The sequence below is a fragment of the Arachis hypogaea genome, chromosome 16, assembly GCF_003086295.3.
Source record: "Arachis hypogaea cultivar Tifrunner chromosome 16, arahy.Tifrunner.gnm2.J5K5, whole genome shotgun sequence".
In the NCBI taxonomy this organism is placed as follows: Eukaryota; Viridiplantae; Streptophyta; class Magnoliopsida; order Fabales; family Fabaceae; genus Arachis; species Arachis hypogaea.
In genome coordinates this window covers 128,463,133-128,535,221 of record NC_092051.1, presented here as the reverse complement: position 1 = coordinate 128,535,221, position 72,089 = coordinate 128,463,133, and the positions used below count along the sequence as shown (strand labels likewise).

General features: G+C 36.1%; 2 protein-coding genes across 2 annotated transcripts; both read left to right on the top strand.

Moving 5' to 3' along the window:
* Positions 1-30,146: 30,146 nt before the first annotated feature.
* On the top strand, positions 30,147-34,903 carry LOC112754956 (potassium transporter 4). The gene is made up of 8 exons (XM_025802795.3): positions 30,147-30,320; positions 30,870-31,110; positions 31,218-31,463; positions 31,632-31,943; positions 32,166-32,218; positions 32,584-32,698; positions 32,787-33,041; positions 33,508-34,903. Exons 1-8 carry the CDS (start codon positions 30,276-30,278, stop codon positions 34,593-34,595), a joined length of 2,355 nt encoding a protein of 784 aa, XP_025658580.1. The 5' UTR covers positions 30,147-30,275; the 3' UTR covers positions 34,596-34,903.
* A 2,100-nt stretch (positions 34,904-37,003) lies between these two features.
* On the top strand, positions 37,004-44,479 carry LOC112754955 (ATP-dependent DNA helicase At3g02060, chloroplastic). The gene is made up of 14 exons (XM_025802793.3): positions 37,004-37,564; positions 37,693-37,980; positions 38,303-38,528; positions 38,770-39,015; positions 39,803-39,937; positions 40,024-40,148; positions 40,336-40,475; positions 40,747-40,817; positions 41,632-41,793; positions 42,011-42,097; positions 42,228-42,401; positions 42,533-42,577; positions 43,031-43,387; positions 43,750-44,479. The coding sequence occupies exons 1-14, from the start codon at positions 37,230-37,232 to the stop codon at positions 43,849-43,851; spliced, it is 2,493 nt and encodes an 830-aa protein (XP_025658578.1). The 5' UTR covers positions 37,004-37,229; the 3' UTR covers positions 43,852-44,479.
* Positions 44,480-72,089: the final 27,610 nt, after the last annotated feature.

Genomic DNA, 72,089 nt, shown 5'->3' with positions numbered 1-72,089 from the left:
TTTACCCCCTTTTGCATCAAAACTGTGGTCCTTTATGGTTCAAATGCTTTCTCTTTCTTAATGATGATCAAGAGGACAAAATCGCCAACAGAAATTGTGCTAACTTACTTGCTGTTCAGATAATCCCTACTGGATTACCTTAACACAAAAAGGAACAATTCAAAACAACTCTCTATGCTTCTCATTATACTGCCAGGCAATTCGATTTCTCCCAAACCATTCCAGTTCCTCTTCCTTAAAACAGTTGACCTCTTTGTCATGTTGAGTTGAATTCGAAGGAACAACTTGAACTCTGTCTTTTCTCCAATCAACAACAAAGAGCAAACTATACTCACCTTATTTATGAGCGTAGTTCTTACATAACCAAATCATAGTTTGACTGGTGGACTACATATTTTTCCAGATATAGTCGCACCCTCGATGAGATAAAAAATTTTGCCATCAAGACCACTCCAACTACTGAAAGTTCACCAAAAAGAACTTCGAAAAGAAGAATTGAAGCTGCAGCACCACCTAGGCAGCCACAAAAGGGAACTCAAAAAGCTCATACCAGAACTTCTTAAAGGGTAATCTTTCAATCGCACTTCTCTAAACCTCTCTCGATCATATTCATTTGGACACATCTTGATTTCGAATCTTCCTTCATTACTAGGTTCAATCATCAAGCGAGAGCTCTTCAGAAGACAGTGAGCAGCCAACACAAAATATCTTTGCTGCCTCTTCCAATTCAGATGATGATTCAGAAACCGAATCAGTCCCCCAATTGATTCGAAAAAGACCCACTCCGGTAATTTTATATCAATTTCGAATATGTCAAATTAATTGGAAAGATTTAATCTGCTAAATGTCTTATTTCATATTACAACAACTGCTCAAACCACATTTTCTTCATTTGCTCCTGGACAAATTACTTCAACAAGACCAACCAAGATCGGAGCAACAATAATCCCACTCATAAGCTCAGACTGGCATATCTATTGAACTTATACATGTTGTTTTGCTAACATCGACTGAAACTCAAGTGGTCGACTTGACGCAAGAGCAACTCTCACCATCACAAAACCAAAACATCGACAATCCTCCATCTCCAACTCAAACTGAAACTCTTAATAAACCTCTTGTTACTCATATTTTCGATTTACCCATTCAGGCTCCAGGGACTGTCCCTTCTCCCCAAAAATCCCAAGCCCAAACAAAAACATTGAACCTCTTACTTCGCACAGTCCAGAACCATCATTTGAGGTCCCTCACATACCTTCTCAACCTTCCGATGCTGATCTTGGAGTCCAACTTTACTCTGATTTAGCAAAACTCTTAGCACCTTATATTCTACCTACTTAGAGCACTTTTATGTATAATGACTCTCTTCGTACTCTTACTTATTTATTTATATTATTGATCTTGATTCGAGATACACCGATATTGCTTCAAATATTTTTCATTTATCGAATTAATCATGTTCCCAAAATGGATATCTTTAATTCGATATGCATTTCCAGAATACAATTCGATTACTTGAAAAGGTCCTTCCTAAGTATGAGACAATTTACCAAGGAATCTTGACTTCTTCTCTATTGGCAATACAACTTTTAAGACCAATTCTCCTATACTGAAACATTTCTCTTTTATTCGATGATTATAATTTCGAGCAAGACTTTTTTTGTCGAATCATATTTTTGAGGGCCAAAATGTGTTCTGAGTCTAACTCATTCAACTCATCATACATTGCATTCCAATAATCATCAACTGACAAGTCATCTTGCCTCAAAATTCTCAACGTATTGAGATTAATCTCTAATGGTAGAACTGCGTCATGACCATACACCAATTTATTAAGGAGAAGCACCTGTTGACCCTCTTGGTGAATTTCGATAGGCCCACAATACTTGACTCAAAGTCTCATGCCATGTTCGAGGTCTTCTACCAATTTGTTTCTTGATCAGATTAATTAATATTTTATTTGCTACCTCGACTTGCCCATTGGCTTGCGCATAATATGGGGTGGAAGTAACCATATTAATGTCTCTCGAAATTGCAAAATTCTTAATTCGCTGACCAGTAAACATAGTCCCTTGATCAGTACTCAAGGTTTGGGGAATTTCAAATCGATGGTTTATATGTTCCTCGATAAAGTCTATCACTTTATTTTGCCCAGCTTCTATTAAGGGAACAGCTTCAACCCACTTCGTGAAATAATCAATTGCTACCAAAATAAATTTATGGCTTTTCGACGAAGGAGGGTGTATCAGTCCAATTAGATCTAAAGCCGATCCTCGAAAAGGCCATGGTTTAATAATTGAATGTAATTCAGATGCTGGTATCTGTTGTACCACTCCATGACGTTGGCATTCTTGGCATGTTTCACACAATCGATGCAATCCTTAACCATAGAAAGCCAATAGACATGATTTTGACGTAACACCCATTTCATTTTCATTCCAATTTGATGGGCCCCACATATACCTCTGTGAACTTCCCCTAAAGCTATATCCTAATCATCATGACTTAAACATCTCGAAAGGCTTTCATCAATTCCTTTCTTATACAACTCGTCAGCCATCAATACAAAATTCATTGCTTTCAACTTTACTTTCCTATCAACTCAAACATTGGGATCTTTTAAATAAGTGAAAATGGTTTCCTCCAATCATCATCTTCCCATTCATCCAAACACAAAGCTTCTCTCTCATCAATAGGCACTAAAATCTGACGAATTTTTGTCAATTTTCTTAGCGTTTCTAGGAATATCTTATATCTCAAAGAAATTTGGGCAAACTCATTAGTAATTTCATTTTGAATTCTCGAAATATGAACTAATGAACCTTTTCGAAAAGAAGTTAACAATTCCCATGCCGTTACTTAATACTTTTGCAACTTCTTATTGTTATATTTAAACTCCTTTGATAACTGTTTCAAAACTAATTGAGAATCCCAAAGATTTGAATTTCTAAAGCTTATTTTCCAATCAAGATTTTGAGGCCCAATATTAAAGCCTCATATTCGGCCACATTATTCGAACAAGGGTACTTCAACTCAAACAGAAATTCCGATGGAATCCCATCTGGTGAAATAATTAAAATCCCTACACCAGCATCGTCCTTATATTTTGAACCATCAAAATACAATTTCTAATAATTGACATGAACATCAATTAGGTTAGTCCCCTAGTCATTCAGATTATTCAAATGGTCTACCAGAAAATCTGCAATGACCTGACCTTTCACAGCCTTTGTTGGAACATACTGTAAATCAAATTCTGTTAAAGCCAACATCCATTTTCCTACTCAACCTCTCAACATTGGATAAGTCAACATATATTTAATTAGGTCAGTTTGTGCAATGATTTTCACAAGTTTGGCAATCATATAGCACTTTAACTTTGTGCAAGCATAATACAAAGACAAACACAATTTTTTGATGGGTGAATACCTGGTCTCGATATCAGTTAATACCTGATTAAGGTAATAAACTGCTCGTTCATGACCATTTTCATCATCTTGAGCCAACATACACCCAATTGTGTTCAAGGATGCCACAATATATAATTTTAAAGGCTCATGAGGGCGAACGTTTGTCATTACTGGAGCTTTGGACAAATAAGCTTTAAGTGATTCAAAAGCCTTTTAATGTTCTTCTGTCCATTTGAACTGAGATTCATTTTTAAGTTTTACCAAAGTTGCAAATACTCGAGTTCGACCTGAAAGGTTCGATATAAATCTTCTAAGATAGTTAATTTTTCCAAGAAAAGATTGTACTTCCTTCTTTGACTTAGGAGGGGATAACGCCAAGATTGCATCAGCCTTATTCTTATCGATGGCGATCCCCTTTTTATGGACAACAAATTCTAAGAAGTTTTCGGCTGATACACCAAATGCACATTTTAAAGGATTCATTTTTAATCCCTTTTTCCGTATAATAATGAATGCTTTTCTCAAATGATCGATGTGTTGAGTCACAGAGTTCGACTTAACCATAACATCATCGATATATACTTCCATAAATTTTCCAATATACTCATAAAAAATAGTATTCATGGCACGTTGATACGTTGCACCAGCATTTTTCAAACCGAATGGCATAACAATGCATTCATATGTGCCTAATGCCCCAGGACATCGAAAAGTAGTTTTGGACACATCATCTTCTGCAATGAAGATTTGGTTATATCTTGAATAACCGTCCATAAAACTTAAAATCTCATTTCCTGCAGCAGAATCAATTAACATATCTGCTATGGGCATAAAATATTCATCCTTCGGAGTGACATTATTCAAATCTCGAAAATCAATACACACTCTCAATTTCCCATTCTTCTTCATTACAGGGACAATGTTCGAAACCCATTCAACATAACGTGCGGTTCGAATAAATTTTGCCTTAAGTAAGCGTTCAATCTCTTCTTTAATCTTTTGATTAATTTCAGGAGCAAATCGTAGAAGCATTTGCTTTATGGGTCGAGCATTCAGTTTTAACGCTAGTCGATGTTTGATGAGCGGATAATTTATACGCTTTTTGGCATTATTTTTACATAGTTTTTAGTATGATTTAGTTAGTTTTTAGTATATTTTTATTAGTTTTTAATAAAAAATTATATTTCTGGACTTTACTATGTGTTTGTGTGTTTTTCTGTGATTTTAGGTATTTTCTGGCTGAAATTGAAGGACTTGAGCAAAAATCAGATTCAGAGGTTGAAGAAGGACTGCAGATGCTGTTGGATTCTGACCTCCCTGCACTCAAAGTGGATTTTCTAGAGCTACAGAACTCCAAAGAGCGCGCTCTCAATTGCGTTGGAAAGTAGACATCCAGGGCTTTCCAACAATATATAATAGTTCATACTTTTCTTGAGTTTAGATGACGCAAACTGGCATTTAATGCCAGTTCCATGCTGCATTCTGGAGTTAAACGCCAGAAACAGGTTGCAAAGTGGAGTTAAACGCCAGAAACAGGTTACAAACTGGCGTTCAACTCCAAGAGAAGCCTCTACACATGTAAAGCTCAATGCTCAGCCCAAGCACACGTACACCAAGTAGGCCCCAGAAGTGGATTTCTGTATCATTTACTCATTTCTGTAAACCCTAATAACTAGTTTAGCATAAATAGGACTTTTTACTATTATATTTACATCTTCGGATCATTTTAGGTCTTGGTGACTCCGGTTCCCCTCTGGGGCCGAGACCAATGAACTCCATTATCACTTATGTATTTTCAACGGTAGAGTTTCTACACACCATAGATTAAGGTGTGGAGCTCTGCTGTTCCTCATGAATTAATACAAAGTACTATCGTTTTTCTATTCAATTCAAGCTTATTCTGATTCTAAGATATTCATTCGCACTTCAATATGAATGTGATGATCGTGACATTCATCACCATTCTCAACCTATGAACGCGTGCCTGACAACCACCTCCGTTCTACCTTCGATTGAATGAGTATCTCTTGGATTCCTTAATCAAAATCTTCGTGGTATAAGTTAGAATCCATGGACGGCCATTCTTGAGATCCGGAAAGTCTAAACCTTGTCTGTGGTATTTCGAGTAGGATTTGGGAGGGGATGGCTGCGACAAGCTTCAAACTCGCGAGTGCTGGCGTAGTGACAGACGCAAAAGGATCAATAGATCCTGTTCCAGTATGATCGAGAACCGACAGATGATTAGCCATGCAGTGACAGCGCATTGGACCATTTTCACTAAGAGGACAGGATGTAGCCATTGACAACGGTGATGCCTAACATACAGCTTGCCATAGAAAGGAGTATGAATGATTGGATGAAGACAATAGGAAAGCAGAGGTTCAGGAGGAACGAACGCATCTCTATATGCTTATATGAAATTCTCACCAATGAATTACATAAGTAGCACTATCTTTATTTTATATTTTATTTATCTTTTAATTACTAAATCTCCATAATCAATTGAATCCGCCTGACTGAGATTTATAAGGTGACCATAGCTTGCTTCAAGCCGACAATCTCCGTGGGATCGACCCTTACTCACGTAAGGTTTATTACTTGGACGACCCAGTGCACTTGCTGGTTAGTTGTGCAAAGTTGTGACAAAGAACTAAGATCATGAACGTGCGTACCAAGTTTTTGGCGCCATTGCCGAGGATTGTTCGAGTTTGGACAACTGACGGTTCATCTTGTTGCTCAGATTAGGTAATTTTATTTTAATTTTAAGCTTTTTGCTTTTGTTAATTTTATTTTCGAAAAATAAAACAAAAAAATTTCTTTTTCATTTTTCCAAAATAATTTTTGAAAAATAAAAAAAAAGTATAAAATCATAAAATCAAAAATAATTTTTGTGTTTCTTGCTTGAATCTTGTGTCAGTTTTTAAGTCTGGTGTCAATTGCATCTTTTTAATTTTCTAAAAACTATTTTTGAAAATTTCATGCATTGCATTCTTCATGATCTTCAAGTTGTTCTTGGCCAGTCTTCTTGTTTGATCTTCATACTTTCTTGTTTTCTGTCTTTTCTAGTTTTTCATATGCATTTTTTATTTGTTAGTGTCTAAAGTTTGAAAATTTCTAAGTTTGGTGTCTTACATGTTCTTCTTTTCTTGAAAATTTTCAAAAATACATACTTGATGTTCATCATGATCTTCAAAGTGTTCTTGGTGTTCATCTTTGCATTCAAAGTGTTCTTGCATGTTTCCTTTGTTTTGATCCAAAATTTTTATGTCTTGAGTCTTTTTGATGTTTTTCTCTTTCCTTATTAAAATTAAAAAAAAATCAAAAAAATATCTTTCCCTTATTCTCTCATAAATTTTCGAAAATTTGAGTTGACTTTTTCAAAACTTTTTAAAATTTAGTTGTTTCTTATGAGTCAAATCAAATTTTCAATTTAAAAATTCTATCTTTTTCAAATCTTTTTCAAAAATCAAATCTTTTTCATTTTTCTTTTATAAATTTCGAAACTTTCAAAATTATTTTCAAAATCTTTTTCTTATTTTTATTTCATATTTTCGAAATTAATGCTAACAATTAATGTGATTAATTCAAAATTTTTAAGTTTGTTACTTGCCTAATAAGAAAGGTTCAATCTTTAAACTCTAGAATCATATCTTTTTAGTTTCTTGTTAGTCAAGTAATCAACTTTGATTTCAAAAATCAAATCTTTTCAAATTTCTTTTTTTAAATCTTTTTCAAATTAAGTTTCAATCATATCTTCTTCAAAATCAATTTCAAAATCTTTTCTAACTTCTTATCTTTTCAAAATTAATTTTCAAATCTTTTTCAATTAATCTTATCCTTTTGTTTCAATCATATCTTTTTCAAAACTACCTAACTAATTCTCTCTAATTTTCGAAAATCACCTTCCCCTTTTTCTAAAACTTCCTTTTTAATTAACTATTTGTTTTAAATTTAATTTAATTTGATTTAATTTTCCTTGCTTAATTTTCAAATTTTTTATTTTAATTTTTAATTTAAAAACAAAAATACTTTTATCTTATTTTATCTAATTTTCGAAAATTCTTCTCCCTCTCCTCCTTCTATTTATTTAATCTACTAACATCCCTTTTTCACCCAAGAATTTGAACTTACTCCTCACCCTTGTGTTTGAATTCTCATTCTTCTATTCATATCTTCTTCTACTCACATAAAGGAATCTCTATACTGTGACATAGAGGATTCCATATTTTCTTTTCTGTTTTCTTCTTTTTCATATGAGCAGGAACAAGGATAAGAACATTCTTGTTGAGGCTGATCCTGAACCTGAAAGGACTCTGAAGAGGAAGCTAAGGGAAGCTAAAGCACATCTCTCTGGAGAAAATCTGACAGAAATTTTCGAAAAAGAAGGAGGCATGGCCGAAAATAATAACAATGCAAGGAAGATGCTTAGTGACTTTACTGTACCAAATTCCAATTTACATGGAAGAAGCATCTCAATCCCTGCCATTGGAGCAAACAATTTTGAGCTGAAACCTCAATTAGTTTCTCTGATGTAACAGAACTGCAAGTTTTATGGACTTCCATCAGAAGATCTTTTTCAGTTCTTAACTGAATTCTTGCAGATCTGTGATACTGTTAAGACCAATGGGGTTGATCCCGAGGTCTACAGGCTTATGATTTTCCCATTTGCTGTAAGAGACAGAGCTAGAATATGGTTGGACTCTCAACCTAAAGACAGCCTGAACTCTTGGGATAAGCTGGTCACGACTTTCTTAGCCAAGTTCTTTCCTCCTCAAAAGCTTAGCAAGCTTAGAGTGGATGTTCAAACCTTCAGATAAAAGGAAGGTGAATCCCTCTATGAAGCTTGGGAGAGATACAAGGAACTGACCAAAAAAGTATCCTTCTGACATGCTTTCAGAATGGACCATCTTGGATATATTCTATGATGGTCTGTCTGAATTATCAAAGATGTCATTGGACCATTCTGCAGGTGGATCCATTCACCTAAAGAAAACGCCTGCAGAAGCTCAAGAACTCATTGACATGGTTACAAATAACCAGTTCATGTACACTTCTGAAAGGAATCCTGTGAGTAATGGGACGCCTCAGAGGAAGGGAGTTCTTGAAATTGATTCTCTGAATGCCATATTGGCTCAGAATAAAATATTGACTCAGTAAGTCAATATGATCTCTCAGAGTCTGAATGGATTGAAGGAATCATCCAACAGTACTAAAGAGGTATCTTCTGAAGAAGAAGCTTATGATCCTAAAAACCATGCAATAGCAGAGGTGAATTACATGGGTGAACCCTATGGAAACACCTGTAATCCCTCATGGAGAAATCATCCAAATTTCTCATGGAAGGATCAATAAAAGCCTCAACAAGGCTTTAATAATGGTGGAAGAAACAGGTTTAGCAATAGCAAGCCTTTTCCATCATCCACTCAGCAACAGACAGAGAATTCTGAGCAGAATCCATCTAGCTTAGCAAATATAGTCTCTGATCTATCTAAGGCCACTGTGAGTTTTATGAATGAAACAAGGTCCTCCATTAGAAATTTGGAGGCACAAGTAGGCCAGCTGAGTAAAAGAGTCACTGAAACTCCTCCTAGTACTCTCCCAAGCAATACAGAAGAGAATCCAAAGAGAGAGTGCAAGGCCATTGATTTGATCATCATGGCCGAACCTACAAGGGAAGAGGAGGACGTGAATCCTAGTGAGGAAGACCTCCTAGGACGTCCAGTGACCAATAAGAAGTATCTCTTTGAGGAACCAAAGGAATTAGAGGCTCATCTAGAGACCATAGAGATTCCATTGAACCTCCTTCTGCCCTGCATGAGCTCTGATGAGTATTCTTCCTCTGAAGAGGATAAAGACATTACTGAAGAGAAAGTTGCTAAATACCTTGGTGCAATCATGAAGCTGAATGCCAAATTATTTGGTAATGAGACTTGGGAAAATGAACCTCCTTTGCTCACCAATGAACTAAATGCATTGGATAGGCAGAAATTACCTCAAAAGAAACAAGATCCAGGCAAATTCTTAATACCCTGTACCATAGGCACCATGACCTTTGAAAAGGCTCTGTGTGACCTGGGGTCAGGAATAAACTTAATGCCACTCTCTGTAATAGAGAAACTTGGGATCTTTGAGGTGCAAGCTGCCAGAATCTCATTAGAGATGGCAGACAACTCAAGAAAACAGGCTTATGGACAAGTAGAGGACGTGTTAGTAAAGGTTGAAGACCTTTACATCCCTACTGATTTCATAATCCTAGACACTGAGAAGGATGAGGATGAATCTATCATCCTTGGAAGACCCTTCCTAGCCACAGCAAGAGCTGTGATTGATGTGGATAGAGGAGAATTGGTCCTTCAACTGAATAAGGACAACCTTGTGTTTAAGACTCAAGGATCTCCTTCTGTAACCATGGAGAGGAAGCATGAAAAGCTTCTCTCACTGCAGAGTCAACCAAAGCCCCCACAGTCAAACTCTAAGTTTGGTGTTGGGAGGCCACAACCAAACACTAAGTTTGGTGTTGAACCCCCACATTCAAACTCTAAGTTTGGTATTGGGAGGTTCTAACCTTGCTCTGATTATCTGTGAGGCTCCATGAGAGCTCACTGTCAAGTTATTGACATTAAAGAAGCGCTTGTTGGGAGGCAACCCAATGTTATTTAATCATATCTATTTTATTTTCTTTTTGTTATTTCGTGTTTTATTAGGTTGATGATCATGTGAAGTCACAGAAACTACTGAAAAATAAAAAACAAAATGAAAAACAGCATTGAAAACAGCACACCCTGGAGGAGACCAAGTTGGCGTTTAACGCCAGAAACAAGCATTTGTCTGGCGTTTAACGCCAGAAACAGGCACCAAGCTGGCATTTAACACCAGAAACAAGCATCTGCCTGGTGTTAAACGCCAGAAACAAGCTACATTTGGGCGTTTAACGCCAGAAACAGGCAGCAATCTGGCGTTAAACGCCAGGATTGCACAGCAAGGGCGTTTTACACGCCTAATTGGAGCAGGGATGTTAAGTTCTTGACCCCACTTGATCTGTGAACCCCACAGGATCCCCACTTTTTCTTCTCTCCTCTTCACACATTTTCATAACTCTCTTCCCCAAATACCCTTCACCAATCACCACAATCACTCTTTCCCATTACCTCTTCACCACTCACATCCATCCTCTCTTCCCTATAAACCCCACCTACCTTCAAAATTTAAACTAATTTCCCTCCCAAACCCAACCCTAATGGCCAAAACCTACACCCCCCCCACTCCTTCTTCATTTTCACACAACACAACCCTCTCTTCTTCTCCTTGGCCGAATACATCTTCTTCCCCCATCTCCTCTATTTTCTTCTTCTTCTACTACTTTCTTTCTTCTTTTGCTCAGGGACGAGCAAACATATTAAGTTTGGTGTGGTAAAAGCATAGCTTTTTGTTTTTCCATAACCATATATGGCACCTAAGGCCAGAGAAACCTCTAGAAAGAGGAAAGGAAAGGCAATTGCTTCCACCTCTGAGTCATGAGAGATGGAGAGATTCATCTTAAAGGTCCATCAAGACCACTTCTATGAAGTTGTGGCCAAGAAGAAAGTGATCCCTGAGGTTCCTTTCAAGCTAAAAAAGAATGAGTATCCGGAGATCCGACATGAGATTCGAAGAAGAGGTTGGGAAGTTCTCACCAACTCCATTCAACAAGTCGGGATCCTAATGGTTCAAGAGTTTTATGCAAACGCATGGATCACTAGGAACCATGATCAAAGTGTGAACCCGAATCCAAAGCATTGGCTTACCATGGTTCGGGGGAAATACTTAGATTTCAGTCCGAAAAATGTAAGGCTGGCATTCAACTTGCTAATGATGGAAGAGAACGCACGCCCCTACACAAGAAGGGTCAACTTTGATCAAAGATTGGACCAAGTCCTCATAGACATATGTGAGGAAGGAGCTCAATGGAAAATTGACTCAAGAGGCAAGCCGGTTCAATTAAGAAGGCATGACCTCAAACCAGTGGCTAGGGGATGACTAGAGTTTATTCAACGCTCAATCATTCCTACTAGTAACCGGTCTGAAGTTACTATAGACCGGGCCATCATGATCCATAGTATGTGATTGGAGAGGAGGTAGAAGTTCATGAGATTATACCTCAAGAACTTTACAAGGTGGCTGACAAGTCCTCTACTTAGGCAAGGTTAGCCTTTCCTCACCTCATATGCCACCTCTGCAATTTGGCTGGAATTGACATAGAGGGAGACATCCTCATTAAAGAGGACAAGCCCATCACTAAGAAAAGGATGGAGCAAACAAGAGATCATGGACCTCAACAAGAGTATGAGGAAACTCTCCACCATGAAATCCCTGAGATGCCTCAGGGGATGCATTTTCCTCCACAAAACTATTGGGAGCAAATCAACACTTCCCTAGAAGAATTAAGCTCCAACATGAGACAACTAAGGATGGAGCACCAAGAGCATTCCATCATCCTCCATGAAATTAGAGAAGATTAAAGAGCTATGAGGGAGGAGCAACAAAGACAAGGAAGAGACATAGAGGAGCTCAAAAGCACCATTGGTTCTTCAAGAAGAGGAAGACGCCACCCTCACTAAGGTGGACTCATTCCTTAATCTCCTTGTTTATTTATTTTCTGTTTTCGGTTTCCATGCTTCATGTTTAATTATGTTTGTGTCTTTACTATATGATCATTTATGTTTAAGTGTCTATGTCTTAAAGCTATGAATGTCCTATGAATCCATCACCTCTCTTAAATAAAAACTGTTTTAAAAACAAAAGAACAAGAAGTACAGGGTTTCGAATTCATCCTTGAAACTAGTTTAATTATTTTGATGTGGTGACAATACTTTTTGTTTTCTGAATGAATGCTTGAACAATGCATATGTCTTTTGATATTTTGGTTTATGAATGTTAAATATGTTGGCTCTTGAAGAATAAGGAAAAAGGAGACATGTTATTTGATAATCTGAAAAATCATAAAAATGATTCTTGAAGCAAGAAAAATCAGTGAATATAAAAGCTTGCAAAAAAAAAAAAAGAGAAAAGAAAAATGGCGAAAAAAAAAGAAAGAAAAAGAGAAAGCAAGTAGAAAAAGCCAAAAGCTCTTTAAACAAAAAGGCAAGAGCAAAAAGCCAATAGCCCTTAAAACCAAAAGGCAAGGTAATAAAAAAGATCCAAGGCTTTGAGCATCAGTGGATAGGAGGGCCTAAAGGAATAAAATCATTGCCTAAGCGGCTAAACCAAGCTGTCCCTAACCATGTGCTTGTGGCGTGAAGGTGTCAAGTGAAAACTTGAGACTGAGCGGTTAAAGTCAAGGTCCAAAGCAAAAAAAAGAGTGTGCTTAAGAACCCTGGACACCTCTAATTGGGGACTTTAGCAAAGCTGAGTCACAATCTGAAAAAGGTTCACCCAGTTATGTGTCTGTGGCATTTATGTATCCGGTGGTAATACTGGAAAACAAAGTGCTTAGGGCCACGGCCAAGACTCATAAAGTAGTTGTGTTCAAGAATCAACATACTGAACTAGGAGAATCAATAACACTATCTAAACTCTGAGTTCCTATAGATGCCAATCATTCTGAACTTCAATGGATAAAGTGAGATGCCAAAAATATTCAAGAGGCAAAAAGCTACAAGTCCCGCTCATCTAATTGGAACTAAGTTTCATTGATATTTTAGAATTTATAGTATATTCTCTTCTTTTTATCCTATTTGATTTTCAGTTGCTTGGGGACAAGCAACAATTTAAGTTTGGTGTTGTGATGAGCGGATAATTTATACGCTTTTTGGCATTGTTTTTACATAGTTTTTAGTATGATTTAGTTAGTTTTTAGTATATTTTTATTAGTTTTTAATAAAAAATCACATTTCTAGACTTTACTATGAGTTTGTGTGTTTTTCTAGGATTTCAGGTATTTTCTGGCTGAAATTGAGGGACTTGAGCAAAAATCAGATTCAGAGGTTGAAGAAGGACTGCAGATGCTGTTGGATTCTGACCTCCCTACACTCAAAGTGGATTTTCTGGAGCTACAGAACTCCAAATGGCACGTTTTTAATTGCGTTGGAAAGTAGACATCCAGGGCTTTCCATAAATATATAATAGTCCATACTTTGCTCGAGTTTAGACGATGTAAACTGGCGTTCAACGCCAGTTTCATGCTGCATTCTGGAGTTAAACGCCAGAAACAGGTTGCAAAGTGGAGTTAAACGCCAGAAACAGGTTACAAACTGGCGTTCAACTCCAAGAGAAGCCTCTACACATGTAAAGCTCAATGCTCAGCCCAAGCACACACCAAGTGGACCCCAGAAGTAGATTTCTGCATCATTTACTCATTTCTGTAAACCCTAGTAACTAGTTTAGCATAAATAGGACTTTTTACTATTATATTTACATCTTCGGATCATTTTAGGTCTTGGTGACTCCGGTTCCCCTCTGGGGCCGAGACCAATGAACTCCATTATCACTTATGTATTTTCAACGGTAGAGTTTCTACACACCATAGATTAAGGTGTGGAGCTCTGCTGTTCCTCATGAATTAATACAAAGTACTATCATTTTTCTATTCAATTCAAGCTTATTCTGATTCTAAGATATTCATTCACACTTCAATATGAATGTGATGATCGTGACAGTCATCACCATTCTCAACCTATGAACGCATGCCTGACAACCACTTCTGTTCTACCTTCGATTGAATGAGTATCTCTTGGATTCCTTAATCAGAATCTTCGTGGTATAAGTTAGAATCCATGGACGGCCATTCTTGAGATCCGGAAAGTCTAAACCTTATCTGTGATATTCCGAGTAGGATCTGGGAAGGGATGGCTGCGACGAGATTCAAACTCACGAGTGCTGGGCGTAGTGACAGACGCAAAAGGATCAATGGATCCTATTCCAGTATGATCGAGAACCGACAGATGATTAGCCATGCAGTGACAGCGCATTGGACCATTTTCACTGAGAGGATAGGATGTAGCCATTGACAACGGTGATGCCTAACATACAGCTTACCATAGAAAGGAGTATGAATGATTGGATGAAGACAATAGGAAAGCAGAGGTTCAGGAGGAACGAATGCATCTCTATATGCTTATCTGAAATTCTCACCAATGAATTACATAAGTATCACTATCTTTATTTTATATTTTATTTATCTTTTAATTACTAAATCTCCTTAATCAATTGAATCCGCTTGACTGAGATTTACAAGGTGACCATAGCTTGCTTCAAGCCAACAATCTCCGTGGGATTGACCCTTACTCACGTAAGGTTTATTACTTGGACGACCCAGTGCACTTGCTGGTTAGTTGTGCGAATTTGTGACAAAGAACTAAGATCATGAACGTGCGTACCAAGTTTTTGGCGCCGTTTCCGGGGAATGGAACCGTCACGATTTCTTCGCACCAATGTTCCACAAGAAAACGATCAAGATCAAGCATCTCATGATAATTATAAGCAAATAGTCTTTAAACTCATACAAAAGATAACATAATTCAGTTCCAAATAGAACTGTAAGGTCCTTACATATGTAAGTAATTCAAACATCATCAACAAATCCCAAATTAATTTCTTCTAAAGGATCTTGCGAATCAAAACCTCTCACATTTTCATCATATTTTACCGAATATTTTTCAAAACCCAACGGTTTTAAATCATAGATACGATCAAAAGATAATCAACAGATTCATTAGGATTGAAACAAACTCAATCATTCACTAGGTTAACAACATCTTTGTTTTCAATACAATGTACTTCTACTATATCGACAGCAGTTTGATTGACAACATTACGAGAATTACAGGAACAGAAAGAATTTAAACCATGACTAAATTCGACCGAAGGGATCGAACCTACACTATAGGAAGAAGATAAAACTACTTTCCTAAATGACTCAATTTCATCAGAAGAATCACTTTTATTCTCTACTGAAAGGAAATTACTTAAATATTTATCTAAAGTTACCAGATAATCCGAAACATCTTGTTTACTTGCCATCAAAGAACGTCCTCGAATCACCACTTATGTTGAACAATCCCACCCAGTCAGAGGAATACTGAATTGTGGATAACGAAGCTTCACACTTAAACCCTCTGAAGTTAGATATCACTCTTCACAATTGAAAGAATTAAGTACCCTGTCAACATTCAAAGGTTTCACTTTAGGACTATACACCCTGAAGTCGACGTGTAACTGCTCGACATACAGATTCGAATCAGCCTTAACTACTTCAGCTTTTCTATCATCTGTCTAAAGGAGAATACTTTGATGCACAGTGGACGGCACATCCCCAACTCCATGGATCCAATCACATCCTAGTAAGGCGTTATAACTAGCCTTTGAAGACACCACAACGAAGATGGTGTTTCGATAAGAGGATCCAACTTTCACTCCCAAAGTAACCAAACCTTTAACAGGGGTCGAAACACCACTGAAGTCTGTTACTGAAATATTAGTAGGGATTAAATCATCAGGATGTTTTTCGACCTTCATCAACATCTTTTCCGGTAGGAGGCTAATAGCTGCTCCTCCATCAATCAGAACTTTGTTTATTTTGATCCCACTCATGGTTGCGGTAATGTGTAGTAGGCGCAAATGAGATTTTTGCTTCTCGGAGGGCCTTTAAAATAACCAGGTTCATCCTCATATCGAATGAATGAAAATGCTTCCTCATCATCAACATCATAATCCTCCCGTGGATTACCCTCATATTCTCCCAAATACTCAGTTGGGATAATCAAAATGGTACTGACCATTTCATCTTCTCCTTCTTTGAAGTACTCTTCATCTAAACCAGCAACCTTTTCCTTATCACCATCAGAAACAGTAACCACTGTTTTTCCTTCATCCAACTTCACAGGGGAGGAAACTCCATTTGGATATGACTCTCCATCAGTCAGGAAGACTATTCGAGAGTGCACAGAAGGTGTTGCCCCCTTAACTTTGTCAACTGGAGATACCTTGGGTGGCTGTCGTCCTCTTCATCCTCTGCCCCTTGGATACCCTCTGGCTCGGCCATGGAAGTAAGGACATCGACCTCAAGTAGGACCCCTATGTCCCCACTATGGGTTATGCTTATAATGAGCGTCCCTGTTCTAAAACTCTTGGCAGTTTTAAATCCACTATACACCTATGGTTTGATAACAGTTTATAGGTTCAATAGTGCTTTTCTGAGGACCTCCAAAACTTTTCCCTTCCATTCGTCGAATAGGCTGTTTCTGACGGGCCTGTTCTTTTCTGTGAGCCAATTCCTTCTTCATCCTTTCCTTCTCAAAAATTGCCGTAGCCTCAGCATCGAAAACTACATTGCATCGAGGACATAGAGATACGTCCCGATCTTTTAATTTCTGTTCCACCAAGAAATCTAATAACCCATCTCTTACCCCAGGGTATACAGATCGAACATCTGATTCAAAGTTTTCCAGGGCCATATCAAAGTCATAAGACATTCCAACCATATTCACCCCCAAAATATGGTTCAGCAAAACTGACTTCACTATCGAAAGGATTAGAATCAACTTTCATTTCTTTCTTACTATCATCAAATTTCAACCATCCTTCCATGATGGCTTCTTGTATCAAATCCCTAAAACGAGCACAATTGTTAGTCGAATGAATAGTTGCTTGGTGAAACTTACAATAAGGTTTCCCTTTTAAATCTTTTACCGAAAGCAAAGTTCTGCCTTCAAGTAAAACTAATTATTTATCTTTAAGGAACACATCGAAAATCTGATCAGATTTTGAAATATCAAAACTATATCTTTTCCCACTTTTCAATTTTGAATCATTCGACTTCTCATTGCTAGGGATTTTCTTAAGTAAAGAACAGACATAAGGAGGGCCTTTCCTAAGTTTAGCCAAATCAACTTCTGCATCTAAATTGGACTCCTCATCAGAGTATTCCATGGTCATATAAGAAACTTTCTCCTTACGAGAGAAAGGTTTACTCTTCAACATCCTTTCATTCTTATATTTCTCTTTTTCTTTCTTCAGAATTTCTACTTGACGAACTCTCTCAACCAAATGGGATAAGTAAGGAATATGCACATTGAGTAATATTCGACGCATATAAAATTCTAACCCCATAATTGCTATCTTTACTACTTCACTTTCAAGAAGGGACACATAACAACGACTTCTAGCATTTTTGAAATGAATCATGTAATCATCGATGGTTTCACCATCTTCACGTTTCAAAGCCACTAAGTCAGTAATTGCCACATTCAGTTCTCCCCGATAAGATTAGGCATGAAAAGCAGTTTCTAACTGAGCCCATGTTGTTATCGAATTTAGTCTAAGATTAGAGAACCAAGTAAACGTATTCTTCGTTAACGAAGAAGGAAAAAACTTCATTTTTAAATTTTCATCATTAGCCAAATTTTCAATCTCAACCAAATATTGAGCAACATGTTTAGTAGTCGATTCTCCAACTTCTCCTGCAAACTTTGTGATTATCTTAGGATTTTTCACTCCTTTTGACACTTCAGCCATTTGAACATTATGAGGAAAAGCTGACTCAAAGTGGAGTCAATTCATGAATCCTATATTGAATCCAACCCTATTTAGAACATCTTCCACAATTCTTGTAACCTAATAACATTCACCGACTTTATTAGCACGTAATCGAGTCAGGACATCATCTGCATTTTGACCGCAAGGAATTAATTGAGGATTTTCTCTATTTCTAAAAATATCAATTTCGGTTTGAAATAAATTTTCAAAATCCTCATTATTTCATCTAGCATATTGCCTTTCTCATTCATCATAATCAACAATTCGGGCAATTCGCTCGACTTGCCTCGCAAGACGATCAAATTTCAATTCGTGATTAGCCATTATAGGATTTAGAATTGTGGTCATTTGTTGAATCAATAAATTGACCAAATCATGATGGCTTTCTTCTACATATTGTCGAAATGCTACTATTGAATTAGAAGCATTCGATGTAAAACCCACATTATAATCACGAGAATACTCGGATTACTGTTGTGGATTTTGAACATTGTTTATTTCACTTGTACCCCCAAATCGGATTGGAGGAACAAAACCACTTATTGGTGGAGTATAACTAGGAGGGGGGCATAAGGAGGGCAACCAGCAGTTACTTGGGGCTGAATCGGTGGTGGATTACCACGTGGACGAGTATTACGCCCATTATTTCCAGCCTTCACATTAGTAACTGCTACACTTTCATTTACAACCACCCCTTCCGAACGTGAAATAACGTCCGAAGGTTGTATATTTACTGGTGCACTATCATTTGTGGCCGAACCATCATTCACATTTGAAACTTCGCCAGCCATGTGAATAGTTCTTCCACTCCTTAATTGCATGCACTAAGTGACACCAAAATCATTTGACACACTTCAATTTAAAACTGTCCCACTGGGCGTGCCAATTTGTTTTGTCGATTTTTAGCAAATCGAAGGTGGTTCGATTCTAATGGTTTGGGAGCGAAACCAACTCCTCTTTTGCGAGTACCAGTTTTCTAACAATGTATCAAAGATCCTCGAATTAGATGAGATTTAAAGAAAAGACCGAAAAAAAATAAATAAAGGTTTTGAAAATAAAATTGACTGGAATTAAAACGGTTCATTTAAACAAAGCAGTAAAATACCTTCGATTAAATTAAAGGACTTTTGACATGAAAATTAAAGGTTTTGAAACATAAAACTGAGTAAGTAAAGTAAATGTTGCTTGAAAGATAAATGAAAAATAAAGACATGTGGAAGGAACCCTACAGAAAATTAACTTGAAGAAAATTAACTTGAAACAGACTCAGAAAATCCCTGGGATGTGAGTGTGCGTGAGTAATTTCTGAAGCAAAGTTCCAACCCTTGTATCTTTGAACCCTTTTTTATTTATAGTCATTTTCTAACCAATGAATTTGAAGTGTAACTTCCACGTCTGTGGAAAACGTGAGTAACTGTTCCCACTCTTTTGCTTGATCTTGTAACAGCTGGAAAACAACCTTCGAATATCAAGATCTTTGATTCACTTCTTCGAATAGCTTCTTGACTTGTTAAGCTAATCAAACTCTTACTCGATAACCTTAAACACAAGATCTCTTTGATATCGATTCCCTTACGAAAACCCACTCACTACTCTTTGAGTAACTTCCTTCTTCAAAATTAATTATTTTTCACCAACACTTTGTTAACTTTATTGTATCTTGAATGAAGAATAAAAAATTTAATTAAATTATTTATGATAGAAGATAACAATATATCTATAAACTAATAATGTTTTATATAAAATTTTGAAATTATCTTTTATATTTAATTTTAAAGTTTTTATGTAAGTAAATTATTTAAAAACCAATATTATGTGATTGTTCTAAATAGTCTTTTTGTCACATATTTGTCTTCTTCTTTTTACGTAAATTATGGCAAAATAAAGTCATTTATCATTTATAATAGTGTTATCTACTACAATTAAATAGGATGTGAGTCTAAAATACTCAATTTTTACACCAAACACGTTTTAGTGATTTAGTAAGATGTAAATTTTGAATAAGTACTTTCTTTTTACACCCTTCAACGATTAGCAGGGTGAAATGCAACCAAACATTAAATTGTCATACCCTACAATGATTTAGTATAAGCTGAGTTTGATCTTAATTTACATCGATCTAGCTAGATTTATTTATAGCCCTACTTATATTATATACCAAAAATAAATATATAATAATAATATAAAAAAATTTACATGCTTAATATATTATAATTAAAATTTTATTATCTTCTGACCATATTATTTTAGTTAATTATTACATGTTACTTGAGGAACTTAATTAATATTTAAATTTAATTATAAAATCACTAAACTGTTATTGTTTATTTTCTATTAATAAGAGAACAAACATAAAAAACTATAAAGTAATCACTTTGGAGTGAAAAACACCAATATATAGATATTTAATAATTAATTATTTACTAAATATATCATGTAATTTTGTAAAAAGTAAAAATATAAAATACTTAATGTATATTATATTAAAAAGTGAAAATAATAATTTTAGTGATTAAAAACTTTTTTCTATAAGCCAACAAATACTATATATGGATCAAAATGAAATTTATATTTGTTTAGTGGTGCAAATTTGAATACTAACTAAATAAAATTTTAAAATATTTTAATTAGTAAGCACCATATTTTAACAAAATATATATATATATATAGCAATATTAGAATGGAAGTACCACACTACCCATGACAACTAACTACGTGCATTTCCAGTTTCATAATAGGACAAACCTAACTCTCCAAGACTTTACAAAGCTTAACTAATTCCGTTAAAAGAATTAAGAGTAAAATTTTTTTTCATATTTTAATTTAGACAATCTATATTTTAATGATTGAAAAATATAATCCGTTCTTTATTTTTTTTTTCATTAAACACATAAGTTTTGTAAGAATTTTCGACAAAAAAATGACAAAAAATATTTACATATAATGTAATTTGTATGACCTACCCTTCATTAGTCTTACGTGAATAATAATAATTCAATTGGGACTGTTTAGCTTTTATTAGGAATGGCAATTGGTCTCCATGGGATGGAGATATATTTTCGCCCCTAATATCTGTCTCCATTTCTCGCCTCCCGTATCTGTCGGGAATCTGGGTCTTCGCGGATATCCACGGATTTTTGTAAAAAATAATAAAAAATTGAAAAAATAAAAAAAACAATGATAATCCTCAATTGTCATTACAAACATAATTTTCATAGTTTTTAAAAACTTAAATAGCAATAACCAACAAACATAAACATCCAAACATATCTATAAATAACCAAATATTCCATAAACAACCAAATATATCCATAAACAACTAAACAAAGTTTATCGCATTGTAAAAATATAATTTTAAATCCTCCTTTCATCCCGTAAGGGTAGTGATGGTAGATTCCGATTTACTTGAATCCTACATCGAAAAGAAAACAATTTAAAGTTAAAATCGTATAATAACTTAACAACAAGTCAATAATACAAAAAAATCGTATAATAACTCAACAATAAGTCAATAAAATTGTATAAATCATGAATCAGAATCACATTAACTTAAATTGAATCACAAATATAAATTATAATTAAATTGAAAATCAGAATCAGAATCTCATTAACCTAACTCTAGATTAACCCAAAATTGACTCAGAAATATAAATCATAAATCAGAATCACATTAATCCTAGATTGAATCACAAATATAAATTATAATTAAATTAGAAATCAAAATCAGAATCACATTAACCTAACTCCAGAGTCCAGATTAACCCAAGATTGAATCAAAAATATAAATCATGAATCAGAATCACATTAACCCTAACTTAGAAATTCAGAAATCAGAATCACATCAACCTAACTCACACAGCTGACTAACCCGACGACGAAGATGTGATGACCGGCGACGAGGAGAAGATGACGACCGACGATGAGGAGAAGACGCTGCTCTGCCGCGACAAAGAGAAGAAGACGACTGGCGACGACGCGACGAGAAGAAGAAGACGAAGTGAGTGTCACGGTGAGCTCGAAAGGTGCAGTAAGCGATTGAGCATATGAGCCACTGAGGGGGTGGGAGGTGGCGCTGAGGAACCAAGGGAGTGGGAGGTGGCAGTCGGCGGTGTTCGAAAGAGGAGAGGCTGAAGGTTTGGCAAGGAGAGAAGAGGAGAGGATAGGAGAAGAGAGGCACTAAAGCAGTGAAGCACTAAAGCTTTTGAATTTTTTACGGATAAGGTTTTCCTTCAATGTCTTATATATATATATTTCGGGGGTATTAAATCAGCCCCATATACTCGTCGAAAATTTTTTCCATGCCTAACTCTTACATAATTATTAAAATATTGTCCTAATCAAATGGTTATCACCTCTCTGCATTATTGTTTTGATGATTGTATAAACACAATAAATAGTCACGATGACAGGTGAAAGCCAGATCATACAAATTAACATCATACGCAGGGATAGATCCAGAAATTTTAATATGGAGGGGCCGAATTTTAGATATTTTTTTTCATTCTATAAAAATAATTAACAAATAGTTATTAGAGTTAATTTTGTAAAAGATTCATCAAAATATATATATATATATATATATATATATATATATATATATATTTTGGGGTATTAAATCAGCCCCATATACTCGTCGAAAATATTTTTCATGCCTAACTCTTACATAATTATTAAAACAATGTCCTAATCAAATGGTTATTACCTCTTTGTATTATTATTTTGATGATTGTATAAACACAATAAACAGTCACGATGACAGGTGAAAGCCAGATCATACAAATTAACATCATACGCAGGGACAGATCCAAAAATTTTAATATGGAGGGGCCGAATTTTAGATATTTTTTTTCATTCTACAAAAATAATTAACATATAATTATTAGAGTTAATTTTGTAAAGGATTCATCAAAATATATATATATATATATATATATATATATATATATAAATTTTTTTCATCACTTTATTTTTAATATTACATAAAAGAAATATAACAATATCAACAGCACATTATAAAATTATAAAAATACCAATAAGTTATAGCGTGTTTAGTTAAAATTATCATATATCTTATTAATTAAAATTAATTCTTTTAAAAATTTTAAAAATAAATTATAAATGATTAATTGTTTGAAAGGCATAGTATCCTTATAAAATATAAGATATAAGATATCTTTATAAAAATTTTTTAACAACATAAATTTAGAAGAAAAATAAGTATTTTTTACAAAAAAAATATTTAAAATACATGATTACTAAAATATAACTACGTAAGTTATTATTAACATAAAAAAATAAATGATTTTTTTAAATAAATATAGAAATTATTATATAAAAACTAATTTAAAAGTATAAAGCCTTAAGGGTATGATATTAAATTAGTTAAGTAAAAAATATTAGTAAATTAAACAATTAAGACATAAATCCATCACATAGTAAAAAAATAATACATATAAAATTATTAAATTACATAATATTTTTTTTATTTTTTAAACACATATCTCATATATAAGTATAATTTTTTAAAATTTTGAGGGGCCGAAGCCACTACTCGCTCCCCTCTAAGTCCGTCCCTGATCATACGTAAGTATTTTTTATTACTTTTTACTGAAAATTCTCATAAAAAAATTCATGCGTCTAGTAAAAAGAAAAAATAAAAAACGAATCATCATTTTTCAATTATTGTTAAGATGCGAGTTGTCTAAAAAAAAAAAAAAAAAGACAGAAATCGAATAAGAATTTTACCCTATAACTGAGGTTTTCAACAAACTGGGCATACAGGGCAACGAAGAACTCACCTATTAAATAATAGCTGGTAAATCCTCTGCAGAAGCTGAGTGCACAACCCTGTTTTCGGTGTTCAGTGAGGTCACTTATTGGCTAACTACAATTCTTATAGAATTTTTTGGGTTAATGTTGGCCCTGCTATGTGTGGTGATATATGTGATGTGATAACCAAACTCCCATACACATTGCTACCAATCTCACATTCCATAAGAGGTCCAAAAATAAAAAGTAAATTTTTTTTAGATTAATAATTAAATTCGTTTTTAAAGATAATTTATTTTTTAAATTAATTTTAAAAAAATTTTATTAGTCATATTAATTCATAAAAAATATAACTATAAATTAGATAATGAAACATTATATTAAGTATTATGTGATATAATAACATAATAATAACGTAATAAATTAATATTACGTGCCACAAAATAATTGATTAATCAATTATAATCATAAACATATCAATCAATCATTTTATAAACATAATATTAGTATGTTATATTATTATGCATGCGACATGGGTCATGACGCTTAATATAATATATATGTCATTATCTAACGGATAGAAAAACTAATTTAATTTTGTGAATGTATCTTTTCGAGACAAATAATAAAATTTTTTAAAAATTTATTTAAAAAATAAATTATCTTTTAAAAATAAATTTGAGTATTAACTCAAATTTTTCATTTTGGATTAAGCATTTTTTGTAACTGCAAATCTTTCTCAATTATAAATTGATTGATTGAGTGCAAGTGGTTTAATTCATTATTTACATTTTTTCCATATTAAAAAAGGGTTTACATATTAGATAATGTGTCTTATCATTAGTTTTAATCACCCTAATTGTTGTGCTTATTTAAGGTTATTTAAACTTTAAATTAAACAATACCATTAGAAATATGGTTAGAGTTGTCTAATTTCAATCGGATTTTAGCTATGGATATTACCAATAGATTTTTTTCCAAAAACAATCTAATGATAATAATAAAAAATTATCGAATTTAGTATTTGTTACCGTAGAATTTAAAAATTCATCACTAAATTCGACGACAAATATGGTGTTAAAAGGCTTTTAAAATGGTGATAAAATTAGATTATCGAAAAATTCAACGGTAGTAAATAAAATATATTTTTGACAAAAATAATAAATATACACCGTCGGATAAAATATTCAAATATATGTAATAATATTTGTAACTAAAAATAATGCTTTTCACCTCGAACATTTGTTGAAAGTTTCAATTTTACTTTCAAAGGTTAAATCTTTTTTAGTCTTTTACTTCCAATATTTCAAAGTTAATCATTTAGTTTTACACTTAAAATAGAATTATAGAAACGACGTATTCTCTATCCTATTGCTCTATTGTATTGTAACTATAGATACTAGATTGATTTAATTTATTATATTAATTATATAAATATATTTTGATTTTTTTGTGCTTTTGCCCGATTATAACTCTCATGAAGTCGTGAAAAAATGTTATTTACATATTAAAATCAGCTATCAAAATCAATTATAATATATTTGTGTATAAATATATGTATAGTTTAATTTATTTTAAAATATATTTTGATTTAATATATATTTTATACTGATAATTAATTTTAATAGCTAAGTTTAATGTATATCTAGTATTTATATATTTGGTTTAAAAATAGTAATAAAACAAATAAATTTGGTCTAAAACTCTTTGAATTGAATTTTGATAATTAACTTTCCGGTTCAAACTTTCTAATGCATGGAAGTGTGCAAAATCAATATGGGTTGTGGCGAAATTATTATGTATTGAAGATGGTCTTACATACTCTATTTCAAGTCCAAATAAATGGCATATGCTGCATGTGATGATTCTTTCTTATATTATGTGATCATAATCTAGCACGATAATCCGACAAATTATGTTGGTGACATTTTCAACCCACCAATAATGATTCTTATCATTTCTATTATATTAATTGAGTTTATTTTTAATGCATTTATACGATCATTTAATTACATATTTTTATTATATAACTATTCATATAGATAATATGAAAGTTAGTAATTTTAACAAACATATAAACATTACGTGTACTTTAACTAATGTAGCATTACATGATAAATACATGTATAAAACTTTTAGTTTATTAAAATTAAATTTATTTTAATTAATATAATGTTTCAAACTAAAAAAAATTGTAGATATTCCATATTAATATTATTATATAATTAAACTGTGATGAATCTATAAGATTTAAGTAATATATATATATATATATATATATATATATATATATATATAGTAAAGTAGTACATAACTACATATAACAAGCAGGCAAAAGAAATTATATAATTTATTATTTAGTGTAATTTCAATTATAATAAATAATATAATAAATACATATGCTAAATTATATAATAAAATTTTCATTAATATAAATGTGGCCGGGATCGGAGTAAAAAAACAATTTTAACACATTAGTTGAAGTTGCTAAAAATATATCAATTCTCTACTAATGGAACTCTCTTTTGTTATACTGTCAAGTAAAATAAATTAAATAATCAAATCAAATTACAATTTAAAATAAATTTTCACTGTTCACAAATTAAAATTAATCCAAATTTTAGCAAAAAATTAAAAAATTGTTAATAAATAAAAATAATTTAATTCACTTATGTATAAACTCTCTCTCTCTCTCTCTCTCTCTCTCTCTCTCTCTCTCTCTCTCTCTCTCTCTCTCTATATATATATATATATATATATATATATATTCTAATAAATGTACTTACACTACGCTAGATGAGAAAGTTTGCGGCGGTTAAATAGCAGCGGTTGAAAAACACAGCTGTTAAATAACAACGTTGTAGCAGCGAAATCAACGAAATTAGCAGCGGTTGAGCGTCAAACCGTAGCTAAACCAAACACCTTTACCAATTAAAATCCACCTTTACGTACTTTTTTCTTCTCTCAATCACTCTTGCATTGCAAGCTCATCTGCCCCAACATCATTGTACCCTTCTTGATCCTCTATCACCCTTCATTCATTCATCCACGCACACCCTTGTCATCGTGCCCCAGTTCATCTCCATTATTCTCTTGCCATGAGTGCCTCCTTCCCTCTATCATATTGTGCGTTGCGAGATCTTCAACCCCCTGCACCCTCTGGCCTCCTTCTTCTCTCTTTTCCTTCCTCGCAGCTACCGATTTGTCATCGTCTTGTGTGCTGCAAACCACACTTCGCGTAGTCATGATCCTCCGCCGGCGTGGTGTTCCGTGCAGTCATAGCCGCAGTCGCCCTCCATGCAGTTTGCAGCTGTATCATCCTCAGTGCAATTTCTACCCGCTGACAGTACCATCTTTGACTCCATTTCTGTTCTCATAATCTTAGATATAGCATTAACTTGTTATCTTGTATATTTTTGTGTTTTTATGGAATATGCACACAAACTGTTTGTTAGTTTTTCTCAGTGAATGGAGGAGGAGCTCAACTTTTTATTTTCATAGATTTTAAATAAGTAGCGCAACCCAACTAACCAATGTATCGTGAAATTAAGAAGCTACTAGCAGAATTGAATTTGTTCGACTTTGTTACAGATGGATATAACCCCATTGACCCTTATGAGGCTAGGTCATACATGACGACAAGGTTTAGAAAAGAAAGGTCGGAATTATCACACACACACACAAAGAGAGAGAGAGTTATATTTATTTACAACTCTTATTATGAAAGATGGACTTTTACTAAGAAAACTACCTGAACCCTAAAAATTATTTGAAATCTCTAAAATACTTTATAATATAACCTAACTCTAACTTCTCTTTTTATTCCACACCACCACTACCACCCAAATCCTTTCTCACTACTACTCTCATCCAACCACCACCATCACTGCTGTCATCACCATCCCCAAATCTTTCTCTTGACCACCACCATCAAGCAAGGGAGGAAGAATAAGAGAGAAAGCCAAAACAGAGAGAGTGAGAGAATGATTAAATATTGAAGTTATTCATTATTGATGGAAAATTTATTTTGAAGAGGAGGAGCATTCATATTCAGAATTTTACATTCAAATTCAAATAACAATGCCTCAACAGAACCATATTATTACAGATTCAGCAACAGAACTAATAGAAATACACACACAAATTCAAATCCCAACAACAGAAGTGAAACATTCAAATTCAACAATCACATATCTAAAATTCAATAATAAGTCAGATTATGAAGATGCAGAATTACAGAATGAAATAATAAAATTAAAAATTGAAAATTAAAAAAGACCACGACGGCGACGTATTGCCGAATCTTTGAACCCTTCAATCCCCAGCCTCGAAGCTCCATGAGTAGTGCTTCAAGGTCAAAACGTTGGCGCGGAGGCTGTCATCGGAGATGGTCCTAATCAAAGTCTACAACGTTCTTGTAAAATGCAACACGAAAACCAAGGATTGGGTCATCGAAGCAGAGCTCAAGGGTCGAGAGTGCCACCACCGCATAGGACCTCATGCGTCGCAAAGGGAAGGCAGAGAATGTTCACGACCCTCGTTGATGGAGCAACAACGATGGTGAACACAGATCTTCGGGCAAGGACGGCAATGATGCGCAGATCTTGTCGCCACTGCTGCTGGTCACTGGAATCGCTACTGCCAAGCCACCACTATTGTCACTCTATTTTTTGTCTTTGTCGTGGTATTAGAAAAGGAGGTGGTGATGACCGTGGTGGTGATGGCAACAGTGATGATAGTAGTTGGGGATGAGAGTGGCGGTGAGGAAGGATTTGGGTGGTGGTGGGGTCCGGGTGGCGATGTGATTTGGGATTGGGGGAGTGGTGGTGTGGAGTAAAAAGAGAAGTTAGAGTTATGTTATATTATATTAGAGGGTATTTTAGAAATTTTAAATAATTTTTTAGGATTCGGGTAGTTTTGTTAGCAAAGGCCCATCTTTTTTATGGGTAGAAATGATAGTTTTATTTATTCGTGGATAGATTTATCAGCATTTTAAACTTTTATGAATAGAAAGGGCAATGTAAAAATTAAAAGATTATATACATAAAAAAATTTAAATTGGGGGGTCATTGCTCCCTTTAAAATGTATGAGGCTCCGCCCTGGGGATTCATGAAGAAAAAAAAAAAAGAGAAAGGTTAGGAATGGTTTGGGAAGAAGGAGAAAGAGGTTTCAAATTTTGTTACTTTTTAATTTTTAGTGGAATGCTAACTTTTGATTTTAAGTTGTTATCGTCATATTAATTAGATGCTAAATTCTGCTGTAATGAACTCGTCATTTTAAAGAAATATGTAAGATAAAAATTAACATTAAATTTATGTTTCAACAGTAATATTTATTTTCTGATGTGAATATCAGATTTTTCAATAGAAAATTTAACGATAATAAATGTATTTCTTGTAATAGAATAAGAGAAAAGAGTGGATAACCAAAAAAAGGGAAAGAAAGATATAAAGAAAATATCGACTCATCTAAAAGTTAGTACAAAGAGTGGAAAAAAAAATAAACACTATTTATTTTTTATTTTTTTACCATCAACACTTAATATTTTTGTACCACTAGTAATATGGAAATTAGATCAATAAAAGAAAAAACGAAACATGGTAAATTAACATTTAGCAATATATAATCATTTCCGCAACTCCGTTATTTATTTATTTTATTGTCTTAAAATATAGTGTTTTCTTTGGGTCATAAAAACCACATACACTTAAATGACCTATCCACTACACTGATTTGGCCATTTGAAGTGTGGGAGGCCAACTACCCAACCAAGTGAACCAACCTTCCAATCCAATAGAACATCACCATCAGAACCACACGCATACAAACATCGCGTGGTATTAACGCGCGGTTCACAGAATCACTGGCTCACTGCTCTCCTGTAGCTGCATGCACCAGTACTCATCCTGGTGCGCTGGATACGGATCGCTACACGCAAATTTCCAAATCAGCTTTCAATTTTCAGATTGCTTCTTGCTCGTTCTGTGGCTCTATTCCATTTGATCATTATTTATTTTCCCTCATTTATTAGTAATCTTATAAACCATATAATTTATTATTATTTTATGGTTTAATACTAACATTTAATATTTAACTAAATTGAATTATTGATCTTTCTTTGGAATCACTGAGCTAACTCGTGACTCATATTAATGTATGATTATACGATGATAACATTATATATATATATATATATATATATATATATATATATATATAATGATAATATTAGGTTGACAAAAAAAATAAATTTTATTTTATTTAATATTTGTTAATTATATTATTTTTTGATTAAATTTTTTAATTATCAAATATTTTTATATATTTAATTTTAAAACACCGCCATATACAAAACAGCTAAAAATAATGCATAAATAATTATTAAAAAAATGTACGATGACATAAAATATTTTATAATATTAATATATTAAAATAATATATATATATTAAAAAATAATATAATATAATATAACAAGAGAGTTGTATCGTGTTCAGTTTTGTTTGGTTTCGCTCTCTTTCTTTCGCTGCTTACAGTAGTCTACTATCATCTTCTCTCTCTCTCTCTCTCTCTCTCTCTCTCTGTGATGGAACCGGAATCTGGAGCTTCTACTTCTCGGAACCCTTCGCTGGTTAGGCTTCTTCCTCAACACGCTAACGCAGTGCTTTAGATTTATTCCGAAATTCAAGTGAAATGAAGTTCATTTTTTTTTCACTACTCTGAACCAATTCTGAATTCTACTTGTTTTGCCTCATTCTTCTTTCTGGAACTTTTTGTAACTGACTTTGCTCCGCACTCTCCTTGTTTTTTGTTTTTATTTATTTAATTTAATAAGTTTAAGCATATTTTTCATTCTTCATGTGAGTTCGTGTTTCTTGTCAACGCATGGAGGTGTGTGTCTTTGGTATCTGCTTGGATTCGCCACTGTTAAGTATTCAAATTATCTTGAACAACTGTTGAGAATGAGATATTCAATTATGCTGATTTTAAGTGTTTTTTCGAGTTCCTTTGATTATTATTTGTTTGCTTTTGTTTGATTTATGCCATTGTACTGAATTTCATTCTTTTGTGATGATGTGGTTTTCACTTCACTGATTCATTTTCCAGTGTTTTGGTTGTTTGAACTTGATTGAAGGATGGATAATCGATAATTTGTTTTGTCTGTTTTGGGACCTTTCAGTTATCATGGGTGAATCTCTCTAGGAATCTATTATTAGCATATCAAAGCTTTGGTGTGGTGTATGGAGATCTGAGCACTTCACCACTCTATGTTTTCACAAGCACATTTCGAGGCAAATTGCAGGATCACCGCGATGAAGAAACTATATTTGGAGCTTTTTCTTTGATTTTCTGGACACTGACACTAATACCGTTGATTAAGTATGTGTTCATCCTATTGAGTGCTGATGATAGTGGCGAAGGTATTTGAATGGCGGCCTTTATTAGGATTATTTTCTTGTAAGGTTGGTTATAAGTTATAGCTCTATGATTTTATTATGATCATATGGTGCAATACTGCTGTCTTCAGGTGGAACGTTTGCTCTTTATTCGCTGCTCTGCAGGCACGCCAAGTTTAATTTGCTCCCCAATCAACAAGCAGCTGATGAGGAGTTATCATCCTACAAATATGGTCCCTCGCAACAGGCCATAACCTCTTCTCCACTGAAGAGGTTTCTGGAGAAGCATAAAAGGTTAAGAACGGCACTGCTTATTGTGGTGTTGTTTGGTGCTTGCATGGTCATTGGCGATGGTGTTCTCACCCCAGCAATTTCAGGTAAGTGATTCATAATTAAAATTTGGGATGCCTGGAGCTTTGTAGCATCTTATTTTGTTGTGAACTGCTTCCAATATAATAATAATATAACAGAACTCGATTGGTTTTTTTACCTGAAGGCTTGCTTCTAATAAGAAACTAACAATTAGCCTGATCTTTACCATGCAGTTCTAGCATCTGTATCAGGGTTACAAGTTACGGAAAGAAAATTAACTGATGGTGAGCTTGTCCTGCTTGCCTGTGTCATATTGGTTGGGCTGTTTGCTCTTCAACACATTGGCACACACAAAGTGGCATTCGTGTTTGCACCAGTTGTAATCATCTGGCTATTATCGATATTTTCTATTGGGCTGTATAACACAATTTTTTGGAATCCTAGAATTGTTCGTGCATTATCCCCATACTATCTCATCAAGTTCTTTATCAAGACTGGTAAAGAAGGTTGGATTTCTCTTGGAGGGATACTTCTCTGTATCACTGGTATGTTAGTTCTGATCCTTTTTAACAGTTATATCATAGGATATGCTCTATAGTTTGTAGGGATGTTATGCATGATGTATTGATGTTCCTTGTTCTATTTACAATTGTATAAATTTAGTCAAAAATTTGAGTTACTAGAACTGTAAAACCTGAGATTTTAAGAAACTCAGATGCTATACTATACTAACTTACTAACTATTTGAGTTTTTTTTACCTCACCAGGAACTGAAGCTATGTTTGCAGATCTTGGTCATTTCACTGCTACATCGATAAGGGTGAGAAAAACTTGATGCTGAATTTCTTGCATCTGTTATGAATTATGATTTTATGATTCTTATTACTTTAGCTGTCCAATCATGTCACTAGTCTTGTTGGGCTGAGATTGTACCAGTTGCACTATGCTGGTACATGGCTTAAAGTATTATTAGAAATAAGTAGTACTTATAGTTGAGTGTTTTCTTTCTCCTTTTTTTTTTCTCTTCTTTTTCTCTTGCCCTCTTATCCACCATTTTCTCTATGAAATCAACATAATCAAATTGATCTTAGTTTTACAAATTACTACTATTTTCTGGGAAAGCAACAATAAGTAGTACATGCTCAATTGTCAAGAGATTCCTTAATATTTTCCTCCCTTTTGCAGATTGCATTTGCGTTTGTTATATACCCTTGTTTGGTGGTACAGTATATGGGCCAAGCTGCTTTCTTGTCTAAGAACCTTCAATCTATTCATAACAGTTTTTATGATTCAATACCTGGTTGGTCCATTCGTTACTCTCATTCGTTAATACTGCTTTGAGATTCAGTAATTTAGTGCAATTGCTAATTTTTTTGCTTCTCCTGCAGAACCTGTATTTTGGCCTGTTTTTGTTGTTGCCACCCTTGCTGCTATTGTTGGGAGTCAAGCTGTTATAACCGCAACTTTCTCTATCATCAAGCAGTGTCATGCACTTGGCTGCTTTCCACGAGTTAAAGTTGTCCACACTTCAAAACATATATATGGGCAAATCTACATCCCAGAGATAAACTGGATACTCATGATCCTGACTCTTGCAATAACCATTGGATTTCAAGACACAACTATAATTGGAAATGCTTACGGTAATATAAGGTTCCCTGCTCAAAAAAGCATACCCCCCGCCCCCCCGGAACCACACACACACACCCACAAAGACATTTGTCACTTTTTCACTTTACCAAAATCCTCATCTTAGAGGATCTTTTTCCTTGTGAGTATGGTAAATTTCTGTTCATTTGCTTCAGATCATTGTTTTCCTCTGATTATATGTTCGGATTGATAGTTCAATTAGTCAAAGTCCTAATAGTTGTTATGGAGAGCAAGAATACAATAATTACTGGCTTGTGGATGTGAAAATAATGATAGTATGGTTAATATCCCAGCCCTTTATTTATTTATTTATTTTTTTTCTGTTTTCTAGTTTGATGTGTTACAATTCCTGCTCTGCTACCTTGAATTCGGGAGTTTCTGCTAACAATGTTGTTACAAATTACAGTTTGAATGTTGGTTTTTTTCGTTTTGAATTTAATTCATGGCATTGATTTACAGGACTCGCATGTATGACTGTAATGTTTGTGACGACCTTTCTGATGACTCTGGTCGCAATCTTTGTCTGGCAAAAAAGTGTTGTGATTGCTATAGCATTCCTTTTATTCTTTTGGGTGATAGAGGGCACCTATCTATCAGCAGCATTCATGAAAGTGCCTCAGGGAGGATGGGTTCCTCTTGTCTTATCCTGCATCTTCATGGTTGTTATGTATGTATGGCATTATGGTACTCGAAGGAAGTACAGCTATGATCTGCACAACAAAGTTTCATTGAAGTGGTTACTGGGTTTGGGCCCAAGCCTTGGCATTGTTCGAGTCCCAGGAATAGGTCTCATCTACTCAGAACTAGCAACTGGAATTCCTTCAATATTTTCCCATTTTGTAACAAATCTTCCTGCCTTTCACAAGGTGTTAGTTTTTGTCTGTGTGAAATCAGTCCCTGTTCCATATGTCTCCCCAGAAGAAAGATTCCTTATTGGTCGAGTTTGTCCGAGACCTTATCGAATGTACAGGTGCATTGTCAGATATGGGTACAAGGACATTCAAAGGGACGATGGAGACTTCGAGAACCATCTAATACAGAGTATAGCAGAGTTTATACAGAGGGAAGCAGAAGAACCACAGTACTCAAGTTCTGAAAGCTCTTCGCTCGATGGGAGGATGGCTGTTATAAGTACCAGAACCTTAGAATCCACTGCAAGCTTAATAGTTTCCGAGATTGAGGAAATTGGCGTGGACAGCTCCATCCCCAGCAGTAAATCTGTAACCCTGCGCAGCTTGCAATCGGTTTATGATGATGAAAGTCCACAAGTTAGAAGGCGTCGAGTAAGATTTCAGCTACCAAACAATCCTGGTATGGATCCTGCAGTTAGGGAAGAACTTGTGGATTTGATTCAAGCTAAGGAAGCTGGGGTTGCTTATGTATTGGGGCACTCATATGTTAAGGCTAGGAAATCATCCTCATTCTTGAAGAAGCTTGTGATTGATATCGGTTACTCATTTCTACGCAAGAATTGCAGGGGTCCTGCTGTGGCTCTTAACATTCCTCACATCAGTCTCATTGAAGTTGGAATGATATATTATGTTTAGTTTCTTGGTAAAATTTGATTTACAACTTCTTCCTGGCTGTATAGAATCTATGCTCCAGGCTATAGGTGTTATTTTTATTGCCTCGCTCATGGAAAAATGAGTATGGCAGAGGAGGGTCTCTCTGAGAAAAACGCTTGTAAGGTTTATGCTGCTCTCCTAATGTGTAATTATATTATATAGTTGCAATAATTTTGTATTAGAAGTTTTTTTTTTTTTTTGGGTGAGTATTAGAAGACTCAACCTAGAAATGATCTTTCTCCTTTCCTTCCGATTATTTATTTAGTAAAAGTGTTATTTGCGCACCTAAATTATGTCCAATTAGCACATACCAAAGGGCACTTTTCCTCCAACTGCCCTCTTCCATTTCTTCCACAAATCCACAATCTTAGTGCTTCTGGCGTTTACCCCAATGGTTGTGATAATGCTGAGGGTCCTGGATCAAAAGAGATTCTGGTAATACTAACTCTACCCCATTATGATCGCTTCTCAGCCTTGGAATTCCAGGCTCTACTGCAGCATGGCCAGCTTATGAGCCATCACTCAATCTCTTTTCGCTGGTCTCCATCTCCTTTGGTGTTTGTGAAAGTTAACTCTGATGGAACTGTTTTCATGGAGCCTCAACAGTCTGCCTTTGGCACCGTCATTCGCAATGCAGACGGCAGCTGGGTGAAGAGCTGCTCCGGAACTTGTCTGCATCATCGGCCTCTTCATGCAGAGCTGCTGACTATTTATTGCAGTTTGCAACTAGCTTGGGAGTGTGGTTTTCGGGGTGTTTATTGCGCAGAAGCTCGCAATCTTTGATCTAGCAAAATTGTTCCACAACACCACATAGAGGGGCTTTCTTCTCAAGATCGCTCTGAGACTGGACTGGCAGTTTTGCTTTACTTTGGTGTCTTGCTCTGTGAACGAACCAGTGGATATCGTGGTTAGGAAGGTTTTTTTTTTTTTGAAAACAAAAGCTCAACACAGTAGAGTGGAGCAAATATAAAAGATATCTAAAACAGACAAGCAAATCTAGGAAGGTTCTGATGGAAAGAACCTACGTTGAATGGCTTCAGCCAACATGCTTATGCTTATTGATAGTTATTCTCTTTTACGAAAGAACGGCCTGAAAATAAGTTATTCCTCTAAAGCCAGCATAAAAAAGGGCGATGGTACATTTAGAGAGTGCGCAAGGATAGCCCGTGCCCTGTGAAAGCATTGATGGTTGGCTAATCCAAGACCATGTTAAATGCCTAAGAGCTCTGCACTATTACTAAAAAAATGTTAATTTATTGCATGCCCGATACAAAGTGATAGTTCCTCCGGCCTCCGCTCCAAAGGATCAGCCATATTTCCTCTTAGTTATATGCTTCGATTGTTGATGAGCACAAAGGAGGAATGTCATTTATTCACACAATAGGAACCACCAGTGCATATCCCGGTTGAGTCAAATTGATTGGTTAACTTCTTCTACCCGTCACTATAATTTTAAAACTTTCAATTAAATTTTTACATTTTTTCTTTAATTTTGTAATGAGATTCTCCCGTGCTAGAAAGGTCCTTTACCCACAATTAGGGCTGGCAATGGGTAGGATGTGCTAGAAAGGTCCTTTACCCACAATTAGGGCTGGCAATGGGTAGGGTATGGTAGGGTTTGACCTTTACCATAACTCTACTCGTGGATTGAAAATTTTATTAAAACTCTACCATATCCTACTCGCGAGTTGAGAATCTCTCAACCCTAACCCTACACGCACCCTAAAGTTCTAAACCCTACCCTACCCGCAAAAATATCAAATTTTTTCAAAGTAAATATAAAATTCAATCATTTCAAATTTTATACATATTAATAACATAAAAAATAAAAAATTAATGTTCTAAATTACTAAATTAACTAACTAATTTAGTGGTTGTTCAAGTTGTGAGTTTAACTCTCACTTCCTTCACTATATACTTATTTTTTAATAAAATATGTTATATATGAGGTGCGGGTAGGATAGGATAGGATACACCCTAAATCCGTACCCTACCCTACCCGCAAGCATACCCAGACCGTACCCTACCCTACCCGCAGCGGGTCAGGTAGCCTACCCTATTCGAACGGGTTGGATCGAGTTAGGTACCCGCGAGTAGGATATGAATTGCGAGTCCTACCCACATTTACAATAAAATTTGATTTGTGTAAACATTTTTAAGTAGAATTTGACTTTTAGGATTGGAATTCGAAGATATCCCTCTTATTTCCCTTTTCTTTTTATTTTTTGGTCTTGAAACTAGTAATTCGTTTCTTTTTTGTTTCAACTTGCTGGAAGAGGAACCCAAACCGCAGGCCCATTAAAATATATAAAATAAGTAAATAAATAAAAGAAAAGAAAAAAAAATATCCTGCACAGCCTCTTATGTCTTATCTCAACCCCAGAAAAAATAATTTGACAAAATATTTTTGATATTAAACAGGAAGTTGAGTTATGATGATATAAGATATTTGTTCCCTGTTTGCGCAAAACCCCTCCAAAACCTCCAACATTCATCTCTGAATTTGATTCTATCTTCTCAAAATACGCATTCTTCACAAAGATTCAAACTTTTTACTTTTCCAATGACCCATTTCCATTCTTCCCTCTGAAAACCACACACCACTCTCCTCTTTCCATGGCTTCACTCCTTCCAACTCCACACTTTTCCACACCCCTTATCTCCAAGCTCACTTCTTCCCCCAAAACTTGGAAACTCTTCATCCTCCCCCACCCTTTATACCCTATAGCCCTTCACATCAAGAAGAAAAACGTACTTCTTTTTCCCACCAATGCATTCTATACGCAAGGGGTCTATGCCCCTTCTTCTTCCCCTTCCAAATTGGGGAACAGAACAGAGAAAAAGAATGAGCTTGAGAATGACTCAATTGCCTTGCTCAACGAGAGAATTCGTCGCGACTATGGCAGCAGGGAGGTCTCAAGAACTGTTATGGACTCAGAGGAGGCTGATAGGTACATACTATGTTTCACAAATAAGTATTGAGTACAATATGAATTAGCCATGAATTTAAGGAGTTTAAGATTACAGTATTTGATAAATCATACGTATATGAATACGGTTAGGTATTTGTGTAATATAGGTACATACAGATGGTGAAGGAGCAGCAGCAGAAGGGGTTGCAGAAGCTGAAGGGTGAGAGGAAGGAAGGGAAAGATGGTACCTTCAGCTACAAGGTTGACCCTTATACGCTTCAATCCGGTGACTATGTTGTTCACAAGAAGGTTGGTATTGGGAGGTTTGTTGGGATCAGGTTGGATGTTCCAAAGAATTCTACAGAACCTACTGAATATGTTTTCATTGAGTATGCTGATGGGATGGCGAAGCTTCCTCTTAAGCAGGCATCGAAAATGCTCTATAGATATAGTCTGTGAGTTTTCCTTGCCCTCTTACTCTTACCTTTTTGTTATTGTAATGTAATTCATATATATAGAACAAGTCAGTTAGCTAGACATTTCAATAGAGAGATAGTGCACAATCATGGTCGTCGATGAAAAAATTGATGGTTGCGATTGAGAATTTTGCATGATACAAGAACCATAAGTGTGACATAATTTCTTTTGATGCAAACACTTTACCCTGTTAAGGCACTTTAGAGAAGCTAGTATTTTGTTTAGCTAGTAGTCAATTGTGTTTGGAGAATTGTTTTGATTTGGTCATGATCGTGTCAAATTTTGGTTGTGCCTTGGCAGTCCAAACGAGAACAAAAGACCTCGGACATTGAGCAAGTTAAATGATATTAGTAGTTGGGAGAAAAGAAAGATTAAGGGGAAGGTTGCGATACAGAAAATGGTCGTTGACTTGATGGAGCTCTATCTACATAGGCTCAAACAGAGAAGACCGCCGTACTCGAAAAGTCTTGCCATGACTGAATTTGCTGCTCAATTTCCTTATAAGCCTACACCTGATCAACAACAGGTGACATCTTAGTAAATGCTATGTGTTTAGATGGAAGGGGAATTGTTAATTATGATTGTATATTCTAATTTTAATTTGTAATTTAAAATTTTTAAATAATTACATGTTATGTTCTAAGGCATTCACGATAAATCAGAATTTATACATATACATATTCACATTTGTTTCAATATGACATGTTTATTTGATGCTTATGAGTTATTTCCATCTCTTCCAAATACGTACCTTTCTATCTGTCCAGGCTTTTATTGATGTTGAGAGGGATTTGACAGAGCGAGAAACTCCAATGGACAGATTAATTTGTGGAGATGTTGGTTTTGGCAAAACTGAGGTTGCACTACGTGCTATCCACTGTGTTGTGTCAGCGAAAAAGCAAGCAATGATTCTAGCACCAACTAGAGTTCTAGCAAAACAACATTTTGATGTTATATCTGAACGCTTTTCTGTATATCCTGATCTCAAAGTTGGACTACTAAGCAGGTTTCAGGTATGGCCGAGTTTTCTCTTTTTCCCATTTTTATTATAGTTAAATACTCAAATATATCTAATTTTATGAAGTATGGGGATTATAGTTTAACTTATTTCGTAGTCAAATAAGAACAACAATATGCTTTCATCCAGTTGAGTTTGTTAAGAACTCTCTCTAATGCTAAGTCAAAATATCCATAAACTATAATCATGAGCTAAACTGAATACATGTCAGTTTTTGGTTGAAGTAACACTTCCCTGCACTAACAAAACAGTTTCCACTTATTGGATAAACGTGATGTCTTTTCAGTAGCTCTTTTTTTGTGAAGAACCCTATCAGTGCATCAAATTGGAAGTTTCTGACTTTAAATGATATATTCTTTATTTTGCTCGCTGGATATATATTTCATTGCCTACTCACTTTTTTATGGAAACGATTCCTTCTTCTGGTTTGGCATCTCCATTTATAAAGGGTGTTATTTTATGCTTGGTGTTCAATTATATTAAAATTTTCTTTCATTTCCATTTTCATGGCTATTATATGACAATACATGATGTACTTCTGCTACATATATACGTAATCGAGTGGTGCATTGTCTTGCTTCCTCATTTTTTATATATATTAATCTAGCTTTTCTTTAAAATTGATGGCATAAGTACATTGTAGGAATTGATATTTAGCCAATTATTAAGTTCAAGAAATATGAGCTGCATCAAGGGAAAATGTTATCATCTTGGTGGATATTTATGAATAATTAGGAACATGTCAATCAATTTTAGACTATGTGATTTATCACTACTTGCAGACCAGAGCAGAGAAAGAAGCACAATTGGACAAGATTAAGAATGGTGACCTGGACATTGTTGTTGGAACTCACTCGCTTCTTGGAGATCGTGTTGTATATAACAAACTTGGCCTGCTCGTGATTGATGAGGAACAGGTTTGCCAATTCTTGGCAATAGTTGTTTCACTTGCAATTACAGTCCTATTGCTTTTCTCTACTAAGTAATGAGTTATGCATTGCAGAGGTTTGGTGTCAAACAGAAGGAGAGGATTGCTTCTTTTAAAACTTCGGTGGACGTACTTACTCTATCGGCAACCCCTATCCCGAGAACTCTCTATTTAGCCTTGACAGGGTTTCGTGATGCTAGGTAACTAGCTTTAACAATTTTATTTTCACCTTCTTTATCTTCTGCTTCTATATTACTTAGCACTTCATCTCTTGCAAGATTAGCATTTTTCATTAAACTTGCACTAATCAAAAGAAGATCAGTTAAGGCCAACTAATCCAAGCATAAAGTATACTATGGTAATTTCGTTTGTTAATTTCCATTTCAGTTTAATTACAACCCCACCTCCAGAAAGAGTTCCCATCAAGACTCACCTTTCTGCATTCAGTAAGGATAGAGTAATATCGGCCATCAAGTATGAGCTCGACCGTGGCGGTCAAGTTTTTTATGTTCTGCCACGTATTAAAGGTGATTCTCATGTAATAATTTTTCATTTATTTACATAATGTCAAGTTTTTTTCATTTCTTTGACTTAAGTTGAAGAGTAGTTACCATAACAGTAAATTTACTTTGAATATATTAAAGAAAGATAAGCTTATGAATTTTAATTTGAGACGACAATCATGGACATAAAAGGGAAATTATGCATCAAGGTGCATGGTGGTGCTGTTGACATATATTTGCTAATTTACATTTATTTCCATGTTGACTGTTTTCTTCTCAACTATTTGCCTTATAGGACTTGAAGAAGTAATGTATTTTCTTGAAGAGTCATTCCCAGATGTTGAAATAGCCATTGCCCATGGGAAGGTAGTTGCTTCTTTTTTGGGTCTACTGTCGCATATCACATGAAAGAGAAATGTTGAGTACTTGAGTTTAATTATTCTATCGGTCTTATAGTTTTACTAAATTTTTAGTTACGTCCTTATAGTTTAAAACTTTGTAATTGAGTCTCTATACTAGCTAAACATTTCTAATTAGGTTCTTAATAGTATTTATCTTTCATAGAAAAATGCAATAATCCTAGAATATTCTCTTTTAGAATATTCCACCGTTCATCTTACATCAAACACAAATATGACTATTCCAAAGAATATTTCATATTTTTTTGCAAAAAGCTTATTGCGAATTTTTATCTAACATAAAGGCTCAATTACAAACTTCTAAATTATAAGGATCTAATTAAAAATTTGGTTAAACTATAAGAACTAACAGAATAATGAAGTCAAAATTTTAATGAACAAAGGTTTTGCATATAGTAGGCAATGAAAATATAATAACTAGGGAGTGCATACAGTAGCCAATTAATAAACAAAGGTTTTACAGCTTTCAAAGAAACGAGCCTGAGAGGGTAGAAGAACCTCAAGGTTTTGCTACATGTATGTCCTCCATTCTTTCTCTGCTTTCTTCTTCCATAAGCAGTAATTAAGAAGAGCTTTTTTAATTACTCTGATACAAACTCAGTTCAGAGTTATTTTTCTTTAGATGAAAAATACATGTGATTGTCTAGAGCTCTAGAATTGATTATCTTGTAACAACAGAATATACATGCATTATATACATTCTCAATTTTCACAGATGTTTCAGCATTAATTGTGTAAATTTCATATTCTTTCTGGTGTAGCAATACTCAAGGCAATTAGAGGATACCATGGATAGATTTGCTTCAGGCGAAACAAAAATCCTTATCTGCACAAATATAGTAGAAAGTGGGCTTGATATTCAAAATGCCAATACCATTATCATTCAAGATGTTCAACAATTTGGACTCGCACAGTTGTACCAGGTTTTCTGTTTCCTAATTCCATCTTCTTTTGTTTGTTTGTTCACATGTTTCATATGTCATGTCTTTACTCTTTGACTCCAAGCATTGTTCAGAACTTGTTATTGTCATTATGTTTCTGATATATGCATTTTATGGTTGGAGCAAGTGATATTAATCTGATTTCTCTATTTCTGTTTAACTAACATCCGTAATGCTATCATCTCTGCAATGCTATTAGTTACGTGGAAGGGTTGGGCGAGCCGATAAGGAAGCACATGCACACTTATTTTACCCTGATAAAAGTATGCTCTCTGACCAAGCACTGGTATGTTTGTGATCAATTTTTACCTTTTATTTTTACTCATAAACTTGATTGAATCTTCCGCTTGTAATATAGAAAACCAATTGCTTAAATATTACCTAAATTTAACATTCTGCTTAGTGATGTCCCATAGGAGAGGCTTGCAGCTCTTGAAGAATGCCATGAGCTTGGTCAAGGATTCCAACTAGCCGAGCGAGACATGGCTATAAGAGGTTTTGGTACAATATTTGGTGAACAACAAACAGGAGATGTCGGAAATGTCGGCATTGATCTATTCTTTGAGATGCTCTTTGAGAGCTTGTCCAAGGTTAACTTTGATTCTGTGATCTATTTTTCACCATCTGCCACTGATCCTAGTTGAAAATAAATACTCACTCACTGTAAATTACATGGAGCTATATATATATATGTATAACCTTGATGCTTTTTAAACTGCAGGTTGAAGATCACCGTGTAGTTCCGGTTCCTTATCACTCAGTGCAGGTATGCATAGTATAGAAAAATGCAGGATACAGTAAAGATATAAGTTCATAGATTGACGCTTGGTGCATGTTTATCGGAATGCAGACTAAAAATATGGTTCCACAAATCAAATCTGACAGATGAACATTGTTTTCTCCTGGTGGAGGTGAAACAGGAAAATGAAAATGCCGAAAATAATTTGCATTTGAAGATTTTCCTTGAACCAGACAATAAAGCTAATCTAGTTGACACCAATTATGACTTTTCTTTTTTAATTTTCATGGGGGAGAATAATTATTGGTAAATATGTTGGACCTAAATATAATTTCTGAATACAAACACTTCAGAGCCTACTTTAAAATAGTAAAAAGGATCCAAAACACACATGAATCTGTTTTTTTATGCGTATGAATTGAATGGTTCATGTAATAGATTCTCCAATTTCCTTCTGCACTTTATACTTATGTATTTCAGGTAGACTTGAACATCAATCCGCATCTCCCATCTGAATACATAAATTATTTGGAGAACCCCATGCAAATAATAAATGAAGCTGAGAGAGTTGCGGAGAACGACATATGGAGTCTTGTGCAATTTACGGAGAGTCTGCGCCGCCAATTTGGCAAAGAGCCTCGGTCCATGGAGATTTTGTTGAAGAAGCTTTATGTGAGGAGAATGGCTGCTGATATGGGAATATCTGGAATCTACTCTTCAGGGAAGACTATCATAATGAAAACAAATATAAATAAAAAGGTATTCAAAATTATGATAGAGTCAATGGCATCAGAAACACTAAAAAATTCATTGGTTCTTGAAGGTGACCAAATCAAGGTAATTTTTCTTGATTTATCATTCGCTCTAATTCGATTACATTTGTTAATCATCATTTCTGTAAGGAGGTTGGTAAAGTGATAAAGTAAATGATTAATCACTATTGAATTTATAACTTCCATCAATTGTGAGCTCCACAATCTTTAATTTAACAGTGATTAACTTCTCACTTTACCAATTTGCCAATCTCCTGACTTTAGAGGAGCTTGATCCAAATCCAATAGTTTCCTGAATATGATGTCGATCATTAATTGCGAATCTTTGCATTTTGTTGTTGCTGTTGTTGTTATATACTTACTGCAGCTGGAAATCTTCTGTGGATTAATCAAGTTCAGATTTCTTAACGATTTTACTTCGTGCAGGCCGAGCTTCTCTTAGAGCTACCAAAAGAACAACTCCTCAATTGGCTTTTTCAATGCTTGGCTGAACTTCATGCTTCACTACCTGCCCTCATAAAATACTAGAATTTTTTTATCGACCAGTTCTGCCAGCATGGTGGAGTTTGGAAACTTGATTTGCAGCTTAATTCACAAGTATACATTGTTTCGATGGATATGCTGCATCGAGAGCGACGAATGGAACTAACTGAGATTGTATTGCTTTACTGACTAGGCTGCTACGAGAAATCGAAACAAATTATTAAGGACGATCAGAATGTTGAATACATGATGATCCGAATAGCGGCGATGAGGTTAGCTGTTTGTTCTCGACTCTTTGCCAAGTGGCCATGGAAATCAATTTGGCACTGGAAAAGAATTTTAGTTTCAGATGTTACGCTGAATTTTGATCATCAAGGACTCCTTTAAAGGATGCTGCTACCGCAGTATTTTAATTATTTATTTATTCTTTTTGGTATCTCTTTCATTGGAGTTACCTGATTTGGAGAAATTCAATATGAAGATTCAGGTTCTTCCTCTTGCTAATACATGGTAACAAAAGTAGGTTACTTGTTGCAAGAAATATAATTCTGTTTATTGTTGTTGTAGCTATCAAAATGCAGAAGTGCTTGTTTTTCTTTTCCCTCCTAGGAATGTGTGTAACTTTATATGCCACTGTGGCATGCAATTGTAATGGAAATTATTTGAGGAGACATTTCTTAGAATTTAATATTTTATAGGGTAAAATACATAAACAAACGAAATGAAAACCATTATTCCATGATGGTTCTAAATGCAATAACGTTACATGCATATCTTGTTTGTGTTTATATGTAAATCGAATTAGTAGAAAAAGCTTTAAATTAAAATATATATCTTCGATTTAGTAGGTTAAAAACGGTAAAATGACTAGCATATGATAATTTAAAATAACGAGTTTCAAATTATACATAATAAATCAAATGAAATTGCTTCGATTTATAGACACTGTAGGACATAGCTAAATGGAAGGTATTAGATTTGATTTACTAATATTAGACTTATATATAGAATTCGAATTCAGTTGTTTCGAATTACAATTCACAATTTTTCTCACTCTCCAAACGCACCATAGAGAAAAAAGTTTGGCAATAATACTACAAGATTCAAAATTACTTACATGGAGAACAACCTGAGCCGTATTTATTGGTTGGACAGAGTTGTCCATATTGCTGGTGGTATCAATGGAGAGGTTAGTGAACAATTTTTTTTTTCAAGATAGATTAGTAATGTTAGTAATATTAAGCTACTTAGAGTATTTGTTTATAAACCTTAGTTAGAAATTAGAATTTTTAAACTACAAATGGTGGTTAGAATAGTAATTTAGTAATTTATTAGAACTTTGAAATTACAAATGCTGCTTAGAATAGTGATTATAAATAACTGTTAGTTAGAATAGTGACTAGAAGGTCGGTTAGAATTTGTAAGTTATAAATGTTAGATTAAGTAGTGAAAATTAGTTTAGTTAAAATTTAATTTAACTCAATAGTGCCATTAATAATAGTGATGGATATGTTTTACACTAAAGTTACTTTTTATTAGAGTTTTCCGAGTTAGGTCCATTTAAATTTAATTCAGATTTTTTGTTTTTGTTTGAACTTGTAAGATAATTTGTTTGGGTTTAGGGTATTTTTTCGATTAGGACATTCATTATTTAATATTTTTTTAGTGAACTATTTTGTTATGGTTCTTAGAAACAATTTTTTTTTTATTGTTATGCCGCCCACCGATCTATCACCAGCATGAGAAGGTAGCATGGTATGCCCATAGACGATAGGATCATACCGTACTTGCAGATGGCCGGTTTATACCATCTTGCGAGATTGAATGAGACTTGGTTTAAGTTGGATGAGCCATTAGTAAGTGCATTCATGGAGAGATGGCGTTCGGAGACGCATACTTTCCATATGCCATTCGAGGAGTGCACGATTACGCTACAGAATGTAGCGTACCAGATAGAGCTCCCGATCGATGGTTAGTACGCATACTTTCCATGCTGCCTAGTTCCTAACTGTGCCTCTGCCTCTCTTTCCTTGCGAACAAAGAGCTCGGCCAATCTCGCATAAGTGGACTTCACCACGAACCAATTGGAAGGTTCCTTATACCTTTTAGTATGGAGTTTACACACTCGGAGATGTTAGTAGTCATATGCCCAAATCTCCGACCTTCATCCCGATGCTAAGTCCACTGCTCATACTCAATCCTGTTAGCCCAGTCACACATTCTAGAGTTTTCGGACTGGAGAATGTTAAACCAGTAGTCAAACTCCAACTCAGTCTTGGCATAAGCAGCATTCACTAAAAATCTCTGTGCATTCTTGCCATTAAAACTCAGGGTGAAATTTGCCTCCATGTGTTGGATACAGAATGCCTGGTAGGCACTAGGTGGAAGCCAACTGCCATCAAGAGCCTCTAATGCAACCTTGATTTTGTTGTGCCTATCCGAAATAACTAGAATACCCGATTGAGACATTATGTGCTGCTGAAGGTGAGACAAAAAAATGACCATGACTCCACATTCTCACCCTCTACAAGTGCGAAGGCAATGGGAATAATGTTGGAATTCCCGTCCTGAGCTATTGCAACCATCAATATACCCCCCGTATTTGCCGTACAAGTGGGTTCCATCAATACTAACCAACGACTTACAATGCCTAAAGTCCTAGATACACGGTGGGAATGTCCAAAAAAGTCGCTGGAAATAAGCTGATGGCTTATTGACTTGCCCACCAACTCACACAGGGTTCGTCTTCAACACTGCAACACTACCTGGCACCGTTATCTATACACCCAGTACCCATCTCGACAACTCATTATATGACTTTTTTCAATCTCCATAAATCTGCGCAACGACCTTCTGCTTAACCAACCAAACCCTCTTGTAAGTCGGTCTGAATCCGAAATGTGCCTTTGTTGCATTCTGCAGTACCTTGATCAACACAGCAGCATCAACTCTAGTCATAGGCAGTATGAAAGTCGATATAATATGATAATCAAGCATTCTATGATCACTAGATATCGACGTGGCCAGATATGTATGAGGTCCATTGTACCGTCTTACCTCCCAAATATCCTTCCACTGGCGAAGAGTGATCTGAATCAACCATGTACAACCATTGCCAAATTTCTTAAACTTTCCATGGTACTTGACATGATCATATTCTAGCACTTTGTACGCAACCCAATGGCAGATGCTATAAGTCTTCACGCTTAAGATGGCCTCCCTTTTATTTTGAAACTGCTGACCAACTTGGAACTCTGCTAGACTCCTGTATCATGTGTATCTCTGGTCCCAAATTCAGAAGCTACTTCTGGTAACCCTTGCTGTGTCATGACATCCAAATCTAAAGTCGAAAAGTGCAGGGGGTATTACTGAGTTTCCGAACTAGCTCCACCACCCCAACTAGAATACTCCTCGCTATTTCATGATCGCTATCATTAGTAATCGTGGCGGGCTCCACATCATCATCATCATCATTATCCTGAAGTACATTTTTGACACCATTTGGTGCTCAACCCTCCTCGAAAACCGAGATCATAATAGGAGTATCGGCCATCGCAATAGCAGCTGCGAAGGACGGAGGTGCAATCAAAACTGCCTCAATGACAGGCACATAAGATGAGACACCAATAGGCATTAAATTAGAGGCTCTTACCATTGCTAAAGATTGAGGATTCCAGTTCGATCCCCTCTTGAACTACAGACCACATTTCCAAGCTTGGCCAATAGCTCATGGGTCCTCATCTCGAAAAACTGACAACGATAGTGGAACAGACCTTGCAAATCTTCATCACTGTCTATGATGAAGGAATCGTACTTCACACTATCACGTACAACAGAAACCGGAATTATATAGAATAATTCTCCACCCGTTTCATGTCATGCAGTGTCAGTTTTTGGATTATAGTATTCTGAAATTCAATGAAATTCGTAAAAGGTTTGATAAAAATACTCAACGGATTCTTATCAGTAAATTTTATTCCCTCTCGCATTTTTTTCTTAATCGACCCTCTATAGTGCACAAGAACTAAATAACTATCATCACTAGCCATTGTGAGTCCTACTATGATGAGGATTTCATGTTCATCTCCTATTTATATACGTAAGTATAATAGTAAATCGAATTAATTTAACTCCATTTATAGCATTGGCCTATATATATAAATCGAATCAATAAGCTTTGATTTAGCTATGTTGTACCACATGCAGTAAATCGAATGTAATTGATTCGATTTACACCATACAATGTCCTATGTTGGTAAATCGAATCCAATGATATCGGTTTATATGTTTGAATGCTAAATTGAATTGATTAAATTCGATTTATATAGTGTAAGGCTAAATCGAATTCACTAAATTCGATTTACATGGAGAAAGGGTAAATCGAGTTGATTTGCTTCGATATATATAGTATCATTATCAAAATCGGATATGCATGTAACATTATTGCTTTTAGGACTATCATGTAATATTGGTTTTGATTTTGTTTGTTTATGTGTTTTATCTTATTTTATACTTTCCAATTTATTACATACATATTTTATTATTATTGGAATTACATATAAATATTAGTCTTAGTGTTATTATCAATACGATAATGTTAGAGAGACAAAAAAAAGTCAAAATTTACTTTATTTAATATTTATTAATTACTGTAATAATTAATGAATCCTAAATAAGATAGGTTGTGACTGATTCTGATTTTGGTTAATTATTTTTTATTACCAAACATTTCCGTTATCGAAAACTGCCTTGAAAGTAGTTGGTATCATTTTCTTAAGAGAACTTTTTACCAAATAATAAATTGTACTTATTTTTTTCTACTGTTTGAATAATTATTTATATATGTTATTGTATTGAGAACGCCTTTCTTCTTTAATAATTTATAAATTTAAGTCATTAGTTATTTTTATTCCTACAAAAATTGAGTCTATTTACATACATTTAGAAATAAGTTGTGTTGAGTCGAGGTCGAACAAATTTAAGTTTGACTCACGAAAAATGAGTCGAGTTCATAGTTCGACTAATTAACAATCAAGTTTAAATTTAACTCACTAAATGCTTATGAGTTGGTTTAAACTCTAAATTTATGAGGTAACTCAAATAACATGAATATAATTTATAATGCTGTATAAATAAATTATAACTTAGATATAAAAAAATATTAATTAGATATGTTATCTATCTATTAATTATAATTTATATTTTCTGTTATAATTATATGTAAAAATTATGTGTATATAAAATTATATATTATTAGTATAAATTAAAAATATAAAATTTATGATATATTATTAATATAAATAATTACACTCCAGCTACACATCTAAGTCTTTTTAGCAACTTGGTCTAAACTCAACAAAAATCACTTTCATTACACCAGCGTATACACACGCGCTTCACTAACGCAAACATATCCTTCTTTGTCTTCGCGTTCCTTCTTCTTCTTCGCGTTCCTTCTTCTTTGTCTTCGCATTCCTTCTTCTTCTTCTTTGCGTTCTTCTTTCTTTTTCTTCGCATTCCTCCTTCTTCTTCATCGCGTTCCTTTTTCTTCGCGTGTTTTCTCTCAATCGTTGTTCTTTTATTGCTGCTGTTGTTGCTGCGTTTTTTCTTTTTCTCCTTAGTTTAATTGAGGTTCCTATTGATTCATAAATGAATTTGATGTGTTTTTGTTGATGATTGAGTCTTTTTTATTGCTTGTTCAAAACTGAACTAATTTTGATTCATTTGTGTGTTAATTGAGGTTCACCTGATACTACTGATAAGTATTGACCAAATTTTTTATTTCTTAAATAATTTTAATTCATTTCTTAGTTTAATTGAGGTTCATTTGGATCCAGAAATGGATTGGATGTGTTTTTGTTGGTGATTGAATCTTTTTTTACTACTTGTTCAAAGCTGAACTAATTTCGGTTCATTTGTGTATTAATTGAGATTCACCTGATACTGCTGTTAAATATTGACCAAGTTTTGAACCGAAATTAGTTCAGTTTTAAACAAGTAGTAAAAAAGACTCAATCATCAACAAAACACACATCGAATTCATTTCTAGATCCAAATGAACCTCAATTAAACTAAGAAATGAACCAAAATTACTTAAGGAATAAAAAATTTGGTCGATATTTATCAGCAGCATCAAATGAACCTCAATTAATACACAAATGAACCGAAATAAACTAAAAAATGAACTAAAATTATTTAATGATGGCATTAGAAAAAATCAGAACCAACAAAAAAGAAAAAGGAGGAGGAGGAGGAGGAGGAGGAGGAGGAGGAGGGGGGAAGAAGGAGAACCTAATTCTTGGAGAAGAATTTTATGGTGTGCAAAAAGTTACAAGAGGTTCCTCAATTTAGATCAGATGTCCATTAGTCAATGAGTTGACAGCAAAGGTTGGTCTCGGTGTGGATACGCATAGAGTCTTCGTACAATCGAAGAATAAAGTTTTTACTAAAGCGTCTAAAGATATTTAGATCTGATCTATATATTATTGGAATAAAGTTTAAGCACAAAATAGATTTTTAAGGATTACTTGCGTGTTATGAACACATGGTAATCCTTCCTTTTCTACACTCTACTGATATTTTTAACGAAAATTCTAATTATTTAAATTTTTTATTTGGGGAAAAAATTAGGATCGTTGTTTCTGAATTTGGTTGATTATTCTTTGTATAATAGCAGTGAATCTTGTTCAAAATTTTGAATATCTAGTTTTGTAATTACAAGAATTGTTACTATTATGAGCTAGTGTATTATTCGTTTGTTTCTTTTGGCAAGAGTTTCTGAGGTGCTCTTTTTTTTACTAAAAAAAATAATCATGATACTGCTTGTTAGAATATACTTTTCTTGTGTTGATTTTTTTTTTCTATTTTCTTTTCTTTGTTTAAATATTTTTTAAGAATCACTATTTCTAATTTTTAATTATTTAGATCACTTTGACATATTATTTATCTAGTATAATAAAACTGAGATATACAACATTACCATAAAAATTTAGAAGGGGATAAGTAGTGAAATACGTGAATAAAGCTATGTTACTTAAGTAATGGCCATTAGTTATCACTTATCAGTTTTATGTGTCGCATTGTAGATCACAGTGATTTTAGTTGCCAAGTGTCTGAATTTTGTAACTCCACTTGTTTTAAGGAATTGGTATATTTTTGGAAGATTACCGCAAGATGAGGTTATGACTTCCTAAGTTGATGATTTTTCATGGAAGCTTACTATGAATTTATCATGAGCTTATTCTAGAACATACAAATATTAATGCTTTTTTCAAATTATCTTATTTGATATAACGCTTGATGTATATTAAATTGATTAAAACTTTGAAAGTTGTTAGGTTCGTTGCGAAATTAAAGTAAAACATACACGTTTATTACAAAATTCAACTTTATATACCTTAATTCATCTTATCTTGCTTTGATTGGTGTTGTCTCTGCATAAAAAGTGTCCATTCAAATTCAGATTTGATTATTTTATTTCTTTTTTAATTTTATTATTTTTAACATTAAGGTACATTTTATAAAATAATTAAGTGTTTATTTATATAGTTTAATAGTTTGATTATTCATGGTTCAAGTGGTATCAAGTCTCACAAGTTTAATTTAAGAGAAGTATATAAAATGAGAACGAGAGGTTCTTGTGCTTGGTGGACCTAGTATAGCAGCAACTACTGGAAGAATAACAAATTTTACAATTATATCTACTCTTATTTTACAGGAATAGGTAGAATAGAATGCGTCTGCTGCTCCTGTACACGTTATATTGACCCTTTTTTCTTAATTTAGTTTTAAATTTTTGAGTTTGATTATTATCTTGCGTACGTTTTATTATAATTGAATTTTGTAATATAATTTGAGAGTGTGTTTGATTATAGTGTAATTATAAGGGAGTTTAAACTTGAATTTAGATGCCAATGAGTAATATATAGCTCAAATGGCATAGACTCTCCATACTCAATTAAGAGGTTGCGGGTTCGAGTCTCCTATCTTTCCCCATAGCTCAAATTTTAGCTCAAATGGCATAGACTCCTCATACTCAATTAAGAGGTTATGGGTTCGAGTCTCATATCTTTGGTAAAAAAAAAAAAAACTTGAATTTAGATTTTTGAGTTTAATTATTACATTGAACGTCTTTGATTATAAATAGAGTTCGTATTTAATTATAATATGATTATACTATGAGATTGTACCAAGGTTCTAAAAACCGAATCGGTCATTGAACCGGTCAAGTGATCGGTTTAACGGTTTAATGGTTCAAACTCGGTTGAATTGTAGTTGAACTGGTTTAATTAAATATTAATAAAATTTTTAAAAATTTAATTATTTCTAAATAAAATTTTAAATAAAAAATTTTTAATTAACTTCTAACAAGTTCTTACTGAGATAATGAGCAACAATTCTCAAAACAAATACTCAGAATCCAAACCCACCAAACTAATTATGCAGAAACAAGTTTCTAGAGTTTCAGAAAACAAAAGAAAAGAAGAGTACTTGAGAGTACTTGAAAAAAAATTAGAAACTAATTAATTGTGACTAATCAGTAACAAACAAGAAAGTGAGAGAAGCCCACATCAAAATCACATACCCATAGATCATAAAAATTAACAACAATACATTCAGGACACAATTGATAACCAAAGAACAAGTGCAAACAAATTAAGTTCTAGGGATTCCAATTTCCACAACAGCAAGAAAGAAAAGATTTCTCATAGTGACAACAGCAGGAATTCAAAAATTGAACTCTGCATTAAGAAAAAATAAACAGATCTCAGATTGATGGAGTAGTGGGTGAACGGGAAGGAGAGGTAGATCTCAGATCTGGCCGCCGTGATAACGCTGGATTGGGAGAGGTAGATCTCAGATCTGGCCGCGAAGAATGGAGAGGCGAGCAGAGAGGCGATTTGGACGGCGAGCCAGCGACAGAGACGAAGTAAACAAACCGGAGACAGAGGGATGTGGGTGGAGTGATCAACGCTGGTTACGTCAACGAGGAGAGGAGAAGCCGAGAAGTGCTTATCGTAGAGGTGAGTCGACAAGATGAGCAGAGGCCGGAGACTGAAGAGGTGAGACGACAAGATGAGCAACGTGCGACGGTAAAGTGGGCGGCGCGAGCGACGGCGATGTTCCACGATGAGGAGAAGAGGGTGAGAAGCAGCTGTTGGTGGGGGTTGCTCTTGTCTGAGTTCTCTGATAGGGTTTAGGTTGCGTGAATTGTGAAAGTGAAGGGAGAGGGAGCCTTCTGTACTGCCCGTATGGTTTTTTTTTTTTTAAGAGACAAAACGACGTCGTTTAGCATTTTTAATTTCAAACCAAAAACCGCTAAAAAATCGGACAGTTCTCCCGGTTCACCGGTTAATGCCGGTTCGATCGGTTTTTTACCGGTTTTTTGTCAGACGGTTTCTGACCTTACCCGGACCGGTTAGGTGACCGGTTTCCGGTTATTTCGGTTGAACCGACCAGTCCGGTTCGGTTTTTAGAACCATGGATTGTACTTTGATTAGGATTAGAAAAAATATTGAGAGACAATGAGAATATTAAACAATGTGAACAATGGAATAAAAAAGAAATTAAAATTAAAATCATTAATTAGACTATGAATTACTTATTTTTAATTTCAGATTTTGAAATTTGAAAAATAAGGATTTGCAATTAAACCAAATCACAATTGGCACAGTTACTCCCAATATCACGCTAACCTCTCATTCTCTATTTGCGATCTTCGATTCGCAGAGTCACCCCGACGCCGCTGCACTTCCCTGTTGTCCTGTCCGACACCACCCAGCCGACGTTGTCCATCCTCCCACTGACGCCGCCCAGCCTCCCACCGCCGACGCCAAGTCTCTCCGCGTTTCGCTTGTGCGCCGTAACAACGGAAGATCGCGCCGCAGCAATTCCGTGCGTTCTCGTTATCGTTGTCCACCCGCCGCCAGCAGTGCAGACCCACCGTAGGCCGCCGCCTCTTGTCGTGCCGTTCGAGACGCACGTTATCCCCGTCGTCTGTCCTCTTTCATCTCTGGCCGCTGCGCGTTCGGGTTCGAAGCCTACGGGGCAGATTCGCAACCTCGCCTAGCTAAAGTTGTTGCGTGGCTGCTTCGTCGCCGGATTTCCTCCCCCGCCTCCATTCGTGGCCGTCGACTCTCTCCACCCCACAAATGTGCTGGATGTTCAATTCACTAGGCATGTAGATAGCTATTTTAATTTTTAATTGGATGATTATTTTGTTCGATTCAATTTAAGTATACAATTAACAAATGCTGGATGGTCATTTCACTAGGTAGTCGGATGATTATTTTAATAAATATACGGATGGTTGTTTGATGACGATCCTGCAATGGTAATGGGGGAGAGAGCTACAAGAGTGGACGATGATGGCTGGTGAGGAAGCTTCTAATGCCAGAGAGGTGGGGTGATTGATTAGGGTGGGGTGGTAGACGATTTGGAGAGAAGAGGGTATTTGGGTGAATTTTTTTAGTAAATTAGAGTTGAAATGATTAATTTTTTGAAATAATTGTTTGAGTTTTTTGGTTTAGGTAATTTAAAAAAAAATTTTACTTTTTTTCTTATATTAGATCAAATTCGGAACCCATTATTCACATTGTTTAGATTTTTTATTTTCTTCATAGTAAAATTGTTTGGATTATTCTTAAGTTTATATTATTATTTTAAATGCGTTTGATTATAATAGAATTTGTTGAATTAAGAAATTAACTAAATTAATTAGTGATGACAAATATTATTTTTGGGCAAAATAAATAATTATTATTGATTAATTTTATTTGCATATTACTAATTATTTATTGTTGCACGCCAAATCCAATTCCATAGCCCAAATGGAATGAAAAACAAACAGAAAAGAATGGTGGGCTGAAAACAAAATAGAAGCCCAAGGAAAAGAAAAGAAAGAAGTCAGATGGGTTGCTCAAATGAAAGAAGTCAGATGGGATACAAAGAAAAGATGGTTTATGTTCTTCTCTGCTGTGTATCCACGGTCTTAAACATGACTTGGGGACCAAGTTGATTTTCAAGGGCTCAGATCAAGTTGACCATGGGAAGATTTCTATGGTTGTTGCTTTATGGCTTTCGGTCAAGATGAGGAAGTCAGAAACAAAGTTTCTACTCTGGGGATTAAGGAGAAAAAGTGAATCTGTGGGTTGGTGAAGCTCAAGGCTCAAGGTGTTCGAAGAAGAACCCAACAACATGCAAGGAGATAAAAGAAGCTTGCTGCTCATTCAGAAGGAAGGGAGAGAAAACCAGTGAATAGAGGTTTTGTTCTGAGAGAGCTCTTTGAAGAAGTTCAACTAACTGGACAGTGTAGCCTAATCAAAGGTGCATTCCGCCAGTATGAAGAACTAAATCAGAGGCTTGCTAATCTGATTTTTTGCATAGCACAGAGGCTGTTGATGAAGTCAATCTCCTTCATGTTTTACTGATTGTAATGTACTTTTCTAAGTTTATCTTTCTGTAATTTCTTGTGAGAAAAGGTATTGTGAGAAAGCTTAAGAAAAAGCCATGAGTGGAAAAAGGCTGAGAGAAACACTTGAGAGAAAAGCCTAGAGTTATTTTCTGATTTCTTTAGGTTGGTTAAGTGTCTTGTATCTTGTACCTGTAAGGTATCCCTTTCTTAGTTGGGTTAGCACTAAGAGTGATTAGTTAGGTATTAGCATAGCCAATGTCAAGTTAGGTTAGAACTTGAGTGTGAAAGGATTGGGTCAATCCTGTGAAATTGGTGTATGTAATACTGTTAACTATAGTGAAATTCTTCCATATTTGTGGAGGAGACTGGATGTAGGTTGCATAGCACAAGGCAACCGAACCAGGATACATGCTGGTGTTAGCTTTTCTCTTCTCTGCTGAGTTCTGTTTTCTGATATTCATGAGACAAAAATAAATTGTCTCATAAATTTTCGCTGCTGAGTTCAAACAGAACCTGAATTCCTGAATTGAAAGTTTGTTTTAAAAGGGTACTAACAGCAACTAAAAGGAAGGCATAGATTCAACCCCCTTCTCTAAGCCTACCATAACCAGAGCTAAGGTCTCAAGAATCAAGCTTAACCGCTTGGAGCAAAGATCCAATGGCGAACAACTTGGGCACAACCACAGTTGCCTACACCCTCACTGAAGGCCAGTCAAACAATCGGCCACCTTTCTTCAACGGGAAAAACTACTCCTACTGGAAAGAAAGGATAAGGATTTTCATCTGATCCATTAACTACAACATATGGAAGATTGTTGTGAGCGGTCCCAAATATCCCAACAAAAACAAGTGCTGATGGAGTGGTGACTCCAAAAGAAGAAGCCGAATGGAATGAAGATGATAAGAAGAAGATAGAGCTTAATGCTAAAGCAATCAACCTTCTTCACTGTGCTATCAGCTTTGAAGAGTACCGGAAGGTGTCTAGATGCAAGACAGCCAAAGAAATCTGGGAAAAACTTCAGGTTACACACGAAGGCACTAAACAAGTCAAAGAAACGAGGATTGATATGCTGCGAAAAGAGTACGAGATGTTTAGCATGAAGGATGGAGAAAGAATTGATGAAGCGTTTGAGAGATTCTCAATCATAATCAACAACCTTGATGCTATGGGTACAAACTATGCAGAACAAACATTGGTGAGAAAACTCCTTAGAAGTCTCACAAAAGAATGGGAAAATACTGCCACTGTCCTAACCGAGAGTAACAACATAAGTCCCATAACCTATGATGAGCTGAGAGGAAAACTCCTTGCCTATGAAGCCACACACACAAACACAGACTCAAAGAAAAAGGGAATAGCCCTCAAGTCACAAATAGAACCGAAAGAGAGTGAGTCTAGTGATGGTATTTCAGATGACGAGCTTTTGTTTTTTGCTAGGAAATTTAGAAGGATGATGAAGAACAAGGGCAAATACAAGGGTTCGAGTTCAAAGGAGCACAAGATCGACTTGAGCAAAGTGATGTGCCATCACTGCAAAGAGGCTGGACACTTCAAGCTAAACTGTCCAAAGCTCAAAAAGGAGGACAAAGGAAAGAAGGAAAGGAAAAGAGTACTCATGGCAGCTTGGGAGGATCTTGAGAATGACTCAAATGAAGAAGAAGAATCTGAAGGAGATGACAAAGACTGCTTCATGGCTGGAAATAACAATCTTGATGAGGTAAATTATTATGATTTGACCATTGAGGACTTACATGCTATTATTGATGATCTCACTTTAAACACTTCTAAACTGCTTGACAAGTACAATGAATGCAGATCTGAAAGAGATGTCTTAAGAGCTGAAAATGATTTTTTAAAAGTAAAAGTGCTTTGGACATCATTGAAGAAAACAGATTTCTAAAATCTGAACTTGAAAAATTAAAAGGAAGGCACATTGTGGATCCTTCTCATGAGTTAACTGCTGAAAATGAAAGATTAAATGATATGATCAAAAGGTTGAATGGTGACTTAGCAAAATTTGCTCAAGGTTCTAGTAACTTAGACAAATTACTTGTAAGTCAAAGACCATTGTTTGAAAAATCTGGTTTAGGCTACATAGCCAAGGAAGATGCAATTTCCAACACTTCCTCTATAAAATTTGTGGCTTCTTCATCAAATACCAAATCCATACCAAACAAATCGGGTATTGGATATGTTTCAACTCTTGAAGAAAAATTTGATGAAGTATACACAAGTGAAACTGAGCCCTCACCAAGAACTGATCCGAGATCAAACCGGCCAGGTTTGGGTTACATTTCGAAAAATGAGGCTGCTTTCAAGAAACCACCATTTTACAACAAAACCTCATTTTCGAAAGGTAAAAATGTTCAAAAAAATTCTGGTGAAAATGCTTTTGCAAAGAGGAATAACTTTAATAAAAATCAGTTTATCAAAAGAAATGCATCTCCTCCAAAAACCAGAAAATTTCAACACTTTAATCATTTCAAGCAATATAACTCACTTCAATTTCAGTGACACACATCATAAAATTATTGTGTCAATTGCAAGAAATTTGGTCACTCATATGCACAATGTTTCATTGAAAAGAGAGTTATAGGAAACAAAGTTTATAATGTTATTTGTGATTTCAATGCACTTGGGCAACCAAGATGGATTAACTTCAAAGGAAATTAATTTGGATACCTATGGCTACTTGAAACTCTTCATGCAGATTTGCCTAGCATCCAAGAACAAAATGGACATGTGGTACATGGATAGTGGATGTTCAAGGCACATGACTGGAAGGTCAACTTACTTCATCAAACTAAATAAGTATGATGGAGCTTTTGTGACTTTTGGAGATGATGGTAAAGGTAAAATCATTGCTGTTGGAAAAGTAGGTAATGAGCAATCTACTTTCATTGATGATGTACTTTTGGTATGTGGTTTAAAGCACAATCTTTTGAGTATAAGTCAGCTGTGTGATTTAGGATATTTAGTTGTTTTCAAAAGGCTTGAATGCTGTGTTGTTAATGAAAAGACAAATGAAGTGATGTTTGTTGCCAAGCGTTTTAATAATATGTATGGACTTACTCTTGATGAACTAAATGATCAAAATGTAGCTTGTCTGCACTCTAAAGAATCTGAAAAGTGGTTATGGCACAAGAAATTGGGCCATGCAAGTATGTTTCAAATAAACAAACTTGTAAAGAAAGAATTAGTAAGAGGTCTTCCTTTGATAAAGTTTGACAAAGACATCACTTGTGATGCTTGCCAAATGGAAAAACAAACAAAAAGTTCTTTTAAACCAAAGGAAGACATCTCTACTAAAAGACCACTTGAGTTGCTACACATTGATTTATTTGGTCCAACTAGAACTCAAAGCCTAGGTGGTAAACATTATGGTTTAATAATTATGGATGACTACACTAGGTTTGGTTGGGTTTTATTTCTTGCACACAAAAATGAAGCCTTTTCGGCCTTTGAACCTTTTTGCAAGAAAATTCAAAATGAAAAGGATTTGAAAATCTCTTCTATAAGGAGTGATCATGGAACTGAATTTGAAAATAATTTATTTGAATCCTTTTGTGAGGAATTTGGAATATCTCACAACTTCTCTTGTCCAAGAACACCACAACAAAATGGTGTTGTGGAAAGAAGAAATAGAAGCATACAAGAGATGACAAGAGCTATGCTTTGTGAGAGTAATGTTCCAAAATTCCTTTGGGCTGAAGCGGTTAACACGGCTTGCCACATTTTGAATAGAACAATCATAAGGAAATTTTTGAAGAAAACCCCTTATGAACTTTGGAAAGGCTACCCACCAAACTTAGATTACTTGCACATCTTTGGATGCAAATATTTTGTTTTAAATAACAAAGAAAATTTGGGAAAATTTGATCCAAAGGCTTATGAGTGTTTGTTTGTAGGATATTCCACAACTAGTAAAGCATATAGGGTTTATCATCAAGATGCTAGGATTATTGAGGAGTCCATACATGTTACATTTTGTGATACTAACTTGGTGCAAAGTATTTTGGAATATTGTGATGCAGAAAATCAAGCTCAAAAGGAAGATGAAATCACTCAAAATCATAAAAAAGAAAATTCTGGTCAAACTGAACCAGAAACTGCAACTGCTGAAAATTCGAGAGACAATTCTATTTTGTCTCATGAATTTGAAGGAAATCCTGGAAACAGCAGCATCCAGAATCCCTTGGTGACTGAATCTGCCACCAAATCCACCAGACCTCGTGAATGGAGGTTCTTGAAGAACTATCTCGAAGAATTTGTCATTGGGGATGTTTCTCATGGAGTGCAAATACGGTCTTCCACTAGAAAGGCAAATGAAGGATCAAACATTGCTCTTCTTTCACAAATAGAGCCTCAAAATGTCAAGGAAGCTCTTAGTGACCTTTCTTGGGTTAAAGCTATGGAGGATGAGCTTCTTAAGTTTGAAAAGAACCAAGTGTGGACTTTGGTTCCAAGGCCAAGTGGAAAGAAAGTGACCGGCACCAAGTGGATATTTCGAAACAAGTTGGGAGAAGATGGTAGCATTGCAAGAAACAAGGCAAGGCTAGTGGCACAAGGATATGATCAAGAAAAAGGAATAGACTTTGATGAATCCTTTGCCTCTGTTGCCCGAATGGAAGCCATAAGACTTCTCTTAGCTTATGCTGCATTTTGTGGTTTTAAATTATATCAAATGGATGTGAAATGTGCATTTTTGAATGGAGTGATAGATAGAGAAGTATATGTGGAGCAGCCTCCTGGTTTTGAAAATAAAGAGCATTCTAATCATGTTTTCAAATTATCTAAAGCTCTCTATGGTTTAAGACAAGCTCCTAGAGCTTGGTATGAGAGACTTAGCTCTTTTCTTTTGAAAAATAGTTTTCAAAGAGGCACCACTGACACAACTCTATTTATCAAGAACTCTAATGATTCTTTTATTCTAGTCCAAATATATGTTGATGACATTATTTTTGGATCAGCCAATAAATCCCTTTGTTCTGAATTTGGAAAACTCATGACAAGTGAATTTGACATGAGTATGATGGGTGAAATTAATTTTTTCATTGGGCTGCAAATTAAACAAACTGAAAAAGGTATTTTCATTCATCAAGAAAAGTATGCCAAGGAATTAGTTAAGAAATTTGGTATGGAAAATGCCAAACCCATGGGAACTCCCATGCATCCTAATTCTAAATTAGATAAGGGAGAAACTGAGAAAGATGTTGAAGAGACTAGGTATAGAGGAATGATTGGTTCTCTTATGTACTTAACTTCCTCTAGACCCGACATTGTGCAAAGTGTTGGATTGTGTTCTAGGTTCCAATCCAAACCAAAAGAGTCACATCTTTTTGCAGTTAAAAGGATCATTAGATATATTCATGGCACATCCAATTTTGGTCTTTGGTATCCTAAGATTGATGATTTTTCTGCAGTTGGTTATTGTGATGTAGATTTTGCTGGTGATAGAGTTGATAGAAAGAGCACTTCAGGCTTATGTTGCTTCCTTGGGAAGTCTTTAAATGTTTGGTCAAGTAAGAAACAGCCAACAGTGGCTCTATCCACTGCTGAGGCTGAGTACATAGCTGCTTCTTCATGTTGTTCTCAGCTTTTATGGTTAAAAACACAGCTTGTCGATTACAAATTAAATGCTGAAAATATTCCCTTGTTGTGTGATAATATGAGTGCCATTAATATTTCTAAAAATCCAGTTTTGCACTCTAGGACTAAACATATTGAAGTGAAGTTTCACTCAATAAGAGAGCATGTCCAAAAGGGGGATATTAGCATTCAATTTGTTAAATCAGAGGAGCAATTGGCCATATTATCACAATGAACAATGATTCAAATCTGCCATGAACAATGATTTTTATAAGGGGGTTATCCAGGATCGTACCCTATGTCCCTCTTTTCTTGCTGATTTGCCATCTTTGAAAAGAAAAGGTTTTCCATTTGTTGATAACTTGATTTTTCTGGACTGGAATCACATTCTTGACATCAAAAAGCCTGTTTATCCCTTGTTGGTCAAAGAATTTTATGCAAACATGACTTATCATGAAGGCACTGCTCACTCATATGTAAAGGGCCGAGACATAGTTTTAAACAATGAAACTATCAGTGATGCTTTGAAGTATACTGATGTTGGGCCTTGTGCTTACACTTCGGTTAAGTGGGATGAAGGTGTTGGAAATTTTTATCATGATGCATTGGCATACATCTGTGAACAAGTTTCTTTAATTGATGGCATTACACCCACTCATAAAACCTTAGGATATGAGCGTGCTCAATTGCACCGAATGGTCAACCACATTATTCTGCCTCAAAGTGGCTCATATCAAAGGGTTTCCTACAGTGATACTCTTGTTTTATATGTCTTTCTCACCAAAACTGAAACTTCATTTGCATACTTGATGGTTAGATATATGTTTGACTCTGTTAGGAGTGAAAAGGACAAATCACTTCCTTATGGCATGTTTCTAACTTTCATATTTGAGTATTTTGGTGTTGACTTGACCAATGAGGACTATGAAAATAGACATTCATACATAAAAGGGGGTGGTTCAGTGAAACAGAATAAAGGACCCACTAGATCTGAAAGAGTTGTCCTAGATGATGAAGATGATGATTTTGTCCCTGAGGATTCTCCTGCTCCTTCCACTGAGGGTACTTCCATCTCCACTGGGAAGAAATCTGCTCTGCTGAATGTGGTCAAGGATGTCGCTCAAGAGTTTGTTTTCCAATCAAATCACTTGATTGAAATGAACAAAGAGCAAAGGAAGCTGGCTAGCAAGCATGAGAACTTCCTGAAGAAATCAAGGGATAGGGTGGCTGTGCTCATGACCTTTATTGATAACTTTCAAAATGATGAAGACATTGCCACTGATGTTGAAGAGGAAGCTGCTTCGGAAGGGAATGGTTCTGATGCCTAGGATTTGTCTCATGAAAACTGCTGCTGCTGCTCTTTTTTTGTCTCATGAATTCTGTTTATTTTGCTACTATTGAACTGTTTTATCTTGGATGACTGTAATAACTCTAAATACTGCTGCACTTTTGTTAGTTTGGTTAGAACTTTGGACGGTAATCTAACATTTTCTTGCAGGATTTGTATTTTGTCTATCCGCCCTTGATGACAAAAGGGGGAGTAATAGTAATAGGATAATACTTGATCATGCTTATTGTCATGTTTTTGTCTGATTGCTACTTGAATTCACATGCTGAATCCTCTTGCTGATGACATTAGCTTAATGTTGGGCTGATTATATAGTGTTGTTTGCTTGATATCCTTTAGACAAGAAAATTATGTACAGCTCTCTATTGTGTTCTCTTTAAGTACAATGTAAAACAGGAACAAAGAGGAAAGCATAAATCCAGGGGGAGCTAATCTTGAAAAGGAAAGGGGGAGCAACATAAAAACAAATGACAAAAATCAAAGGGAGTTTCTAAACCTTACTCAAACTCATTTCCTTTTGATTATTGCTTAAATCATTTTTGTCATCAAGGGGGAGATTGTTGAATTAAGAAATTAACTAAATTAATTAGTGATGACAAACATTATTTTTGGGCAAAATAAATAATTAGTGTTGATTAATTTATATTTGCATATTACTAATTATTTATTGTTGCAGGCCAAATCTAATTGCATAGCCCAAATGGAATGAAAAACAAACAGAAAAGAATGGTGGGCTGAAAACAAAATAGAAGCCCAAGGAAAAGAAAAGAAAGAAGTCAGATGGGTTGCTCAAATGAATACCCAAATCAAACCCAACTTAATTTCAATTCCCTCCATCTTGCTCCAACCAAAGCAACGTTCTCCTCTCTTTTGTCATAGTCAAATCAGAGTTTCAGAAAAGTAAGAAAGAGAAAGAGAGAGCTTCTTCCCTAAGCTAATCACCAAAGAAGCAAGAGAGAGAAGGATTAAGCTTGAAAGGCAGATGTCATTTCAACAAGTTCAGACCAAATCAAGCTTAGGTTAAAGGTAACCCATTTCCTCTTGCATGCATTAGATCTTCTTCTCTTCTTCCCAACTCTCTGCTCTATCCGAAATGGGATACAAAGGAAAGATGGTTTCTGTTCTTCTCTGCTGTGTATCCATGGTCTTAAACATGACTTGGGGACCAAGTTAGTTTTCAAGGGCTCAGATCAAGTTGACCATGGGAAGATTTCTATGGTTGATGCTTTATGGTTTTTGGTCAAGATGAGGAAGTCAAAAACAAAGTTTATACTCTGGGGATTAAGGAGAAAAAGTGAATCTGTGGGTTGGTGAAGCTCAAGGCTCAAGGTGTTGACCTTGGAAGAAGAACCCAGCAACATGCAAGGAGATAAAAGAAGCTTGCTGCTCATTCAGAAGGAAGGGAGAGAAAACCAGTGAATAGAGGTTTTGTTCTGAGAGAGCTCTTTGAAGAAGTTCAACCAACTGGACAGTGTAACCTAATCAAAGGTGCATTCCGCCAGTATGAAGAACTAAATCAGAGGCTTGTTAATTTGGTTTTTTGCATAGCACAGAGGCTGTTGATGAAGTCAATCTCCTTCATGTTTTACTGATTGTAATGTACTTTTCTAAGTTTATCTTTCTATAATTTCTTGTGAGAAAAGGCATTGTGAGAAAGCTTAAGAAAAATCCATGAGTGGAAAAAGACTGAGAGAAACACTTGAGAGAAAAGCCTAGAGTTATTTTCTGATTTCTTTAGGTTAGTTAAGTGTCTTGTATCTTGTACCTATAAGGTATCCCTTTCTTAGTTAGGTTAGCACTAAGAGTGATTAGTTAGGTATTAGCATAGCCAATGTCAAGTTAGGTTAGAACTTGAGTGAGAAAGGATTGGGTCAATCCTATGAAATTGGTGTATGTAATACTGTTAACTATAGTGAAATTCTTCCATAGTTGTGGAGGAGACTGGATGTAGGTTGCAAAGCATAAGGCAACCGAACCAGGATACATGCTGGTGTTAGCTTTTCTCTTCTCTGCTGAGTTCTGTTTTCTGATATTCATGAGACAAAAATAAATTGTCTCATAAATTTCCGCTGCTAAGTTCAAACAGAACCTGAATTGAAAGTTTGTTTTAAAAGGGTAATAACAGCAACTAAAAGGAAGACATAGATTCAACCCCCCTTCTCTAAGCCTACCACAACCTTCAGAATTTTATAATGTAATTTTGCAACGTATTTGATTATAATCTAATTTATCAGTTAATTAAAAGCTCTCACTTATCTCTATTTTTTGAAATACATAATCTTTCAAGAAAGAAAAATAAACTTGTTCATACCCTGACCCAACGTTAAGACCCACGTCAAATAAAAGACCCAATCCAAAGATTGGCCCTCATTCAACATTGACCTTCTCGTCAGAAGTCGGATATAACGACGACTTACTTTAAAGAAGAGGGGATCGATGATAGCTGGCGGATAGCGCTTATTCAAATAAGTAACTGCCCCTAAAATCTCTCAAACCCACTTCTAGGAGGCATATCCCAACTTTCCTAAGATAAAGGGACGGTTATCCACCTTAAAAGGTGGAACTACTCCAATGGTGGTTATTGGATCACCACTATAAATACACTGACACCCCTCAAGTATCCCTAAGTTCCAATACTTTCTAAAAACTCACTTAGACCCTTGCTGATTTAGGCATCGGAGTGTCTTTGCAGGTGCCACCCCCATTCTCATACACGCACAAGTCGGACGAAGGTTCCCAGACGCCAACCAGGTCAGAGGCTTCCCCCATCACACGGTTGGGCCAACCCAGCAAGTCCAGTCCACTAATCTCCGGTTACCCATCGTAACATTGGCGCCGTTGCCGGGGACCCGAGAGATCAACCAGTAATGGCGGATAATTCACCCGAAGATGGCCACACAGAGTCTGACTCTGAGCAAGAGAATCAGGACCTTGGAAACAACGACGCGGATATAGTCACCCATCAAGGGGTGACCAACCAGCATAGAGAAGACACCTCTAGGTTGAAAGATCCAAAGGCAAACTCTTTTGAAGGGCGCGAATCAGGAAAGGAGGGACAACCCCATGCAGCCGATTTCATGGGATTGTTCCACGGCCACCAAGGGCGCCTGGAGCAGTTGGAACAAGAACTGGAGCGGCAGCGAGAGACGGAGAGAAACTTGAGAAACGAGATTGAGTGACAAAAAGAGTTAGAGGAAAAGCTCTTAAGACTGGAACCTGCTCTTAAAAGTCAAAGTTCTCGCAGTGACCGAGAAGACTCTCCCTTGGCAGGAGAAGACCCATTCAGCGAGGACATAATGAGGGCAAAAGTTCTAAGGAAATTTAAAAGCCCTGATATGGACCTCTATGATGGAACCACCAATCCAAAGCATCATTTAAGCAACTTTAAAAGTTAGATGTACCTAGCCGACGCTTCTGATGCAATTCGCTGCAAGGCTTTTCTGACCACCTTGACGAAAGCAGCGATGAAGTGGTTCGACAGTCTTCCCCCAAGGTCGGTCACTAGCTTCGATGAGCGCTCGCGAAAGTTCTTGATGCGATTCTCCATCCAGAAGGACAAAGTAGTAAAGCACGCACCAAGCCTCCTGGGAGTAAAATAAGAGGTCGGAGAACCTTTAAGGGACTACATGGAAAGGTTCAATAAAGCGTGCCTGGAGATTCAAGACCTGCCCACAGAGGCAGTGATTATGGGCCTAGTAAATGGACTCCGAGAAGGTCTCTTCTCCCAGTCCATATCGAAAAGGCACCCAACCTCTCTAAGTGATGTACAGGAGAGAGACGAGAAGTACATCAACATGGAAAAAAACGCCAGACTTCGAGAACCAAGCTGGCGACCTGGATACTCTCACTCATCAAATGAGAAAGAAAGAGAGCCCAAGAAAAAAGAGGAAGTCGGCCCCGAAAGGCCTAGGAGATATCACTCCTATACTCTTCTAAGAGTTTTCCTAGTTGATGTATATAGGGAATTTTGCCATACTGAAAGGCTACCACCCCCTAGACCATCAAAAATAAAAAGGGGGGGGGGGGAAGTCGTGTCGACTACTTTGAGTACCATAAGATATATGGTCACTCAATAAATGATTGTTACAACCTTAAAAATGTGATAGAAAAGCTGGCCAGATAAGGTCGGCTCGATAGATATCTCATGGAAAGGTCGGACCATCATGGAAAAAGGAAGCGAGATGACGAGGGCCGAAGAGACCCACCACCACAAACCCCAGAAAGACATGTACACATGATCTCGGGAGGATTTGGTGGAGGTGGCCTTACAAAGTCGTCTCGCAAGTGACACCTAAAGGAAGTCTATCAAGTCGGAGGCGAAGCTCCCGACCTACCAACTATTTCTTTCACCAAAGAAGATGGGCAAGGAATCGTTCCTGGACATGATGATCCAGTTGTGATAACTATGATCCTTGCCAATGCCCATCTTCACAGAACCCTGGTAGATCAGGGGAGCTCCGCCGACATCCTTTTCAAACCAGCATTCGATAAGCTGGGGTTAGATGAAAAGGAATTAAGGGCTTACCCTGACACCCTATATGGGCTAGGAGATACACCAATAAAACCACTAGAATTTATACCCCTTCACACAACTTTTGGAAAAGGGGCAAAATCCAAAACCCTGAGCATCGACTTCATAGTCGTTGATATGGGGTTCAGCCTACAATGCTTTAATCGGCAAAACCACCCTAAATCGGCTCGAAGCGGTGGTGTCTACCCCTCATCTTTGCATGAAATTTCCAACACCATAGGGAATAGCAACCATTAGGGGAGACCAGAAATTGGCAAGGAAATGCTACAATGAAAGCCTGAACTTGAGAGAAAAAGGCAAGGAGGTGCGTACAATTGAGCTCGGAGGGGTCAGAGCCAAGGAAGGGTTGCGGCCACAACCCGGGGAAATAACTGAAGAGGTACAGGTCGGAGAAGAGGAAGAAAAAATACCAATATAGGAGCCAGCCTGGAAGGAGATTTGAAGAAGAAGCTTATAAAGCTCCTACAAAAAAATTCCGACCTCTTCGCCTGGAAAGCCTCCGACATGCCAGGGATAGATCCCGAACTTATGTCGCATAAACTATCAGTTTACCCCAGTTCGCGACCTGTTCAGCAAAGAAGACGGAAGCTCGGATCTGAACGAGCCCAAGTAGTGGAAGAACAGGTACAATCCCTTCTAGAAGCCGGGTTCATCAAAGAGGTCAAATATCCGGCGTAGTTGGCAAATGTGGTGCTAGTCAAAAAACAAAATGGCAAGTGGAGGATGTGCGTCAATTACACCGACCTGAACAAGGCGTGTCCCAAAGACCCATATCCACTTCCAAGCATTGATACCCTAGTAGACTCCAGCTCAGGGAATCAGTACTTGTCATTTATGGATGCATACTGAGGGTACAATCAAATCCCGATGTACAAGCCGGATCAAGAAAAAACATCATTCATCACGTCCAGGGCAAACTATTGCTATGTGGTCATGCCCTTTGGACTGAAAAATACTGGGGCCACATATCAAAGGCTGATGAACAAGGTGTTCGTGCCTCACCTTGGGGGATTGATGAAAGTCTACGTAGACGACATGCTAGTAAAAACCAAGGATGATGCCGACCTCCTCGCTGACCTTTCGTAAGTTTTCAGCACCATAAGGATGCATGGGATGGGACTAAATCCTGCAAAATGCACCTTTGCGGTGGAGGTAGGAAAGTTTCTAGGATTCATGCTTACACAAAGGGGGAATCGAAGCTAATCCCGACAAGTGTAAGGCAGTCCTAGAAATGAAAAGTCCGACGTGCCTAGAGGAGGTCCAGCAGCTGAACAGCCGACTTGCCGCCCTCTCCAGGTTCTTGGCGGGATCAGCATTAAAATCCCTACCACTCTTCTCTCTACTAAGAAAAGGATACCAGTTCGAATGGACTCCTGAGTGCGAAGAAGCATTCCAGGAATTCAAAAGTTTTTTAAGCCAACCTCCCATTCTGACCCGACCTAAAGTTGGGGAGAAACTCGTCCTGTATTTGTCCGTAGCAGACAAAGCTATAGCATTAGCTCTAATACGGAAAGATGAGGTCGGGCAGCATCCTGTATACTTCACCAGCAAAGTCCTACAAGGTCCTGAATTAAGGTATAAAAACTTGAGAAGTTTGTGTATGCCTTAATAGTAGCCTCTCAAAGGTTACGGCCTTATTTTCAAGCTCACACTATAAGAGTTCGAATGAACCAGCCCATGAAGCAAATCCTTCAAAAAACGGATATTGCGGGTAGAATGGTTCAATGGGCAATAGAGATGTCCGAGTTCGACGTAAAGTATGAAACTCGAATGGCGATCAAAGCTCGGTGCCTTACCGACTTCATAGCCAAATATGCAGGAGATCAAGAAGAAGCATCCACTACATGGGAGTTATATGTAAATGGATCCTCCAATAAAATTAGAAGCGGTGTAGGCATAATACTAGTCAACCAAGAGGGAACCCAAATAGAAGTCTCCCTCAAATTTGAATTCCCAGCTTCTAACAATCAGGCAGAATATGAAGCCTTGATTGCAGGATTAAAGCTGACAAAGGAAGTCAGTGCAACGAAAATAGTGATATTCAGCGACTCTTAGGTGGTGACCTCCCAAATAAATGGAGAGTATCAAGCTAAAAACCCCAATATGAAGAGGTACTTAGACAAAATCTTGGAGTATCTTAGGCGCTTTACAGAAACCGAGGTCAAACATATAACTCGGAATCTCAATAGCAGAGCAGACGCCCTCTCCAAGCTAGCGAGTACCAAACCAGGGGGGACAATAGAAGTCTGATCCAAGAAACTCTCCAGGAACCCTCTGTGGCAAAAACAGAGGCCAAGCCAGACGTCCTTGAAGTCTCCGGATTAGACCTCGGATGGATGAACCCTTTAATCGAATACCTAAAATTCGACATCCTACCCAAAGAGGAAAAAGAAGCCAAGAAAATCCGGAGGAAAGCACAAAATTATACTTTGGTAAAAAATATCCTCTATAAAAGAGGGATATCAACACCATTATTAAAGTGTGTCCCAACCTCAAGGACAATAGAAGTCTTGAAGGAGGTCCATAATGGTATCTGCGGAAATCATCTCGAAGTAAGGTCGTTAGCTAGGAAAGTCATCTGAGTTGGGTTCTACTGGCCGACCTTGCAGAAAGATGCCACCGAATTCGTGAAGAAGTGTCAGCCATGCCAAATGCATGCGAACTTCCATGTCGCTCCCCCCGAGGAGCTCATTAGTATAACTTCTCCATGGCCTTTTGCAAAATGGGAATTGGACTTGTTAGGACCCTTCCCCAAGCGCCAGGACAAGTAAAATACCTAATAGTAGGAGTAGACTAGCTACTTCACGAAGTGGATCGAAGCAGAATCATTGGCCACCATCACCGCACAGAAAAGTCGGAAATTTCTCTACAAGAACATTATCACAAGGTATGGAGTACCCCACTCTATCACCACTGATAATGGCACTCAGTTCACCAACTCTACCTTCAGAAATCTGGTAGCCAGCATGAAGATCAAGCATCAATTCACTTCGGTAAAACACCCACAAGCAAATGGACAAGCTGAGGCAGCTAACAAGGTCATACTGGCCGGGTTAAAGAAAAGACTGCAAGATGCAAAGGGAGCATGGGCTGAAGAGCTTCCTCAAGTACTATGGGCTTATCGGACTATGCCCCAATCTGCCACAGGAGAAACACCCTTCCGACTTGCTTATGGCATAGAAGCCATGATACCAGTTGAAATCAATGAGCAAAGTCCAAGGGTCAGCTTCTACGATGAGATCGGCAATGTACAGGGGCACAAAGAACTTGAGTTGCTCCCAGAAGTCCGAGAGCAAGCCCAGATAAGAGAAGCAGCATTGAAACAAAGAATGATAAATAGATATAACAAAAAGGTCATTCGAAAAAGTTTCACCTCAGACGACTTGGTCTTGATCAGAAACGACATTGGAATCAACAAATCGGGGGATGGAAAACTTGCTGCTAATTGGAAAGGACCATACAAAATTAGTGAGGTCTTAGAAAAAGGCTACTATAAGGTGACCGACTTAAACGGAACCGAGCTACCCAGGTCGTGGCATGCTTGTAATATGAAAAGGTACTATAGTTAAAAGCAAACTCCATTCCCTGATGTACTCTTTTCCCGACTTCATGGTTTTTTCCCAAAGAAAGGATTTTCCTGAAGGGGATTTTTAACGAGGCATCAAAATGGGGGCTAAGGGGCAACAATTTGTCAAACCCCTCAGTAGCAAAAAGTACCTTTGTGAATAAATAAAGATCTTTTTTCTCCACATCTCTTCATAAATTCCTTTTACGTTATTATCATTCTTTCTATGAAACGCGTCGACTTAAGCTCGACAAAACGTGAAAATCTCATGAATCGACCAAGAAGGTCGTCAGGGTAAAATGACGAGGTACAAGTCGGCGTAAAGAGATTATAAAAGTAGATCATGTTAAACTCGGAAACTTATCGACTTACAAGTCGACAAATCTGAGAAGAATGGAAATGCATCGCGAAAATAACCTAAGTTACAGAAACTCAATGAAACAAAAATTGAGTACAAGGGATACGAAAAGTGATAAGGAAATCCATCAAAAATCAAAGGCCGAGGCTGTCCTAAGTCTTTAAAAAATTCAAAAAATAACTTAGACAAAAGACAGCCAGCCAAGATAAAAGATTTTCCAAAGCAAAAAGATCAAAAAGGATTTTTTGAAACCTAAACAGAAAGCATGCACACACCAAAGATATTCTAAACCCTTATCCAAAAAAAGGTATTTTTAAGCAAAATATTTTGTTTACGGCCACAAAGAGCCAGGGAATGTTAGGAGCAAACCACTACAACAATAAATATAAAAAATTTTAAAAAATAAGGGGCCCACAGGCCAGGCCCCAGTAGCCAAATCTCAAGTAGCCGGAAGATTAGTATCACCAGAAGGAAGGTCACCACCACTAGAAGGAAGATCAGCAGGGAGAAAAGTCAGAACAGGACCAAGGGAGAACGGAGCAGACTATCCAGGACCTTGAGAAGGAACACTAGACGAACTCGGCAAGTCTCCACCTTGACAAGGAGGGGACTCCACTATCCTCTGCCCCCTCATCTTCAAGTCGGAGTCAGTCTCAGGTCGGGGAGGAGAGACAATGGCCCCATCAACTACAATTTTATCGGGGTCAAGAGGAGAAAGATCCAGGTCAGGGGCAATGACCCCGACCTGTTCCTTGAAGATCCTCCACGCCTCCTCTGAACCATCAGCCACCGAGTCCTCCAGCTCTTGGAAAGCCTCCCAACATCCTGCCAGCTCCTTCTTTAAGTCAAGGTTCTCCCTGAAAAGCCTGACATAATTCTGCTCCGCCTTCTCTTTAAGGCCCTCCGCCATGGCACACTGGCCCATCAACCTCTTCTCACTCTCCTGGAGACGATCCTTTGCCTCCTTCAGCTTGGCGACCTCCTCCTTAAGCCTCTTCTCTTCCTCTTGATAAAGGAAGATCCTCTCCTCTAGCTCCTCAACCTTTTGGGTAGAACCCAAAGATCTGAGGGGAGTCTTCTCAAAAATATCAAGCAGTTTGGTACATACTCCAGCCGCACGGACACTCCCCTGGACCAGAATGTTAAGATGGTTTCGAACGGAAACATCATCCATATTTATTCGAGTATGAGGATAAATGTGATTCTGAACATATTGGGGGCCATTAAACTTAGCCTCCCCATCAAGAGAAGAGCCAGACTCTGAAGTCTTGCACTTCTTCTTCTCTGGTTTAGAGGAAGATCGGGGCGGAGGAGAAGGAAGAGAAGAAGCAGAAGAAGAGGATACTATAATGGGACAAAAGGATGTCCCCAAGTTGCGAAGAGGAGGAGGAGGAGGAGAAGGAGGAAGAGGAAGAGGAAGAGTGCCAGCAGCCCTAGCAGTGTCCACTCGGGCTCGAGACCTCTTTTTTGCATCTTGG

Bases quoted from the DNA above. Each gene is read 5' to 3' on its own strand.
- LOC112754956 (XM_025802795.3), top strand. From the start codon at position 30,276: ATGGAACCGGAATCTGGAGCTTCTACTTCTCGGAACCCTTCGCTG. The intron at 32,699-32,786 runs GTTGGTCCATTC...CTTCTCCTGCAG, and splicing joins TTTTTATGATTCAATACCTG to AACCTGTATTTTGGCCTGTT. The intron at 33,042-33,507 runs GTAATATAAGGT...ATTGATTTACAG, and splicing joins TATAATTGGAAATGCTTACG to GACTCGCATGTATGACTGTA.
- LOC112754955 (XM_025802793.3), top strand. From the start codon at position 37,230: ATGGCTTCACTCCTTCCAACTCCACACTTTTCCACACCCCTTATCTCC. The intron at 37,565-37,692 runs GTACATACTATG...TGTGTAATATAG, and splicing joins GACTCAGAGGAGGCTGATAG to GTACATACAGATGGTGAAGG. The intron at 38,529-38,769 runs GTGACATCTTAG...CTATCTGTCCAG, and splicing joins CTACACCTGATCAACAACAG to GCTTTTATTGATGTTGAGAG.